We start from the raw sequence: 72,089 nt of genomic DNA on the forward strand, positions 1-72,089 counted from the left end.
GGTGAGGGAAGGGTATCTAATGCAGGGTCAGATGTGGTGGTGGGTGAGAGGAGGGGGCTCTGGTCAGGAAGGGTCTCTAATGCAGGGTCAGATGTGGTGGTGGGTGAGTGGAGGGGGCTCTGGTCAGGGAAGGGTATCTAATGCAGGGTCAGATGTGGTGGTGGGTGAGGGGAGGGGGCTCTGGTCAGGAAGGGTATCTAATGCAGGGTCAGATGTGGTGGTGGGTGAGGGGAGGGGGCTCTGGTCAGGAAGGGTATCTAATGCAGGGTCAGATGTGGTGGTGGGTGAGGGGAGGGGGCTCTGGTCAGGAAGGGTATCTAATGCAGGGTCAGATGTGGTGGTGGGTGAGGGGAGGGGGCTCTGGTCAGGAAGGGTATCTAATGCAGGGTCAGATGTGGTGGTGGGTGAGGGGAGGGGGCTCTGGTCAGGAAGGGTATCTAATGCAGGGTCAGATGTGGGGGTGGGTGAGGGGAGGGGGCTCTGGTCAGGAAGGGTATCTAATGCAGGGTCAGATGTGGTGGTGGGTGAGGGGAGGGGGCTCTGGTCAGGAAGGGTCTCTAATGCAGGGTCAGATGTGGTGGTGGGTGAGGGGAGGGGGCTCTGGTCAGGAAGGGTCTCTAATGCAGGGTCAGATGTGGTGGTGGGTGAGGGGAGGGGCCTCTGGTCAGGAAGGGTATCTAATTCAGGGTCAGATGTGGTGGTAGGTGTGGGGAGGGGGCTTTGGTCAAGGGTTATCTTATGCAGGGTCAGATGTGGTAGTGGGTGAGGCTATCTACCCAATGCTACTTCTCCCTCTTCCTTGTCTTTAGAAGAAATATTTGCCAAAACTGAATTGTAGACATTCTGCAAAATGTCATCCCTAATTCTTATAGATTTTGTGTTGCTTGGCTGGAGAGATGGCTCAACGATTAAAGTTGCTTTCCTACAAAGCCTGACAGCTCTGGGTTCAATTCCCCCATACCCATGTAAAGCCCTATACCCAAGGTAGCCCATGTGTCTGGAGTCTGTTTGCTGTGGCAGGAGGCCCTGTTGTGTCCATTCTCTCTGTGTGTCTTTCTCTCTGTGTGTCACTCTTTTCCTCTCTTGCACTCAAATAAATAAAATACTTTAAAAATATATTTATATGGAAAACTTTAACATTTGAACATACAGTAATTTATTGTTTCCATTCTTTATCCTTTATTGGACCCTGCCACCCCACACCCCAATTCCTGAGCACCCTCCCCTTTTAAGGTAGTCCTTTCTCTGTTTTCTTCTTTCTTTTGTCCTCCCACACTCCTTCTCAAAATGTAAATGGGCTCAGAACCATGGTGGTCTTATAGGGTCTAAAAACACAGGAAGCTACCTGTTTGACATAGTAATACATTTGCTAGCAATATATTATTAGCAATATTGCTAGAATATATTTTGTCTCCTTATGCACATTCTTTGTTTCTGGGATGGCAGAGAAGAGAAAAGAAAACAAATTTATTAAAAGGAGAAACAAATGTAATGAATCAAGAAGGAAGACAGCAGAAGTATGCAAGAGAAAACCAACAACAAATATATAGCTGATTGGATTTAGTAAGAAAGTCTTAATTATCTGAAAACAAGATCTCTGCAGGAGTGACATTTAGCCACCCAGACCAAGTCTCTGAGCATTCCGTGTTTAAGAGTCACATCAATATTCCTCTAGATTCAACAGGAATAAAAATAAATTGGTAAGCTATAATAAAAGTGAATATAGTTTTTGCCCCCCCCTTTTATGATTTTTTTTCTAGCTATCCATTATCTATTGAGCAGAAACATAGTTAAGATATTTCTCTACTGTGGTTCAGACATTTATTCACATGGTTTATCTGGGCCAGTAGCCTGGTACTAATCCTTGACCGCTCTGAGAAAAGCTGTTGATCCAGCAAGGCTTCTGTTAAGCTAATGAGCAAAGGAGAAGGTATCAAACCACAGTGTAAACACCACTGCAAAATATAAACCTCATTACAGAAACTGAAAACTCCACAAAAGCATACATTGTCAGGATTTGTCTTATGAGCTTTGGAAAAGATGGATGAACAGGTTGAAGCTATGACGCAGCTGGAGTTTGCAATGGGCAAACATAAGATTCAAATCTATGATCAACCACCTATGAGAGGTGGTGCCAATAAAGTGTCCTATAGCCACAAACCTCTTCATACTGCATAAGTCTTAGGCCTATCAAAGCTTTTAACTTTAAAGTAATCCTTTTTGTCTATTTTTTTGCTTTGCTTGCCTGGTGTTTTGGGAATATATTTAAGAAATCATTGCCAAGACCAATGTCATGGAGCCCATATTTCCTCTCTCATTCTCTCTCTCTCTTTCCCTCCTTCTTATCTCCCTCTCTCTCTCTCTGTCTCTCTCTCTCTCTCTCATTCTCTCTCTCAAATAAATACACCAAATAAAAAGAAATAGAAGGACTGCTATGCACACGTGACATTCACGTGGGTACTGGGGATCTGAACTCAAGTCCTCCTGCTTGTGTGCAAGCTGTTTGCCCACTGAGCCATCTCTCCAATCCCTTTGTTTAGCCAGTTTGAAATATATGCTTTCAAAAACTACATTTAGTGTGGTGAGTAACACAGTAACAGAACTTCCTCCTGTCTCCTTGCAACTGCACCTAAAACCACAGTTTCATCTCGAATGCTCTCTGCCAAGACAAATGCTATAGCTATACAAGTGCTGGCAGAATTTGCTCTTTTAATGATAAATAGTATACCATTATGTATATATGATGCCTTTAAAAAATCTGCTCGTGGGCTGGAGAGATGGCTTAGTGGTTAAGTGCTTGCCTGTGAAGCCAAAGGACCCCAGTTTGAGGCTCGATTCCCCAGGATCCACATTAGCCAGATGCACAAGGGGGCACATGTGTCTGGAATTCGTTTGCAGTGGCTGGAGGCCCAGGTGCACCCATTCTCTCCCTCCCTCTCTCTCTCTCTCTCTCTCTCTCTCTCTCTCTCTCTCTCTCTCTCTCTCTCTCTCTTGCTCTCTGCCTCTTCCTCTGTCTGTTGCTCTCAAGTAAATAAATAAAAATAAACAAAAAATTTATTCATTCTCTGAAGGACAGTTAGGTTGTTTGAATAATGGTGAATCAACGTGGTACCACACACATCTTTTCAGCATGCTGATTTCAATTTCTTTAGCTACATACCCAGTTGTGATAGTCTTGGATCACATTAATAGCATGAAGAAACAACCCACACAATCGGCGAAAATGTTTTCAAATTTTACTAAATTATATTATATCACTTATTTGTAAGGGACTTAGTCACAAGAAAGCAAATACCCCTAATAAGTGGGCATACAAAGAAGACATGCAAATGCTCAACAGTTACTTTGAAAGCTCGAAATGTAAATTGAAACAGCAATGTCACTTTGTATCTATTATAATGGCCATTACAATGGTCATGATAGCCAAAATTTATTGACTTTGCATGTGAAATTAATTAAGGATGCAAAGCCATGACTTTTTAATATTCCCCAAAGCCCTTTTATTGCTGTAAATGTAAATTATAGCCATTTTAGCTACAGTGAAGATTGCTCTTTTGTTTGAGCTGGAATATCTCTTACTTATCCTGGAGTTTGCTGTTTTTGTTTTTGGTGATCTCTGTAATTCCCGGATCTCTGTTCCCCTCCAGAACTGGGGTATATGAACGCATGGCCATACCCAGCTGTTTATGTGGATGTGGACGTGGGCTCTGGAGATTGGCACTGAGGTGCCCAGGCTTCCCCAGGCTCACGCCTGCGTGGGACACTCACTTCCAGGCTGAGTCATCTCTCCAGTGCTCCACTGCAATATTGGATGACTTTATTTCTCTGTAAGGACTTTTTTTTTTTTTTCATTTTTGAAGTATCTTATAATGGCTCATAAGAGCATTTTATGGTAACTACTTTCGAATCCTTCATTGGAACATACATGCTGCAGATCTTCCCATTGATATCTGTTTATTTCCTGGGAAAAAAAAAACTAGCCATTTTATATTGAAATACGAAATCTTGAATCTTCTGTTGTGAGATTCAGAATATTATTTAAACATTCTAGGATGTGGGGAGATGGCTCAGCAGTTAAAAGTGCTTACTTGCATAGCTTGCTGGTCTGTGTTCTATTCCCCAGTACCCCAATAAAAAAAAGGCAGGCACATAATGTGGTACAAGCATGTGGAATTTATTTGCAGAGGCAAGAGGCCCTGGCACACACCATTCTCACTCTCTCTGTCTTACATACACACATATAAATATTATGACTAAATGAATGAAAACTAAACAATTCAATTTAAATAAATAAATATAAAGAAGCATTATCTTTAGCATGCCATCTCTGGTGCCATTCTGGTCAGGGAAGGAGGTGCTGGCTCCTTACTGACACACATAGAATAGAGGTCTTTGATCTCCGCTCAGCTTCCATCAACTTCTGTGCTGGAAAGATTCCTCGCTGAATGAGATTATGGCTCATTTTGATTCCACTAATGCCACACTGGTTTGGATAAGTGGTGGTGCCACAGTGATGTCATACCTGACCACTGACTTTTCATTGGATGGTCTAGTTACTATGGGGTGGTGCTAAACCGCCCAGGCAGATAAGGAGGGCAGCCCTCTTTATCACTGACAGGGGGATGTCCTTCAGCCTCATCACAAGACCCTAGCTGGCACTGGAGAGTCGTAGGGGTGGAAATACACCCTGCTGTTGCCCATCTTGAGAGAAGCTCTCAGCTCCCCATTGTCATTTGACGTCTCAGCATCGCTCTGGCAAGCCAATGGGCTGTTGGCAGCTCGTTACAGCTTTGGAAGTTGGTGGGGGGGAGCCTAGATTATATTTAGCTTTTACTCATAGGGAAAGAGATTAAGCCACAATTCTTTTCTCTGCAGTATTGGACTTCAGTAAGGTAGTTATTATCTAAAACTTTTATCTTTTGTAAGGCTGCCATTTGCCGAATCTTTGGCTAAAGAGAGTGAGATTTCATTGATACTTTTTTTCTTTTTTATTTATTGGCAACTCTTATAACTATTTTTTTTTAATTTTTTATTTATTTATTTGAGAGCGACAGACACAGAGAGAAAGACAGATAGAGGGAGAGAGAGAGAATGGGCGCGCCAGGGCTTCCAGCCTCTGCAAACGAACTCCAGACGCGTGCGCCCCCTTGTGCATCTGGCTAACGTGGGACCTGGGGAACCGAGCCTCGAACCGGGGTCCTTAGGCTTCACAGGCAAGCGTTTAACTGCTAAGCCATCTCTCCAGCCCACTCTTATAACTATTAACAGTAGACCATGACCATAGTAACCTCCCATCACCTTCCCTTGTCTCCCTCCCAAATCCTCCCTCCACTTAATCCCTTCTTTGTGTATGGTTTTTTGTTTGTTTGTTTGTTTATTTGTTTCCAGATAGGGTCTCACTCTGGCCCAGACTGACCTGGAATTCACTATGGAGTCTCAAGGTGGCCTCGAACTTATGGCAATCCTCCTACCTCTGCCTCCTGAGTGCTGGGATTAAAGGCATGCACCACCACGCCCAGCTTGTGTATGTTTTTCATATAGGTTATAGTCTTTTTAAATTTTTAAGTTTTTTTTTTTAGAGAGAGTAAGAGAGACAGAGAGAGAGAGAATTGGTGCACCAGGGCCTCAGCCACTGAAATTAAACTCCAGATGCTTGCACCACCCAGCGGACATGTGCAACCTTTGGCTAGCTTCACCTTTGTGCGTCTGGCTAACATGGGATCTGGAGAGTCAAACATGGGTCCTTAGGCTTTGCAGGCAAGCACCTTAACCACTAAGCATCTCTCTTGCCATAGGTTATAGTCTTTTATTCCTTTAATGCCCCTCACCCTCATCCTTGGTGTTCACTGTAGGGTATTTAGGGACTCTGTCTGGGGGATTTCATTCATATATATATATATATATATATATATATATATATATATATGTAAATATCTTCTTTGCACCCTCTTCCAAATAGTCTCTAAGCCTTGGCCAGAATGTTAGAAGTTTGTTCTTTTTTTTTGTTTTGTTTTTGTTTTTTCATGGTAGGGTCTCACTCTAGCCCAGGCTGACCTGGAATTCACTATGTAATCCCAGGGTGGCCTCGAACTCACAGTAATCCACCTAGTCTGCCTCCCAAGTGCTGGGAATAAAGGCGTGTGCCACCACACCTGGTTAGAAGTTTATTCTTTATGTGCACTTGTTAGTTAGTCTATGTTGTTGAACTATCCATATATGGGGGGGGGGGGGACCTAGGAACTCACTGTTACACAATTCCTTAAGTTCTGGGGACCTTAAATGACTTATCTCTACTCCAACATACAGAGTTTTAGTTACACTTAGAGGAAAGGCTAAGGAAGAATAAATCTGATCTATTATCCTGGCAGAAGTCCCCAGTTTCCATTTTCAACAATAAACAAAAACTAAATAATTTTGAAAATAAACAGAAGGCAACTTGATGAGATCCTTAATGAACTACATTTTAAAATTTTGCTAAAGGAAATAAAGGTGAAATGATATGTTCTCTTAGAAAATGTATCAATATGGAAATTTAAATTCCCACCAGATATATATTCAGTGCAATCACAAGACACATTGCAAGTAGGACATCTTAAAATAAAACATTACTTTTCCAATCTGGTGGGGGACAGCAATGTTAAAGGCTGGGTACCCAATCTCTAGGTCTCTCTGCATAAGTTTGTAACCAAGGCCCTTTTGAAAGTAGAATTAACCATGAGCTATAAAACAAAAATGTTAAGTGGAAAAATAAGTACTTGTGTACTTATCAAATGTAGGTACATTAGCCACAAAGTTCTTCTGAAATCTATAAAAGTGATTGCCAGCTAAATTTTTTAAAAATGCAGAAATTCAGGATATAAAATTCAAGATATATAAGGACCAGTAGGCTAGCAAGTTTCAAATGAAAGAAGCCAGTTGGAAAAATCACTGTCGAAAGGGATATATTCAGGTCTGGAGAGATGGCTTAGCAGTTAAGGTGCTTGCTTGTGAAGCTTAAGGACCCAGGTTCGACTCCCCAAGACTCACACAAGCCGGATGCACAATATGACACATGAGTCTGGAGTTCATTTGCAGTTGCTAGAGGCCCTGGAGTGCCCCTTCTCTCTCTCTCTCTCATAAATAAATAAACAAATATTTTTAAAAGGGATATATTCCTTGATATATATTTTATGAAGTGAACAGAGAGAAGGTGGATGGTACAGGAGCAATCTTCAAGATGGCGACTATGAGCTTTGTGCAAAGCCAACAATGGATCAAGGGGCCTGCTCCAGGGTGTGGAAGTAGGCCTAACCCAAGGATAGAAGGATCTATCTAGGCTTCAGAGTCATGGTGGACAAGACAAACTGCACTTATCACTCTTTCCAATTTCAGGTGGACATACTCATCACATTGTTCCAGTTGTTCCAGTGCCCTGGTGTCACCATCCACTGACTATTTAGGGAAGAAGGGTCAGTTAGGGTTTTCAGCTCATGCATAGTCAAGTGAGCAGCAGCATGAGAGCTTGCATGTCAAGACTGATGTGATTGCCTCGGAACTTTGGAAGTCTTGGGTAGGCATGGCTAGTCTTTGCATACAGCAAGAGCGTAGACTCTAGGTGATAAGAAGACAGAATGTCATGTGTTACTGTGGTAGTTTGAATGTGATAATATAAATGTATGGCCCCAGGTGTTTTATTACAATTGAGTTTACAAGGGGCAGGAGAGATAGATGGTTCAGCAGTGAAGGCACTTGCCTGCAAAGCCTAACAATCAGGATTTGATTCTCCAGTACTAGCATAAAGCCAGATGTATGTGCCCTCTTGTCCCACAAGGTAGCAGATGCATCTGGAGTTTGTTTGCTATGGCAGGAGGGCCTGGTGCACCTATTATCTCTCCCTCCCTCCCTCTCTCTCTCTCTCTCTCTCTCTCTCTCTCTCTCTCTCTCTCCTCTTTCTCTCTGTCTCTCTCAAATAAGTAAATTTTTTTTTTTTTAATATCGAGTTTAGGGCTAGAGAGATGGCTGATCTGTTAAGGCTCTTGCCTGCAAAGCCAAAGGACCTCGGTTCGATTCCCCAGTACCCATGCCAGCCAAATGCACAAGGTGGTGCATGCATCTGGAGTTCATTTACAGTGGCTGGAGGCCCTGGCATGCCCATTCTCTCTCTCTTTCTCTGTCTCTCCGTTTCCCTCTCTCTCTCTCTCTCTCTCTCTCTCTCTCTCTCTCCCTCCCTCCCTCCCTCCCTCCCTCCCCCCTCTCCCCCCCCTCTCTCTCCCTCTTTCCCTCTCTCAAAGAAATAAATAAAAATAAAATATTTTTAACAATGAGTTTACAACTTGAGCCCCTAGCAGGCATGTTCCTGCTACAGCAGACGTGTCACCGGTGGAGGATGTGATTCCAGCACAAAGGCGTGCGGAGAGCAGCTTGGGCTGTGGTGCGTTTGTGTTTGCTGCTTATTGGGTTTGCTGCTGCCGTCGTCTCTGCTTGGAGACAGAAAGTCAGCAGCGTCTTCCGCTGCGGATGGAACTTCCGCTCGATTTGTAAGCTGAACTAAATCGCGTCCTTCCATAAACTGGGTCTGGCTGGATGGACATCCCTGCAACAAGGAACTGACTGCAACAATTACATTATCAACTTCAGTTCTTGCGCATCGCGGTACCCATGTCCTCTGCGACGCGATTTTGTATCCGGCCCTCACACTTTGCCTTTGGTTTTGTCATGCGATTAGCTTTGGCCAATGAGGTTTTCGTAGACAGGACTTGAGCAAGAGTTTGAAACATTATGCCTTGAGAAGTGCGGGCCCTTATGTCTCTGCCATTGTCCTGAGAACATTCCTTCGCCCACTGGTTAATGTAAATCAGATATGTGAGGTGCAGCCACCTCTACCATGAACCAACAAAGTCCATCCATTTTTGTTGATATGAGACTTTAAGAACCAAGTTATGCAGGGATTACGTGGGGGGGGGCGGTAAAGAGTCCTACTTGCGGGCTGGAGAGATGCGTTTGCCTGTGAAGCCTGAAGACCCCGGTTAGAGGCTCGATTCCCCAGGACCCACGTTAGCCAGATGCACAAAGGGGCGCACTGCAGATGGAGTTCATCTGCAGTGGCTGGAGGCCCTGGTAAGCCTCTCTCTCTCTCTCCCTCTCTCAAATAAATAAATAACTAAATGAACAAAAATAAATTTTAAAAAGAACACTGCTTGCTACATAGAGTCTTAAATAAAATAAGCACTGTCCTTCATAAAGCGAGTGTAAATTACAGTTTGCAGTAATAACTTTGAATGATTTATGCTCAGAACTGCATATCAGCAAACTGCATTTTTTGCTTTGTTTTGTTCTTCATTTGGGGGGTGTTTTGTTTTTGTTTGTATGTGTGTGTTTATTGATTTTGTTTTTTTTTTTTGAAGTAGAGTCTCTCTCTAGCCCAGGCTGTCCTGTAGTGTCAGGGTGGCCTTGAAATCATGGTGACCCTCTGATTTCTGCCTCCCAAGGAATGGGATTAAAGGTGTGCTCCACCACACCAGGCCATCTGCTACGTTTTTTGATGATTGATCACTCAGATTCCTTCTGCCTATATAGCTCACTTGTATCCAACTTTATGGCCAAGAGCATTCTATATATAATTACCCTGTATCATCAGAAAAACTAACTAGCAACTCACAAATGTGAAGGTAACATTTCATTTGCAGTCATACTTTTTATCCCTACAAATTCCATCTTGCACATTTTCCACAGGTTTTAAAAAATTATTTATTTAATTATTTGAGACAGAATAAGAAAGAGAGAGAGAGAGAGAGAGAGAATGGGGGTACCAGGGACTCAAGCCACATGTGCCACCTTGTGCATCCGGCTTCATGTGGGCAATGGGGAATTGAGCCTGGATCCTTTGACTTTGCAGGCAAGTGCCTTAACCACTAAGCCATCTCTCTAGCCCCCTTCCATTAGTTTTTAACTTGGCTTTGCACAGATATTTACATGGTAGTGTTATAAAAATATTTAGTGTTTGTAAGAACTACATAGAGCAGACCTTGCCAGAAGTAGCCATGGGAGTCTTACCTTGTAGGACAGCCTATGAGCAAAGAATCTCCAAATGAACATACTTGTCATCCTTCACATTCAGGACCCTACCTAGTAATGAATACTAACCATCCTGTGGATCTTGAACAGAAATTGTCTCAAAAAAGAATGTCAGGGCTGGAGAGATGGCTTAGAGATTAAGGCGCTGGCCTGTGAAGTCTAAGGACCCATGTTCGACTCTCCAGATCTCACTTAAGCCAGACGCACAAAGGTGAGGCAAGCGCCAGGTCACACATGCCCACTAGGTGGCACAAGTGTCTGGAGTTCAATTGTAGTGGCTGAGGCCCTGGTGTGCCAATTCTCTACCTCTTTCTCTCCCTCACCCCTTCTCTTTCTAAAATGTAAAGCAAAATAAAAATAAAACAATTAAAAATGAATATATCTGAGGATTAAAAGTGCATGTGCACACAAGGAAATGGGCTATAGTTTATCCTAATACACAATACATATGGGTGTCAAGGGAACTATCCCAGTGACTTATGGTGGTATTTATCTTTTCTCTAAGACACATTCGTTTATTGTATTCACGCGCTTAAGAACAATGTGGGCATAAGTCAAGAATGACTCACTAATTCTCTTCTTTGGCTACTTGGAGCATAATCTTGTCTTTAGCAAAATCGAAGAAGCCCCCAAGAGGAAGTCAGACGTAAAGACTTGCCATGGTAAGTGTGTCAACATTCACACGCTGCATTTAATAAGTTTTTAGTTGGAAACTGTGAACAAATGGTGCCCTTTGCTGCTAGAGTAGTCATCCTCTGAAACCCCAGTGTCTTGCCCAACATACGACCTACTCATAAATTATAACCGAGCAAGGTTTTGTTTGTTTGTTTACTTTTATTTATTTATTTATTTGAGAGCAACAGACAGAGAAAAAGAGGCAGAGAGAGAGAGAGAGAATGGGCGCGCCAGGGCTTCCAGCCACTGCAAACGAACTCCAAACACGTGCGCTCCCTTGTGCATATGGATAACGTGGGTCCTGGGGAATTGAGCCTTCAACCGGGGTCCTTAGACTTCACAGGCACGCTCTTAACTGCTAAGCCATCTCTTCAGCCCTTGAGCAAGGTTTTGATTTGCAGTTGCCCTTGCTAAATTCCCCTTCAGAAGCAAATTGGAGTCCATACTGCTTCTATTATGCAAATGCACCTTGGAGAGTTCTTCTCTTCCAACACTGGATGAAGAGAGGGGCATGGAGGGCATGTGCTTACTCTTCACTGCCTCTGACCTCAGGGCATTGCTGTCACTCACCCAAATTCCTTCGCTTAAGAACTCAGTCACATGGCCTCTACACACGGTTCTCTTCCGCCTATGATATGGTTACTTCCCAACGAACCCACAGTAATTTAAAACATCAGGTGTTGAAAACTCATTTACTATAACAAACCTCCCAAACATCACACATGGCTTAGCAACACCCTCGTACCTTGTGATTGTGTGCCTGACCCAGAGCTTCAGCTTGATGTCTCTTCCTCAGACATCAAGAAAATACAATACCACATATTGCTTGTCCCAGAAAAGATCACAATTTAAAATTCTAAGCATGGTTTCTACTGAAGCACCACTGGAAATTCAAAACAATTCAAGGCAAACACCGTAAATTGAGAACATCTGCATATGGCGGGCATGGAAATTGTCTTCCTCCATATCTAAGGGGAATAAAAAACAAATATATAATCAATACCTCAGATTTTTCAGTGACTGAACAATACAAATATGTGTTTCTTATTAACACAAAGGACACATCACAAGGGACAAACCCAAGACAATGCAAGCTCTGCACCCCACAGTTTTGAAAATTGCGTTGTTTCTATTCATCCAACAGGAGAGAGGAGAGAGACAGCGGAGGAGCTACCCCTGCCTCCTGAGCACTTAGCCCGAACCAACACACGGCAGTTCTGCTCATGTGCGCAAGGAACACACAGCCCCCGTGACCTCTGAGGAAGGGGGCGGAATTAGAAACAGGTTGTGAGCCAGGTGTGGTGGTGCATGCCTTTGATCATCACTCGGGAGGAAGAGGTTCGAGGCCACCCTGAGACTACATAATGAACTCCATCTCAGCCTGGGCTACAGCAAGACTCTACCTTGAAAAACAAAAAATTAAATTAAAAAAAAATAAAAAGAAACAAAGGTCTTGGCAGAACTTCAACTTTCCAGCAGCAACTCTGCATTACATAGAATGGGAGAACAGATGTTTGCTGGACCACCCACCATCTCTACCACAGCATCATTTATCCACAGAGCAGGATAGAACTCTTTAACTCCGTAATCTTAACTCTGCAAGTTTATTCCAAAAATATTCAGAATCTTCCAAATTTCCCAAAACACAAATAAGTGAGCACACCCTGGGTTGCTGGTCACATCTCTCTGCTCAGCGTCTGACAAGAACACAGAGGATTCTGGAAGAAAAGCTTGGGATCTTCTCCACAAATTCAGATACTGCTTCTGACTCCTCAGAGAGATGGCTTTTAAAAATCCTTTTATTTACTTCTTTTTATTAGTTTTCTATTCTGCAAGTACAGGCAGTTTGGTACCATTATTAGGCTCATCCGTGACCTACCCGCTCCCCATTGGCCCCTCCTTGTTGAGGTATATGGGTTGTGCATTGTGGAGTTAGCCCACAGTTACGGGTAGGATAAATGTCTCTGCATATCATGACCCAACATGTGGCTCTGACATTCTTTCCGCCCCCTCTTCCGCAAAATTTCCCTAAGCCGTGTTGTGTTCATTTTTGGTCTGCTTCAGTGATGAGGTGTTGGGGGCCTCTGGGGCTCTGGCTCTCTGATTTGGTAGGAGTTGATTTTTCTCTGTGTTGGTCTCCTTCACCCTTGTGCTGGTATCTGGTTCATCAGGAAAACAGCACACTTGCTTGTTTTGCCAATTTTCCTTAGTTTCAGCTGGGGCCCTTTTGAGGTATGATGGGGTGGCTCTCTCCTTAGGATCTGCATCTATCTGAAAAAGAGAAGCAGATTCTCCAATGGAAAGTAAGTTAACACCAGGACAAATGAGATAGCCCTTACTTTAAAAATCCTTTTATTAAGCCAGGTGTAGTGGCACACATCTTTAATCCCAGCACTTGGGAGGCAGAGGTAGGTGGATCATGAGTTCAAGGCCACCCTATGACTACACAGTGTATTCCAGGTCAATCTGGGCTGGAGTGAGACCCTACCACACAAAAAAAAAATAATAATAAATTCTTTTATTGATAATTTCCTCACATTTACACAATGCATTATGATCATAATCTCCCCTGTCCCCTTTCACTGAACCCTTTCTTCTTGCAACTAGTCCTTGTTCTATTTTGGTCATTTTTTCAACCCTCCTCCATCATCCATGACGACATGTTAATAAGCCCAACATTCTGCAGGTCACAACAGCTGCTGTGAATACAAGAGCCATTTCTTTTCCAGAAGACACGATTCCAAGGCACTCCTCCCCATGCTTGGGTTCTCCCACTCTTTCTGCCACCTCTGCCCCGGCGTCCCGTGAACCTTGGCTAGTGTGACCGACATCTCTCACTTAGTGCTGAATGCTGGACTGTCACTTCTCAGCATGTTGAAAAGTTTTGAGTCTCTTCATTGCTCACCACCAACTGACAAAAAAAAAAAAAAGCTTTATTTGGGAGGGGGATTTCTTAGTAGGGTCTCTCTCTAGCTTAGGCTGACCTGGAATTCACTATGTAGTCTCAGGGTAGCCTGGAACCCATGGAGATCATCCTATCTCTGCCTCCCAAGTGCTGGAATTCAAGGCGTGCCCCATCTTGCCTGGCTAGTTTCTTTAACCCAGAGAGAGCAGCATGAATCTGTGAGTATAGGCATAAATATTTAGAGGACAATGTGATGGACACAACATATCCATTTAGACAAACAATAGCGGTAGCTTCCCTCCTAAGGGCTATGACATTGCTAGCCATGGGCCTCTGACTAAGTTTTTGGTACCAGGAATGAATTCTGTCCTCTGGAATGCTTTCTCAAATCCAGAGAGAAGTTTGCTGCCCCTATTTCAGGCATGCCTCTATCGCACCAGTGAGCACATCTTAGAGGTGTTTTTTTTTTTAATTTGTGTTGTTTATTGTTATTTATTTGAGAGCAACAGACAGAGAGAGAAAGAGGCAGAGAGAGAGAGAGGGAGGGAGGGAGAGAGTGGGCATGCCAGGAATTCTAGCCACTGAAAACGAACTCCAGACATGTGTGCCCCCTTGTGCATCTGGCTAATGTAGGACCTGGGGAAATGAGCCTCAAACCGGGGTCCTTAGGCTTCACAGGCAAGCTCTTAACCACTAAGCCATCTCTCCAGGCCAAGGTGGCTCTTTTTGATGGTCCTGTCAGTGGTGAGGGGACAGAGAATGCTGCAGGCTATCACCTTCAACAGCTAAGGAGTTCCACTATCCTTTTAGGGCCCTCAACTCAGCCAAACCCAGGACTTGTGGCTTCTACAAGGAAAAGTATTTCAGAAAACGCAAGTATGAAACAAAGTTTGATAAATGTCTTAGCAGTAGTCATATATATCATTCTGGTAGCTCTCAAGTTATATCTCAAACATTGCCAAGAAACCTCCACCCCTCGTGTGTGTGTGTGTGTGTGTGTGTGTGTGTGTGTGTGTGCACATGCACACATATGCTACTTTGTGGAGCCCTATGTGCTTGTCTGTGGTGAGGGGCGCTCACCTCTGGTTTCAGGAATGGAACATGAGACGCCTGGCCCCACTGTATTCTCTCCCATCCATTCTTTTTTTTTAATATTTTATCTTTATTTATTTGACAGAGAAAGAGGGAGAGAGAGAGAACAGGTATGCCAGGGCCTCAGTCACTGCAAACAAACTCCAGATGCATGCACCCCCTTGAGCATCTGGGTAACATGGGTCCTGAGGAATCAAACCTGGGTCCTTTGGCTTTGCAGGCAAATGCCTTAACGGCTAAGCCATCCCTCCAGCCCATCTCCCACCCATTCTTATTTGAACCAGAGTCTCTTATCGATACTGAAGCTGTCTTATTGTCAAGCCCCGGTCTTAGTCTCTGGTCTTAGCTCCTCTTTGATGGACTAAAGTTAAAGGCATTGTGGCCATGGCCAGTGAACTATGTAGGATCTGGAGACTTGAACTCCAGCCATTTCAGAACCTCATGCTTACACAGGAAGTGTGCTTAATCACTGAGCCATCTTTCCAATCCTTCTCACTCTTGTTGATAAGTGAGATTATAGGGTGGTTTGAAAGATGCCCTGAATGGAAGCACAGTCTGATAAGGTAAATCCAGAAGCCACTAGGATTGTACAAGGGGTTAAATACATGTCCTTTCCCTACAAATGGGGCTCCTGGTGAGATTCCTAGACAATTGCAGGCTTGTTATCAGGAGGGAAGAAAGGCCTGTTTCATTAGTGGAAAGAGGCTTCAACCCACATTGCTGGGCAAGGGCCTCCTTCTCACATGCCCATCACTTTCCTTGTATCTATCGGCCTCAGTCTGACTGCTTGCAGGCTGGTGCTACTCCATTTGTTATAGTTCTGAATCATTTATAACTTCATTCCCTGAAGTTCACTGGATAATCATGTACTCCACCCAAAGGAGACCACAGAATATTCAACACTCACGTTTCTGAGTGATACATTTCTTCTCTACTACAATATTACTTATGGTAATAAAGCTCTTCAAACAACTGAAATGTTTGGGAATAAAGAAATGAAAAATCCAGTGTCATGCTACTAGCTGCAATTTGTTGCAGTCACTTAAAATGATCATGTGTGAGGCAATCATGATAACTACTACGCTTTGGAAAATAACACTGGTGCATAATGGGGCCAGTCAACAATCTATAGATAGGTGTGGGCAGGGGGAAGTTTGAGAGGTCATGTTCCTCCCTAGTGAGCTCCTATCATGTGACCCTCTGAGGAGAACAACATATCGCCCTCCTTGAGACTGGAGATTGGGCCTGTTGAAGTGCCCCTGTCTCGTAGAAAGAGGTGTGAGGGTCATTGGACCCTCCTCTGAGACCTCAGTCATACTCAGTGCCAGCTGTGTACAATGAGGCTCATGGTTTTCTGGTCTTGGGAGGAGATAGGGTCGAAGAGTAAAGGATGGGAAGATTGGCCTATCCAGCTATGATCATCATCCATGCTGGGATGAGATCTCTCAATGCTATAGCTGTTTTGTGGTCTCCATGCTCCTGTAAATAAGCCCTCATTTATACCTAGTAGGGAAGCACAACAAACTCATTGGCTCACCAGGGTGAACTTTGGTGAATCGGCCTTTATTCTCTCAGGGGGCAGGAGTTCTTATCCAGGGGAGTAAGTGCTCATTGACTTCTCGTGAGGAAAGAATTCATGCAATGTTCTCTTCATGGCATAGCCACAATTAAAAGATGAGAAGAGGGCCTGGAGAGATGGCTTAAGGGTTAAGGTGCTTGCCTGCAAAGTCTGATGACCTGAGTCTGGTTCCCCAGTACCCACATAAGCCAGATGCACAAAGTGACAATGTATCTAGAACTTGTTTGCAGTGACTAGAGGAACTGCCATGCCTATTCCCTCTCTCTTTCCCTCTCTCTCTGTCTCTCTCTCTCTCTCTCTCTCTCTTCTTGCAAAATGAACAAAAAAAAGATTTTTAAAAAGAGACTTGGGCTGAAAAGATGGTTTAGCAGTCAAGGAGCTTGCCTGCAAATCCTGGGGATCCAGGTTCTATTCCCTACTGCCAATGTAAGCCAGATACACAAGGTGGCATGTGCATCTAGAATTCGTTTGCAGTGGGTAGAGGCCTTGGTGTGCCCATTCTCTCTCTCTCTTTTTCTCTCTCCCAAATAAATCAATAAAATATTTTTATAAAGAGATGAGAAAGGTAAGGGCTATAGTGAAAATAAGGGGAATAAAGAAGGGTAAAGTGGGGGACATATGATCAAAATATAACACATATGTGCGAAAATATTTAAAAAGAAAAATAAAATAAAATAATATCTACAAAAGTCATTTAACAGTACGGAAAGTATAAGCCATTTCTTTCCTGTTCAGTTTTTCCCACTTTACTTGGAATTTATTTATATTTTATAGGTAACTATACACACACACACACAGTTTCTCTCTCTCTCTCTCTCTCTCTCTCTCTCTCTCTCTCTCTCACACACACACACACACACACACACACACACACACAAACACACATACTCCTTTGATTGGGGAGAAGAAAACCGATACCAAATAGGAAAGTTAAAGCTTTACTGAAGCCTTGTAGCTGTAAAATATGTATGAAATTCTACCCTGAGGATATGAAAGACTCCTTTTATGCCTACATTTTAAATCCAGAGAAAAAGAAAATATCATATTCTTACAGATGGAAAAGACATATTTTCCCTTCTTTCCTCTTGAAAAGCTCAAAAGGGGTAACAAAAAAAAAGTTCTACATATAACACAGAAAATAATCTAGACCTTTGATAAATAAACAAACAGTTGTTGCCTTGAACCTGAAGTTGTTTATATACAAATCTGGCCCAATGGTCATGTCACTGCATCTAGGGATTAAACTTACCTGAGCTTTCTGTGATGTTGCTGGGGGATACTGGGGCTACAGTGGGCCCTGATGAACCCCTCAAAACAAGAGCTTCCCAAAGTTAAAGCCAAAATTCATAGTCTGCTGGTTAAATAGCCCCGGTCTACAACTGGACCAAGACATGGAGGCTGCCATAAAATCCTTCGTTTAGTGGCAACACCACCAGATGCTTTAGGAGGCCACACTGAAGACATCTGTAGCCATACCACAGGCATAGAATAATCTGAGGGCAATCTTAAAGCAAATAATTGTATTAGCAAAAGAAAAACAGAGGCTAAACTTGCTGGGATCACACACACCATGACAAGAAGTCTAATAAGAAGAGGCTTCTCTGTAGGCCATGGAGATGTCCATCTAAGTTCAATTAATCCTCCCTAGGAAGCCTCATCCTCTGTTGGAGGGAATGTGACATGGTACAACCTCTTTGGAAAGCAATATGGAGATTCCTGAAAAAGCAGAGTATAGAATTGCCAACAGACTCAGTTATTCACTTACTGGCCATGTACCCTAAAACCTTTAAACCACAGTCCACAGAGATATGCTCAACCATGTTCATAGTGGCTCAATTCATAATAGCCAAGAGCTGGAATCAACCCAGATGCCCATCGCTAGAAGAATGGATAACTAAGATGTGGTATATCTACACAGTAGAATTCTATGCAGCAGTAAGAAAGAATGACACAATGAAATTTGAAGAAAAATGGTTGAACCTAGAACAGATCATTCTCAGCGAACTTACCCAATCACCAAAAGAAAATCGCCACATAGTCTCACTCATCTACAGCTCCTAACCTGAATCTAACCAAGGTGCTGATATTCCCAGCAAGCATCTCGAGGACTAGACAAAAACTGGCTTTAGGAAGAACTCACCTCATTGAAGCAACAAACAGAAAACAAACACAAGTTTAATAAACTAATAAAGAGAAAGAATTGGCAGGTGTTAACTGTGGGAAAGGGGAACATTTCTGCCACAAGCCGTATGTTTCTCTCTTCTTAGTGGGTGCTCCAGTGGAGTGATATGCTTGCCTTTCTGAATACAGTCACGTATTACTTGCCAGAGGGAGAGAAATGCCTTAAGTAGATCGACAAGTTTGGAAGATAAGATGAGAAATTTGGAAGGGATTTGTGTTAGGGACAGGAGTCTGTCATCTCTCCTCCACCCAGTAGGTCTGTAAGGTCTGTTATACAGTAATGGTGTGGAGTGATTTGGTAGTTAAAATCTTGATCACAAATAGATGTAAACTTCGTTTTCCTGACACTTTTATCACTCAGAAGTGGTATTTTGGCCCTTAAATACTTTGCTGTCTGTTTTGTTAATTGTTTTTAAAATTAAATAAATTAAAAATGATATTTTCTAGTGCCTGTCACGAGCAACAAGAATAAAATCACCCAGTGAATCACTGGCAATGGTGATGACACACTTTTGCTCAGGATATGAGTGGGTGACTTTTTAAGCAGAATGACTCAGTGAATATATGACACAGAGACAAGAGGCGATCAAGAGGTCAGGAAAGAAGAGGAAACCTGATGTCCCATTTCAGTTCCCCAGGACACACATAAAGCCACATGCACAAAGTGGAACACACATCTGGAGTTTGTTTGCAGTGGAAGAGGCGCTGGTGTATCCATTCTCTCTCTCTCTCTCTCTCTCTCTCTCTCTCTCCCCCCCCCTTCCTTGCAAATAAGATTTTTTAAAAATTTTAAAGAAGGGCTGGAGAGGTAGCTTAGCAGTTAAGCGCTTGCCTGTGAAGCCTAAGGACCCCGGTTCGAGGCTCGGTTCCCCAGGTCCCATGTTAGCCAGATGCACAAGGGGGCGCACGCGTCTGGAGTTCGTTTGCAGAGGCTGGAGGCCCTGGCGCGCCCATTCTCTCTCTCTCCCTCTATCTGTCTTTCTTTCTGTGTCTGTCGCTCTCAAATAAATAAATAAAAAATTTTTAAAAAATTTAAAGAAAATATAACTTCAAAGATACAAGAGGAAGGAAATGATGGTACCAACACATGAGGAATCCATCCAAAGTATGTTCTTATTAAAGAAAATTAAAAATCAGGCTGGAGAGATGGCTTAGTGGCTAAGTGTTTGCCTGTGAAGCCTAAGGACTCAGGTTTGACGCCCCAGTACTCACGTAAGCCATATGCACAAAGTGGTTCATGCATCTGGAGTTAGTTTTCAATGGCTAAAGGCCCTGGTATGCCTATTGTCTATCTTAATCTTTCTCTCTCCCTCTCAATTAATAAATAAATAAAATATTTTAATACAAAATTTGAAAAATAAAAATCTATAGTGTTTTAATGTAAACCTAAAGTAAAGTGCCTATGAAACATTGAAGATGACAGTAGTGAAAGGTGGCTCACTTTGAAAATAATTAACTAAATTAACTGTCTTTCCTGTTTACAAATAACAATTTTTTGAAAGATTAGTGTAAAAAGATGAGATCAAAAATGAAAGTTTTGACACAACAAAAATAAGTTAATAGGCTAACTGAAACTGGAAGTTATTTCTGTCACATATGAAGAAGAACAGAGAGATTTCTTTAAACTTACTGAGAAAGCTAAAATGCAATAGGAAAAAGTTTCTGAGCAAATCATATGAGTAAAATACAAGGAGATCTGAATTCTCAGATTCTTGATCATATTCATCTTAGAAGTGAGGTTTTCCTTCACTTTTCCACTGGCAGAGATAAGTTTTGATCACACAGGATCAGGGAACATGTGGGGACATCACTGTCACACATTCATGGCAGCAATATGAAGTGGCAGTAATTCAGCAATAGTTATAAGCATAAAAAATCAATATTTCATTAGGATTTCTGTGTGTTTGTAGTACTTGAAATATGTGTATTGTAATCTCTTAAAATATGTGTATTGTAGTCTCTGAAAAACAATAGCAATCTCTGAGGGGAGAGGACGTGGCGAGAAAGCAATTTCAATTTGTGCCTTTCTGAGCCTTTTTAAGCCTTATGTGCATTCATGCCAAAAAAACAAACAGGGAAAAGAGGGGCGAGAAAGAGCATAAAATGAATGACCGACATACAAGAAAGAGGGAGGAAGGAAGAAGAAGCCTAATGACAAAATTTGACATATCTACCAAAATGGAAAAGCTGTGTTATGAAAAGTTCTTCGTAATACATCTCTAAACATTTTTCAAGTTCAATAAGATGCATAGAGATCTGGCTCAGCTTACTGCTAAAACCTATTTTCATGTCAGTTGCATCGTAATTACTTGGTGTCTTCATTTACATATTGCATTATCCCCATCATGTGAAGATATTATCTCCCAAACTTTGCAAAAACCGAGTCAGTGTCTCCAAAGGGATCCATTGAAGTAGTGGCATTATTGCTGTCAGAGTTAGAGAAACACTGTAAATTTAAATATGCTGAAAGCCACAATGCTGCCATTTCCATGATTCCCTGCAGAAAGTCTCACAAGCAAACAAGAAACTGCAGCTGGAAAGTGAAATGATGAACATCAGAGAATCCGACTTTATTGTAGGTGAGCAATCCATTTTTCACTTTTTTCAATTTGGTGCTGTCTGTATGAAGCATCATCAAGCCACACTCTGGAGCTGTTGAAGTTTACACAGCATTTCAAGACAAAACACAGTCCCCTCGCCAGCAACCAGATGGATCTTTTTTTTCCCAGACGAGTAATGCTTTCCAGTATCACATTCATTCATTTTGTGACAAATGTAAAAGGACTGAAAACACAAAAGCATCATTCAATGTTGCATCCCTTCTTAAAGATACCAATTTAATTCAATATCCTGCCAGGAAGACAGGCCCACAACACAACATGAATGAATACATTGCACAGAGAGAACGCAGAGAGAGCCAGGAACTTCGTTTTCAAAGGGAGCTTTGGGACATAACACAATGTGAGTGGTGTTTGGTGGGTGACTGCCACCGTGTTTGTGGTGACAGAGACTTAATTTTACAGTTACACTATAATTGTAAGACTTTTCTGTTTCTCTCTAAAATATACTCTGTGCCCAGATCAAAGATCCAGTTTTCCTCTTAGGAGATGGAAGGCTTTCCATTCGTCATGCAGTTCTCATCACAAACTATGAGTGGAACGTTTCTTTCCTAGCTACAGAAAAAGGCAATGAAGACTTAGAAGAGTTACTTAATTATTAGGGGCTGTCCTCCAAAAGCTCTTGTTTTGAAGGTGTAGTCCTCAGGGCAAAATTGTTCAGAGATATGGAAGTTGACTGAGCCACAAGAACTCTGACTTCAATGACGGATTAATACATTTCACATATTCATTTGATGGACTATTGGAAATCTTTTTAAAAATATTTTTGTTCATTTTTAGTTATTTATTTGAATGTGACAGAGAGAGATAGAGACACAGAGAGAGAGAGAGAGAAAGAATGGGTGCGCCAGGGCCTCCAGTCACTGCAAACGAACTCCATCCAGATGTATGTGCCCACTTGTGCATCTGGCTAACGGGGGTCCTGGGGAATTGAGCCTCGAACCAGGGTCCTTAGGCTTCACAGGCAAGCGCTTAACAGCTAAGCCATCTCTCCAGTCCTATTGGAAGGCTTAGTTGAAGAAAGTGGTCCTTTGGAGGTGAAGCTACAGGGACTATCTCCCCTTCTGTCCCTTTTCCCTCTCCTTATCTACAATCAGGAAGACAGTCTTCTGCATCCAATGCCCTCCCACCCCCGCCACGTTATGATGTCCCACCGGAAGCACCATAGACAGACACGTCTGAAATCATGAGCCAGATTAAGCTTAGTGAGAAATTCTGGTATGACCTCAGAAGACAAGAATACTGATGGGAAAACAGTAAATAAAAATCATGCTGGGCTGGAGAGATGGCTTAGCGGTTTAGGCATTTGCCTGCAAAGCCAAAGGATCCCAGTTCAACTCTCCAGGGTCCACATAAGCCAGATGCACAAGGGGACACATGTGTCTGGAGTTCGTTTGCAGCGGCTGGAGGCCCTGTCGTGTCCATTCTCTCTCTCTCTCTCTCTCTCTAATAAATAAATAAATAAATAAATATCTTTAAGAAGAAATTGTGCTGATCAAGCTGCAGATTAGAAGAGGAAACAGATTGAGAATTGGGGCTGGAGAAGTGGTTTATCAATTAAGGACACACACACACACACACACACACACACACACACACCTCCCTCTCAAATAAATTAATAAAAATAAAATATATTTTTAAAAAATCAAGCATGACTTCTCCCACTTGGAATCATAGTATTATGGGGAGGGGCACAAACAGGAGAATCAATGGGGCTCATTGATCAGCCAGTCTTACCAAGAAAACAGCTGCTCTACATTCAGTGGGAAACTCTGTTCCAAGAAGTAATGTACAAGAACAACAGAGGGGGACCTCACGGACATTCTCCTCTGACCTGCACGTGCCTGTCTGCGCACACATACGTACGTCACACACACAAACACCAGGCCAAACATGCATGCCGAGTGAACAAGAGAGACACATTCGCAAGAGGACTGCCTGCACAAAGCTGGGTGGGGAACTGGTTACCTACAGCACGTAATCCTTGGGGACAAATACATTTCAGGATTTATACTTTTTCCAACTTGTAAATCTGAGAAAGGTAATGATTCATGCACCCTGTCTTACCTAACACCTCCCTGAAGGTTGGCATCAATTTGCCATAAAATCAAATACATTAGTATTTCTGTACTACGATATGAATATTAATACTTAGTGGGGCAGAAACTACACATTGAATCCCCTCAGTTCAGGTCAGGTTTTTGGTTGTCAAATGAGTTGAAAGAAACTTGATTTTTTTTCCCCAGTATTTGAGGGGAGAGAGATTCTGAATTGATACCTAAGCACAGCATTGCCCCCCCCCATCAATACTTCTTTATCTACAACTGCATAATGATTGTCTCTTAAACATTTCTTAACTATCGCTTAGTTATTTGAGCTATTTCACTGTCATCATCTTATCTCCATAGATATCCTTTAAGCAGTGAAATCTTATAAAAGCCATACAGAAAATAAAGAGTTACTAACGATAGAGTCTAAATAGTCAATTGATTTTGGCTTCAGACCTGGTATGCATGTCACCATTGTCCCCTGGGCATACTGTCAGGAGTGACGCAGCATGCTCTTCTGTGTGATGCTTCCTAGAACTCGGTGCCTAAACTACAACGCAGTCACTAAATTTCCACAGAAAATCATTTTCTCGCAGCCCTTGGAACTTGACCCAAAGATCTTTTTACCCTAAAACAAAACGAGCTGTCCTAAAGTGAAACAGGCTGTCTTAGGGTGCAATAAGTCCCTTTTGTTAAAGGTCTTAAAGGCAGAAGCTAGACAATATAATGAGGGTGCTCATAATGCGGAGCAAACAACCCCAAAATGAAGTTAATTTAACCCCGAGTGATTGCGCATTTCATGTTTAAAAATCTCCTTACACGGAGTTCATCACTAAGCTATACCTCACATCCTCAGTGCCATAACCTGTCATTTGAGGAATTTAAAATCTATGATCTCAGTGATTTTGCTGTGCCTCCCCCATCGGAGAATAATGTCCAGTTTGATTAGCAGGGTTCCATTGTCTCAGGCCTGCTCTGCGCAAAAGAGGTACACAACGAAGCTTCCCTTTCAAGTCACATCAGGTGATGGGTACTTAACACTAACCTCCACTACTGCACAGGCACCAGTGTGAATCTGTGGGGAGGAAGGTTTATTTTCATAAGCCACTGGTACACAACTCAGAGGAACACAGAAGCAGATGTGAAGTGGTATGGTGAATTCCATAGATGGAAATTCTTTTTAAATTTTTTTTGTTTATTTATTTATTTGAGAGCAACAGAGAGAGAGAGAGAGAGAGAGAGAGAGAGAGAGAGAGAGAGAGAGAGAGAGAGAAGGAGAATGGGCACACCAGGGCCTCCAGCCACTGCAAACGAACTCCAGATGCGTGCGCCCCCTTGTGCATCTGGTCCTGGGGAATCAAGCCTTGAACCGGGGTCCTTTGGCTTCACCGGCAAACGCTTAACTGCTAAGCCATCTCTCCAGCCTGCATAGATGGAAATTCTTATTGGATCTCATCCCTTCTTTAAAACTTGGCATTAGAAGAAAAAAAATCTCATTATGCTATTTCCTTATTTGTATGAGAGTCTATTAAAAATTAATGTTTTCCATGGTGGCAGACACATCAGTAATGCCAAAGTAAATGATAGTGATAATATTCAATAAAGCATTGCATCTGTAATTGTATTTTCAGGAAATAAAATTTCTGAAACAGTGGGTAGTATTTAAATTATATGTTACTTTATGGTTATAGATGCAAGCTACAGAAGATATCTGTAAAATCCTATCATCTCTGAATTATGTGAAGTTAATAAATACTTAGAAATACATACTATAAGTGTATAAATGAATATAGGGATATATTCCCACTGAATGATTTTTATCTGAGAAAGAAGGACCTAGAATTATGACTGTAGCAAATTTATTTAAAAATAAAATAAACAGAAATGGCCTCTTTCTTAGTAATTACTACTAATATTGTAGTTATTCCTTATTTAACATGTCACATTTTTATCTTATAAAGTGAAAGCCATTTTATCAAGGATTTCCTAATGTAAACATTTTCTCATACTATTAAAATTTGTTTGGGCCTGGTGTGGTGGAATATGATGGATAATCTCTGGTTATCAGCTTGACAGTATTTACAATAACCACGGCAATACTGCTCTTGGCACGCCTATTAGGAATTTCCAGGTTAGGTTAGTTGAGGCAGGAAGACCCACACAAGCAGCCGGCAGCACCGTCCCCTGGGCTGAGGTCCTGGGCTGCATACACCAGCGTTCCTCCCTCTCTGCTTCTTCCCCATGGATGTGACCCTGTGACCCCAGCTTCCTGCTCCCTACAGCTTCCATGCTTTGCCTGTACGATGAAACGCTAAGTTCAAAACAAACATTTTCTTCTGGTTGGAAATTTTGTTTTGTTTGTATTTTTGTCCAGAAATGATAAAATAACATTCATAGTATGTGTCTGCAGCCTCATCATTCGGGAAGCAGAGGTAGGAAAATCATTGCAAATTCAAGACCAGCTTAGTCTACATAATAAGTTCTAGGTCACCCAGATCAACATGGCATAATATGTCTCAATTTTTTAAAACATTTTCTTTGAAAATTATTTCTTTCTGCTTTTTTTTTGCTTATTTTTTAATTTATTTATTTGAGAGAGACAGGCAGAGAGAGAAAGAGGCAAAGAGAGAGAATGGGAATGCCAGGGTCTCCAGCCACTGCAAAAGAACTGCAGATGCGTGCGCCCCTTTGTGCATCTGGCTAACGTGGGTCCTGGGGAATCGAGCCTTGAACCGGGGTCCTTAGGCTTCATAGGCAAGTGCTTAACCGCTAAGCCATCTCGCCAGTCCTTCTTTGTGCTTGTAAATTACAAAACTAACATTGTCTTGACTTACAGAAAAAGTAGAAAGCTGTGAATACACACACACATATGTATGTATGTGTATATATATCAATGATTTTACTCAATTCAGCCACACTGAATGCCACTATCTTGAATTAATCTAGGATAACATGCTGATATTTGTCATACACAAAACACATATACACACATATGCCTTCTCCATCGTTCTCTAAGCTTAAAGAAATAAGGATGTCCATGTTAAGGATTTTTAAAAGCATACAATTTATATTATCCATACAATAAACTCATTAACATTTATCAAATAAGGATATGATATGTTTAGGGCAATGAAAATAATGCTGTTCAAGTCAAACAAGACCTCTGGACGATGAAGTGACTACATCAGTCATCATTCAAGGCCAATAGCTAACACATTGTTGCTAATAGCTTCCAAGTATTCGTGAGCATTGACAGACTACTTTCCTACAGTACCTAAGGACATATGACAGATAGATCAATGATAGGTAATAGATGTTTTATAAGAAATCCTAAAGCATTTTACAAAAGATTCGTACTCCTGCCAGCAACAAATAATTGAGATGATTCTCCTGCGCAATTACCAGTTCTGAAAATCACAATGCAGATTTCGCCTTTCAAACTTTTGTGGGTCAAATGAAACCATTAGAGTTTGTTTGAATTTTTATTTAGCAGTTACTAATATGCTATCCTCTCAATGTTTGTGTGTACAGAAGCTTCTGATACTGTGGGAGTTTTTTTTTAATTTGCCTATTTTCTAGTTCTACTTGTCATTTAATTTTATCAAATACAGAAGCCTATTGTATATGAGAGATAAAAAAACACTATTTCACTTGATTGCAGATAGTTTCTTTGCCTGGAACTAGCAGATTTACCTCCTTATCATAATCTATGACCAGACAAATATTTTAAATATTTGTGCTGTGAAAATTTTCAAATCCTTAACTTTATGGCTTTTGGACTGTTCCTATAACTGTTTTTAAAAATGCCCTCAAGGGCTGGAGAGATGGCTTAGCAGTTAAGCACTTGCCTGTGAAGCCTAAGGACCCCAGTTTGAGGCTCGGTTCTCCAGGACCCACATTAGCCAGATGCACAAGGGGGCGGACGCGTCTGGAGTTCGTTTGCAGTGGCTGGAGGCCCTGGTGCGCCCATTCTCTCTTTCTCTCCCTCTATCTGTCTTTCTCCCTGTATCTGTCACTCTCAAATAAATAAATAAAAAATGAACAAAAACTATTTTTAAAAAATGCCCTCAATTTTATCCCAAAGTTATTTTCTTTTTGTTTACATTTAGAAGTTTAAACTGTACTTAATTTGTTTTATATGTGATATGCAGCAATAACTTAAACATTTTTTTTCTCCTGGATATAAAATAAAGTATGTTATACTGCCTATTAAATAAATCATTGCTGTCTTGCATTTTTATTTAGTTATTTCTGCCATTATATTATTATTATACCAACGTCTTAGGTTAAGTTCTCAAATCTCCTTGAGCTTATTTCAAAAATCTATTTTTTCTCCAACAATCTATTTGCTTAATTCCATCTAATGTACAGAATCATTCCATCATTCCCTTCTAATGAACAAAATGCGACAAAAGTAATGAGATGAACCTTCTGAAGTCAGGTTAACCGAGGCCGGCAGGCAGCTTGTGTGCGGCTCCACTGCTCTCTCCTCCCGGAGTCTGGGAGAAGCAAGCTGCCGTGTACGCTGTTCCTGCGTCTTACAGAACTTACTGTGCTTCACTGGCCCTGAAGGAATTATGGCTCTCCAGTGACTATGGTAGGTGAATGTAACAGGTGTTCTCGTGAACCGTGAATGTATGCATCTGAGGGTAAATATAAATTATGTTCAGATTACTCCATCACAAGATCATAAAATTGTAATTTTACAATAATAAGTTTCCAGTTGATATGAAGTTTGACCAAATTGTGCTCTTTTATTGTGACTACCTGTGCTTGACAGTTTTGTCAACAGATTTTACTAAGTGTAATCTTTTTTTCTTTCTTTTTTTTTTTAATTTTTATTTATTTGAGAGCGACAGACACAGAGAGAAAGACAGATAGAGGGAGAGAGAGAGAATGGGTGCGCCAGGGCTTCCAGCCACTGCAAACGAACTCCAGACGCGTGCGCACCCTTGTGCATCTGGCTAACGTGGGACCTGGGGAACCGAGCTTTGAACCGGGGTCCTTAGGCTTCACAGGCAAGCGCTTAACTGCTAAGCCATCTCTCCAGCCCTTCTTTCTTTTTTTCTTTCAAGGTAGGGTCTTGCTCTAGCCCAGGCTGACCTGGAATTCACTATGGAGTCTCAGGGTGGCCTCAAACTCGTGGTGATCCTCCTACCTCTGCCTCCCGAGTGCTGGGATTAAAGGCATGGACCGCCATGCCTGGCTTAAGTGTAAGCTTTTGTAGCAGTAACAGTTTCTTCTCTCTAATGGAATATGTGAGAACATAGGGGAACTATTTGGAGTAGAGAAGAGGATGATGAAAAGGTTCAGAAGGAGGATAGAAGGGCAGTGGAGAGGCACATACAACCTGTATATATGCCACAGGGTGGGACAGTATACTCTGAGGCATGAACCTCCCCTTGTCCTGAGGTGGGGATCTCAGAGCAATGAGGGGCTGGAAGGGGACACATAAGAGTATAATCTTATGGGAATAGGACCAATTTACAATATGTTCATATGTTAAATTTATCAGTTAAAAGAAGAAAACCACCTTGGTCGTAGTATCACTTTGTAACCTTGAGCATTAAGCAAAATCCAGGTCTCTATCTCTTGATTAGTTTACTCGGAGAGAGTAAACTTAATTATTTCCCTTAAATATTTGATGATTCTGAACTTCCAGTCAAGATGGTATCCACCTAACCATGCCTTAGTTCCCTGGCCTGCAGCAGGACCTGAGGAGGTAAACAATGCATCACACTTCAGCCCGGCCCTAGCTGAAACCACAGAGGAGCTGGGAGATGAGCAGGAGCGCTGCTTTCTCAGGGAACCTGATAAGCAGCGCTGGGGTGAAGGAGACAGACGCTGAGGACACTCAACACCTACCAAACTAGAGATCCAAAGGCTCCTAAGAGCCCATCACTGAAGTAGATTTAAAACAACCCAACATGGTTCAGGGAATTTTGTGGATGAGAGTGTGGAAACATTGTTAGAGCCACAAGTTGAGACATTACGCCCAGAGACATTGCTGCCACCCAATAACTGGCAGGTGACCCCACAATGCACAACCCACAATCCCCACGAGGATAACCAGCACCCCCAACAAGGAGGGTCCCTTTAGGGGCCAGAAATGAGGAAAAGGATGCTACCAACATGTGTTGTTTATATATTAAGTATGTCCATAACTAATAAAAATGAATTTTTAAAAATTTTTTTGTTTATTTTATTTATTTATTTGAGAGCAACAGACAGAGAGAAAGAGGCATCGAGAGAGAGAGAATGGGTGCGCCAGGGCCTCCAGCCACTGCAAACGAACTCCAGAAGCGTGCGCCCCCTTGTGCATCTGGCTAATGTGGGTCCTGGGGAATTGAGCCTTGAACCAGGGTCCTTAGGCTTCACAGGCAAGAACTTAACAACTAAGCCATCTCTCCAGTCCATAAAAATGAATTTTAAAAAATATTGGTAATTCCATAAATTAAGTCTAATAAATCATCTGTTCCTAAAGTGGAACTATATAATAATATTTATGCACTTAAGCTCTGTAGATAAGAATACCTTAGCTCAAATCATGGCCCTGTCATTTATTCACTGAGAACTTAAATAGATAACTTAATCTTGCTAATCCTACATTCCTTTAGTCATTAAATAGGACTATTAATAATATTTTAATCCTTGTCTAAGGAAGCTTAGTGAAGTAATATACTGTGTGAGTTAGCTAATGTTTTAAAATAAATCACTCAAATCTAGTGCTTTAAAATAATAAACATTTTTATTACCGTTTCAATCTTTGAGACATCCCGGTTTTCCCTTGTTCCCAGCTGATCTCACTCCTGTATTTTTGACCCATTGTGGACTGAATAGGCCACTCTCCTGAGTGCTTGGCGATCAGCTAGTGCAGAATTGCCCAGCGTGGTCTCTCTCAGGGACAAGTGGCAATCCCACCCACATGGATTTCACCCTGTAGCCGGCCGTCCAGGTGGTCCCAGAGAAGCAGTGAAGGCACCTGGCTCATAACTGGCACGTCGTCAGCTTCACCATATCCTACTGGCTGAAGCAAAAGTGAAGTCCAGTCTGGATTCAATGAATGGAAAATGGACTTGACATCTTGGTCTAAGGGGGATCTGAAGAGAGCTCGTGCATGAGGGCAGACTGAAGAACTAAGGCCGTTTTTCAATCAATGTACTTACACTTATTAAAGGACTCAAGGAATATATCATTTTTTAAATTTTTTTGTTTATTTTTATTTATTTATTTGAGAGTAACAGACAGATATAGAGAAAGACAGATAGAGAATGGACACTCCAGGGCCCTTTGCAACACTTCCTGCTGAAATGCATTTGACTAGTTCTGGCTCCATCAGTAGCATTGATTCCCAGGCAAGCTTCGGTCAGCTGCCTCTGCTGAGTAAGATAATTCATGGCCACACTGAGACTTAAGTGAACAGTTTGGATAAAGGGTCAGCGGGAAGCACACGCTTGAGACCACTGCCAAGCCAGCAAAGCAGCACAGCTCTGAAATATTCCTTCTACAAAGGCAGACGTGTCCATAATAGTTCCAAACCCTTCATTCACAAACCTTACTTCCTTTTTATTCTCTAAAGAGAAGGTACAGAAACAGGACAGGGTGAATAGTAAATCTTTTGAAGAGTCATATGGACTGGACCTCAGATTTGTCGCTAACTGTGTAACCTGGTTCTTGCTTTTCTCAGCCTCGGTTCCTTCATTGGGAATACATAGTGACAAGTAACATGAAATTGAATTCTCACTACTTGTGCAACTTCGCAAAAGCTACGAAGACTGTCTGCTTCTGTCTCCTCTTTGATGAAAGGACAGTAGTTCTTAACATAGGCTGTGTAATAGTGGTATACGATACAGCTAATTAATGCCTTCAGCCTTGGGTTTGAAACATAGTCATTGCTAAACAGCTTACAGTGCTGCCGCCACGCTGGTGCCACTGGTGCCATGGGTGATGTGGTAACTTGAAGCAGATGACTCCAGGTAGATTTTTCAAAAATTTAAACATGTAAGGTGAATATTAATATCACTATAACCAGTTCCTGTGAAATGCAGGTTATGATATATGTGAGAAGTTATATTTTTAATATTTTTATTTATTTACTTATTGGAGAGAGAGAAAGGGACAGACAGAGGGACAGAGAAAGAGAGATTGGGTGGCTATAGCGTCTCTAGCTATTGCAAATGAACTCCATAAGCATGCACCACCTTCTGCACCTGGTATGTGTGGGAACTGGGAAATCAAACCTGGGTCCTTAGACTTAACCACTAAGCCATCTCTCCAGCCTGAGATTTTAAATAAGAAAATATAATCAAAAGACAACTACAGGATAATTTTAGATGGGAAAAACAAATATAGCACCTGCTTGGCTTTGGATGAGGAATCCTAACAAGTTGTGTAGACATTAAAAGAAAGCTACAGGAAAATAACAGCTCATGGTATTTTTAAAAAAAAAAATTTATTTATTTATTTGAGAGCAACAGACAGAGAGAGAAAGAGGGGACAGAGAGAGAGAGAGAGAATGGGCCCACCAGGGCTTCCAGCCACTGCAAACGAACTCCAGACGCGTGCGCCCCCTTGTGCATCTGGCTAACATGGGTCCTGGGGAATGGAGCCTCGAACAGAGGTCCTTAGGCTTCACAGGCAAGCGCTTAACTGCTAAGCTATCTCTCCAAGCCCAACAGCTCATGGTACTTTTAAATCCTACTTATAATAGAACCAGTTGCTTCAGCCCCAGTGGTAGGTTTTCTCCCACTCACCCAACGTCTTCTGCAGCAAGCCCAAAAATGCTGCCCTCTTGTGGTTCTATCCTAGACACAGGAGACGTGGAGAACCTGTAAGATGCTTCAGGTCACTTGGGAGATCATCAGGAACACAGAGCCAACACACTGGCCCCAACCTGCCAGTACAGTGGCTTCGGGATCTTTCAGGGATGCCAGAATGGCCTGGTTTTGTCACTTTCCTCTTTGTCTGGAAAATAGTTCCCTTTGCAGCATTTCACTTTGTTGCCATACTAGCACGTTACAGTAGCCTGTCTATAAATACGGTAACTGGCACGTTACAGTAACCTGTCTATAAATGCGGTAACTGGCATATAAATTCCTGAAAGCAAAGTAATTTGGGCTAGAATTGAGAATCAAACAACAAAAAATAACAAGGCTGCTTCTCTCCTCAGTTTCTGAGATTACAGGTTATTGGAAGTAGAATTAACATGTGTCCATGACTAAATAGGAACAGTCAGAGCTGGCACATCATCCCTGTCTTTTTGAGACAAGGTCTCATGTCAGCCCAGGACAGATGGCCCTCCTCACGCTCCTGCCTCCACCTCCCCGGTGCGGAGATTACGGGCTCACACCGCCACACCTGCCTCCTGACTCCACGCGGCCTGTGTCGACCCCGTGCTCCTGAGTTCAGAAATCCTCACGCCGAGCCCGGTGCCCTCCCTGCCGCCAAGCATCCCAGCTTACTCATGACTCAGAGAAGATCCGCTAACTTATGCAGTCTCAAGAAAGGGATTTTATCATGTTATTTCTCCCCAGAGCATCTACTAAGCCCTCTGGATAAAAAGGTAATTGGTCTTAATGGTGTTGGTTTTGCCTCATCTTGTAGTCCAATTAATTAGAATTTGGAGGAATGAGTCCCTCCACTTCATTCCTACCCACAACCATTCTAAGGAGAGAATATCAAACACGATGGCATTTAGGGAAGGAGTATAAATTGGAATGAGCCCTTTTCATCACTTTAAAGTATACCTTGGGGACCATTTATCCTATGTCCTAATGGGACTACCACTGGTAATAGGAAAGAAAGAAATTCATAATAGCACCAACAAACTGTAAAATTCAAGCCAAACAAAATAAATAAAGTTCCCTAATGCAAGATGCTGTGTGTCTAAATGGTGAGACAGCTTGCAGGATAAAGAAGTAAAACTTTTTTTATATTGATTCTGAGTCAGCGTCCTATCTAGACTGTTCACTTTATCATCCATGTTGGAAAACTATTCTTCCATTTATGATGACAATGTCTCTGAAAATACGGTGTTTTGCAGGCCAAAGAAGTAAAACCAGTCATTAGAAACTGCTGTTTTGATCTACTGTGCTAGAGCCAATGCTTAATATCAAGGCTTTCAGTGCAGCATGATACTGTTATTAAAGTTGTAGCACATTCAAAGATGGTTGTACAGTTGACCAGTTAACAGCTGTGGGGATCTTGACCCTGTACCAGTTATGCTGATAATTAGTGTTATCACACATTGTTTGGCCCTAAGAGAATAACATCATTATAAATTATTTGTGAAAATATAACTTTAACCTATTGATTTTGTGAAAACATAATGTCAGATTCTAAAGCTTCCTGGAACTATGAAAATATTTTGCTCTCAAAATTGAAAGTGTGGAAAAGATTTATCAGTGAAAATACTGCAGCATTATCCTGATGATTCTCATAAAGAAGGGTGTTATACACCATTTCCATACTAGACATCAAAATGGATTTTTAAAGCTAGTTAAAGCAAAATTCATATGCAATGGAATCTTCATAATAAGGATTATAACAAAAACCTGGAAAACAAATGAAAGCTGTATGGGATGGGGATTGATAGCATATCTTAAAACTAGAATCAGGACTGGAGAGATGGGTTAGTGGTTAAGGCACTTGCCTGTGAAACCTAAGGACCCATGTTCAACTCCCCAGATCCCACATAAGCCAGAATCATAAAAGCGAGTCAAGCACAAGGTCACATATGCCCACTAGGTGGCACAAGCATCTGGAGTTCAATTAGTGGCTGACACCCTGGTGCACCAATTCTCTCTCTCTCTCTTTCTCTCTGTCTGTCTCTATCTTGCTCTCTTAAAAAAAAAAAACAAACTAGAATCAAATATTGAAATAATATAAGGCACCACACTGAGATTTGTGACAGCAAAGAGAAAACTGCCATATTCCCAAGAGTGACCATAACCTACACTAAATGTGTGTGTATGACAAGTGTATGTGTGCATGTGGGTGTGTATGAGTGTGTGTGTGCCTGTGTGTGTGAGTGAGTGTGTGAATGTGTGTGTGTGCATGTCTGTGTGTGTGTGAATGTGTGTATGTGTGCGAGTGTGTGTCTGTGTGTGTGAATGTGTGTATGAGTGTGTGTGTGTGAATGTGTGTGAGTATGTGTGAGAGTGTGTGTCTGTGTGTGTGAGTGTGTGTGTGTATGTGTGAGAGTGTGTGTCTGTGTGTTTGTGCGTGTCTGTGAGTGTGTGTGTGAATGTGTGTGTGAGTGTGTGTGAATGTGTGTGAGAGTGTGTGTCTGTGTGTGTGTGTGTCTGTGTGTGTGAGTGTGTGTGTGAATGTGTGTGTATGTGTGAGAGTGTGTCTGTGTGTGTGAATGTGTGTGTGAGTGTGTGAATGTGTGTGTGAGTGTGTGTGTTCATGCATGTGGATGCAGGCGAACATGTGTCAGGTGCACATGCGGAGGTCAGACCTTGGGTGTCATCCTGCCTTCTGTGTTGTTTGGGACAAGTTCTCCTATTGACGGCAGAGCTCACCAAGCTCTCCTCTCTGGCCTGCAGGCTTCTGGGGTTTCTCCTCTCTCTGCCTCCCAGCGCATGGTAGTGCACTGGCTGAGGTGTCCATGGGCTTTGGGCATCCAAACGCAGGTCCTCTTGTTTGCATCGCAAGCACTTTACTCACTGCGCCATCCCTCTGCCACAGGGCACCAACTCCTAAGAAGAACTTAGGGAAGATTTTTTGTTTTTACATAACAGTACTTAACTAGCTGTTGAGTGATGAGGAGCTGTCTTACAGAAGAGACAGAAACTACATTTACAACGTTGGATCCTATACAGATCAGTAACAAGAACAAATTTCAAGAGAATAATAAAGTCATGATTCTGTGAAGCTTCCCCCTAGCTTAAAAACAATGCAAATCACAGCTGTTGTTTTTTTTTTTTTAATTTTTTTTTGTTCATTATTTATTTATTTATTTGACAGTGACAGAGAGAGAAAGAGACAGAGAGAGAGAGAGGTTGAGAACGGGCGCGCCAGGGCTTCTAGCCTCTGCAGACGAATTCCAGATGCGTGCGCCCCCTTGTGCATCTGGCTAACGTGGGTCCTGGGGAACCGAGCCTCGAACCGGGGTCCTTAGGCTTCACAGGCAAGCGCTTAACCGCTAAGCCATCTCTCCAGCCCACAGCTGTTGTTTTTGATAACAGGAATAAAATCTCTCAAAAGAGGAGACCACCATGTATTAATATTTGACCTTAAAGGATTGCTTAATTAAACAAGAGAAGTCTGTATCAAGAGACCATTTTTTTTGTGTATGTTCAGAACTCATACATGGATACCTAGTCTCCAATGTAATGGCATTAAGAAGTGGAAAAGGGGCTACAGAGATTACTTAATGGTTAAGGCACTTGCCTGCAAAGCATAAGGACCTGGGTTCCATTTCCCTGTACCCACGTAAATCCAGATGCACAAATTGGCACATGAGTCTGTATTTGCAGCGGATAGAGGCCCTGATGCTCCCATTCTCTCTTTCTTTCTCTAGTAAATAAGTAAACAAATTACTTTTTAAGTGGAAAAGGGAGGGGCCAATTGTGAGGAAGTTGTCATGACAGCTGAGAGTCCATGAATAAGATTAATACCTTCATAAAAGAGGCCTCAGGGAATTACTTTGCACCCTCTACCATATAAGGACACAGTAAAAAGTCACCATCTATAAACAAAAGGGAGGGCTGGAGAGATGGCTTAGAGGTTAAACACTTGCCTGTGAAGCCTAAGGACCCCAGTTCAAGGCTCCGTTTCCCAGGATGCACGTTAGCACGTATCTGGAGTTCGTTTTACAGTGGCTGGAGGCCCTAGAACGCCCATTCCCTCTCTCTATCTGCCTCTTTCTCTCTCTGTCTGTCACTCTCAAATAAATGAATAAATAAAAATGATTTTTTAAAAAGGGAGACCCTCTCAGCAGACATTGTGTGTGCTGATACTGTGTTCTTGATCTTCCAGCCTGCAAAACCCTGAGAAACAAGATTCTGGTTTATGAAACCAAGTTTCATGCATCTGTCATAGCAGCCCCAAAGGACTCAAACGGCATAGTGTAAGGATCAGCAGATTGTTACAAATGGCTAATTATGTGCAGGCTTGGGAAAAGACGGAGTGAGGGGACTGTGGCCTCTCACAGGGGGGAGTTGGCAGGAACTGGTCAGTCCTTACGCATGCTCGTGTCTCTGAAAGCGCAGCTGTCCCTGCAGCTCTGCGAGTGTCGCTAACGACTCACTCTTCCTGCCGGGCTGACGTTCAGAAGTGGAGTGCTGTAACTAACCCACTGGTTTCCTGAAGCATAATTAACAAAGCAAATTGTCAAGGAGTGATTGGAATGTATTATAACCAAAAGAAATTGTCAATCTTTTTGTTGAGAATTTATAATAAGTTGTCTCCTCGGGGAAGACGATGTCTATATGGATAGTTAACCTTTCTCCTGACCCCTGTAGATTTTTTAAGAGCTCATAAGTAATCAATTTGGGTTTCAATTCTCATTGAATCTTTGAATAATAGGTATTCGTGCTTTGCAGTCCAGATGGTAATAAACTATTATATTGTTAGAAAAAAAAATGGAAGAATCGAAATTAATTATTTTCCTATATACCAGCATAAAATAATAATACTGCATAATTAAGATTCCTTTTTCACATGAGCACCAGTAGAGATACAAGACTAGGCTGATGAGATTTCTTAGTGGTTAAGGCGCTTGCCTGAAAAGCCAAGGGACCAAGGTTCATTTCCCCAGAACCCACATAAAGCTAGGTGAACAAGGGGGCACATGAGTTTGGAGTTCATTTTGCAGTGGCTAAAGGCCTTGGTGTGTTTATTATCTCTATCTGCCTCTCTCTCTCTCTCTCTCTCATTCTGATAAGTAAATAAATATTTATGAAATATATAATAAGTAACAAGTGATGTAATCATAAAATGTTTTGAGGCAAGCCCAACAGACTGGCCTTTTTTATAATGCGAAGAGAGTGTGACAGCAAGACAGGGAGAGAATTGGTGTGTCAGGGCCTCCAGCCACTGCACTCACACTTCAGACGTGTGTGCGCACCCCTTGTGTGCATGCGTGACCTTCTGGCTTTCGTGGGACCTGGAGAGTTGAATACAAGTCCTTAGGCTTCACAGGCAACTGCCTTAACTGCTAAGCCATATCTCTAGCCCAAATATATATAAATTTAAAATATATGCATAAGATCAAAGTGAGAAAAGCTGCAAACCTTTGAAGAAAGAAATCAAAGAAAGTAAAGTCATTCCCTTGCCCACGGGCAGGTAGACTTAATACTGCTAAGATGTCAGATCGTCCCAATTTGATCGAGAGGTTGAAAGCAAACACAATCAAAATCCCAGCAAATTTTTTTGTGAATGCAAAGTGACTCTAAGATTTACGTGAAAAACAAAAGATCCAGAATAGTCTACATGGTATTGAAAGAGGAGAACAAAGCCAGGGGACTTCAAAGTGTTCTATGAAGCCGCAGTAATAAAGACAGTGCTCTATATCAAAAGAACAGACTAATGGATCAGTGAACCAGAATAGAAGACCCAACACAGGGCTGGAGCGATGGCCAAAGGCTAATGATCCTGATCCAATTCCCCAGTACCCATGAACAGAGATGTGCACAAAGTGGCACATGCATCTGGAGTTCACATGCAAAACTAGAAGTCCTGGTGTGCCCACTCTCTTTGTCTGTTCCTCATCTCTCCATCTTTCTCTGCTTGCAAATAAATGAATTATACACATGATTTCTGAAATTCTTTTTTTTTAATTTTATTTGAAAGAGAGAGAGAAAAAGGCACAGACAGAGAGAGAATGGGCCCACCAGGGCCTCCAGGCACTGCAAATGAACTTTAGACACATGTGCCACCTTGTGCATCTGACTTACTTGGGTACTGAGGTACTGAACCTGAGTTCTTAGGCTTCATAGGCAAGTATCTTAACCAGGAATCCATCTCTCCAGATCCATAAAATATATTTTTGGGGGGTGATGCGTACCTTTAATCCCAGCACTTGAGAGTCTGAAGTAAGAGGATCTCTGCTAGTGAGAGGCTAGCCTGGGCTAAACAGTTTAGGTCAGCCTAGGCTAGAGTAAAACTGCTATCTGGAAAAACAAACAAACAAAAACCAGACTGAACTGCGTGCGGAGGCCCACACCTTTAATCCCAGCACTGAGGTCGGAGAATTGCTGTGAGCTCAATGCAGCCTGGGCTGTCAGAGTGAGCTGCAGGTCAGCCTGGGCTAGAATGAGATCCTGGCTCAAAAGAAGAAAAAGAAAAAAGAGGAAACCGGAAGGAAACAGACCCAAATATCATGGTGATTTTCCTTGCTTGTAGTCTTAGGAACACCGACTATTGCTTTCCTATTTTTCTCCATTTGCTTAGTCCATTAGAACGCACTTCTTTTACAAGAAGACATCACCTAAAAGCAACAACACATTTATTGTTGAAGTCCTTGTGGCTCGCTGCTTCCTCCTCAATTTTCTTACTTTCAAATCTCACCTAAGAACGTGTTTTGGGAACATCGTAAGTCCAGCCGAGACAGAGACACGGGAGGGGTTCGGGAAGAACTGGATCTGCACAGACTTGTGCCCGCCTGCTGGGCTGCCAGCCCCTCGGCTCCCCGGAGCGAGGACACCCTGGGCCTCCGCGTGCATCGGGCACCAGGGGAGGGCAGTCGGCCTCCAAGATGGGAGAGATTCGCACAACTGTCACCCCGGGTGAAGACTCCAAACAATTTTTTTTTTTTTAAGAAAGAAACAAATACAATTCAAAGTAGAGATGATTATCATTCCAACAATTGTGCTTAGGCAGTCACCTGTGGGGAAAAAAAAAGAGATGAACCCAGCCTAACGTCATAGCACATGTATGAAATTGCAACATTTGAGCAGAAGAATCGCACATTTGAGGGCAATCTGGCCTTCATAGCAAGCTCCTTGCCAGCCTGGGCCACACAGCAAGAGTCTAATGTAGATCACAGCTCTGAGGATAGTTTCCGGTACATTGGCATCTGGACCGGAAATGGGTTGCCATGGTTTTGATAGCACGTCAATCACATTAGATCCAAGCTCGTCACTCGTTGAGACTACTTTCCAATTAGACATTTCAGATTTCACTTTCACAGGAAACAAGTCCATATAGTACCCTGTTGTATTTTTTTCATTGGCTTTTTTAATTAAATGGAGCTGAATAATCGACCTCTAGTAGACCCTGCTTAGCTAAACTGAGAACATCTTTTCCGGAAAGAGTAAGTATTGAAGTGCTATTTTTTTTTTTTTTTTTTGGTAAAGGAATATGAATGTGTGGCACTTCTATGTGGGCAGCAGTTAAACCCAAAAGTACTAGATGTGGGTCTGGGGAGATGGCTCAGCAGTTAAAGCATTTGCCTGCAAAGCCTAATGACCCAGGTTCAACTCCCCAGTATCTACACAAAGCCAGATGCAGAAAGTGGCCCACGCAGCTGGAGTTCATTTGCAAAGATCAGAGGCTGCGACAGGAAGGCGCGTTCCATGCCATTCTCCCCAAGTTCACTTTGAATGATCTCAGACCTCTCAGCTGTTTTTCTCACTGGGCTCTGGTGGACAAGCTCGCTCTGCTCTTCTTCCGAAGCCTCGCTTCCCAAATGTCGGCGCCAGTTCGAGAGCAGAAGCTCGAGGTATCAGGTAGAGACTAGAATAACATGCACAGACAGATCGTGAATGAATTGAACGGGAAACACAAAATTGAGCCATTATGCTTGATATGAACCAGATAGTGTCTCTTGAGGATATATCATCTACATCAGGCTGATACATGTTCACAGTCATAATACAATCACATGTCACTTACCCACAAGGATAACATCAGAGAAATGTTTATTATACTAGGTGATGCTATTGCGTGTACATAAAACACAACACTTACACAAACCTGATGGCATGGCCTACTATAGAGCTGGGGGGTGTAGTGTAGCCTACTTGAGCCTAGGATCCAAATCTGTGAGGCTATCACTGTTGTAAATACAATGCAGAACTGGTATGCAATGGTTCAATATTTGTGTATCTAAACTTGGAAAAAGAATAGTGAGAATACTGAGATACAAGTTTTTAGCCTTGTCATAATCTCATGGGGCTACTCTTGCACATGTGGTCTGTTATTGATCAAAAATGTCATTATGAGCCGGGCGTGGTGGCGCACGCCTTTCATTCCAGCACTCAGGAGGCAGAAGTAGGAGGATCACTGAGAGTTCAAGGCCACCCTGAGAATACAGAGTGAATTTCAAGTCAGCCTGAGCTAGAGTGAGATCCTACCTAAAAAAAAAAAAAAAAAAAAAAAAAAAAAAAAAAAAAAAAAAAAAAAAGATGTGATTATGGAGCATATAATTGTATTTTTACAGGGCCAAAACTCATTGAATTATAAGCATATCTCTTAATTCAATTCTCTATGAATATTTCCAGAATAAGCACATTGCCTTTTCATGGAGACCAACCAATGGGCCGCCACTGAACCGATTAAACTCCACTGTTTAGTGATATTAACTTGTACTGAGCAGTGCCCAGTAAGTTTGGTTCTTGAGCTAATTTAAGAACATCTTGATTCTAAAATACAAGGAAGCAATTTCATGCAAGCAAATGCTTCAGGTCTTCTGAAGTAAACTGTAGAGGAACAGTTAGGGACTGGCAGGATGGTGAATTGTTGAAGCCAACACTGGAGTTGCAGGGAAATAGGTGGAAGTAAAATTACACTTACTTTTTTGTTCTGAGAGGTGATGGAAATCTATGACTTCTCCAGTTCACACAGTCCCATTTTATTACTTTCCCGTTTAGTCTGCTTGGCGAAGTATGAACATAATGAACATATGTGCTATGGCAAGCACCACACTACGATTATTTAACAGAAATCTCTATAGACATCATATATAGTTGATAAAATATCTGCTTTCAGAATAATTTAATTCAGAATGGAATAAATTGTTTAAAAATGGTTTTAAGCTGGGCACGGAGGGTGCACGCCTTTAATCCCAGCACTCAGGAGGCTGAGGTAGGAGGTTTGCTATGAGTTCAAGGCCAGCATGGGACAACATAGTAAATTTCAGGTCAGCCTGGGCCAGAGTGAGATACTACCTCAAAAAAACAAAACAAACAAACAAAAAAAAAAAGGCTTGGGCTGGAGAGATGGCTTAGTGGTTAAGCACTTGCCTGTGAAGCCTAAGGACCCCGGTTCAAGGCTTGGTTCCCCAGGTCCCACGTTAGCCAGATGCACAAGGGGGCGCACGCATCTGGAGTTCGTTTGCAGAGGCTGGAGCCCTGGCGTGCCCATTCTCTCTCTCTCCCTCTATCTGTCTTTCTCTCTGTGTCTGTCGCTCTCAAATAAATAAATAAAATAAAATAAATTTTAAAAAAAAGAATGCCCTTCTCTTTAAAAAAAAAAAAAAGGCTTAACCACTACCTTCAATGTTGCTAATGCTTAGCAAGTTTGTTACACGTATTTCACTAGGGATAAAGCCCTTAAAGTTTGGGAGTTTGAAAAGCAATTGTTGTTTAGTTAGAAAGTAACAAATCAGTGCTGGAGAGATAACTAAGTGGTTAAGGCACTAGCTTACAAAGCCTAAGGACCCAGGTTCAATTCCCCAGTACACATGTAAGCAAAATGCACAAGGTGCCACATGGGTCTGGAATTCATTTTCAGTGGCTTGAGGTCTTAGCATGCCCATTCTCTATCTTCCTTTCTCTCATTCTCTCTCTCCCTCATAAATAAATGAATTAATTGAGTAATTTTAAAAAGTAACAAATAAAGTGAAAAGAGAGATAAAATCATCTTGTCTTTGGTTGAGAGCAAATATTTTAGCATCTGTTATGTGATATGTAATTTCATTCTTTCCATACATAACAAGGATTATATCAAATGTTTATGCTTTATATTATTTCCACATCAATGTGTACAAACATTATTTTGGCAATGCCAGTGATAAAACCCAGGCAAGAGCTCTGCCTCCAGCTTGTTACACAAACATTTTTTTTTTTATATTTTATTTACCTATTTGCAAGCAGAAAGAGAACCATACAGAGAGAGAGAGAAAGAGAGAGAGAGAGAGAGAGAGAGAGAGAGAGAGAGAGAGAGAGAGAATGGGCATGCAAATGAACTCCAGTTGCATGTTCCATTTTGTGCATCTGGTTTTATGTGGTTTCTGGGGCATTGGACCTGGGTTGTTAGGCTTTATAGTCAAGCACCTCAACCGCTGAGCCATCTCTCTAGCCCCCACATAAATATTTTCAAGTTATATTTCAAGATATAAGTTAAAATCTCTTAGGTGTGGTATCCTTATGAAGTTACAGAAACATTTAGAGAACGAAAACTCATTTCAGAACACTACAGCCTAATCCATTAGCAGGTTATGTTAATGCTGCTGCTTACAGCTGTTTCAATAGAGTAATTTTTTGGTAATTGCACCAGCACGTAGCAAAGCTTTTATTTAAAAAAAAAAAAAAAGTCTGAAATGTACAAATCCATTAAAGTTTCAGAAGAGTTTTGGAAGGCTTTTATATTTTGTAGACTATGTAACACGAAACTTGATTAGCACAGCACTAAATTATTCACATCCTGTATAACTGCTCACTAACACGTAACAAATAGTATGTTGAGTAAGTCTCCATGAGCATTTTCTCAATTTGACAAGTTAAAGAGATTACTGAAATCATGAAATGTGAGTTATACTAATAAAATGCCACCATAGAAAATAATACTTCAGTTAATACAACTTTGAGGAGAAAGCTGAAATAGTAAACACAAGTGACTTGAAGCCAAACCACATCTCTGCAAGTCGCACAGACACTTGGCATAGTCTCCGTGGCTCAGGCCCAGTGACTCTCAAGGGGCGTACACACATGCACACATGTGCATGCCTAGAGCGATGGCTCAGTGGTTAAGATGCTTGCCAGCCAGGCCTAAGGACCCAGGTCCGATTCTCCAACACCTACATAAACCAGATGAGAGGTGGCACATGCATCTGGAGTTCACTTGCAGTGGCTGGAGGCCCTGACACACTCATTCTCTCTCTCTCTCTCTCTCTCTCTCTCTCTCTCTCTCTCTCTCTCTCTCTCTCCCTCTCTCTCTCTCTCTCTCTCTCTCTCTCTATATATATATATATATATATATATATATATATGTTCATATATATGTATCTGTATATATATATTTGTGCCAGCTTAATCATGTGTGTCCATACATACACACAGCATATACAAATACAGTAAGTAAAACCAAAGCTGGGGGGAAAAGAAAACCTAACTTCAATCCCAGCATTTGAGAGACTAAGGCATAAGGATCATAAGTATGAGGTCAGTCTAAACTACATAAGGAGACCCTGGCTTGAAAAAGTAGGAAAAAAAAGAATGAAGGAAAATGAAGAATAAATAGGAGGGGAGGGGAGGGGGAGGGGAGGGGAGGGGAGAGGAGGGGTGGGGTGGGGCAGGGAGGGGAGGGGAGGGGAGGGGAGGGGAGGGGAGGGGAGGGGAGAGGTGAGTTCAGTAGGCCAGTTTCCAGCAGCCTCTGTTTCATGACGCTTCCATGGGGCCATGGCTCTTACAGCTTCTCACACATGATAAGCCAGCTCACCTCTACCTAATTAAACTAAAGGACATGGAACAATGACCATATGTATTACATGCTTAAAACTCTAGCAAGGACCAAAGATGTTACCAAGAAGCGGAGGCAGAGGCCCTTTCCTCGTAGCTCACAGAGGCAGGACACGCTGGGCAAGACATCTGTGGCTGCTTCGGGACAGGGAATGATGGATTAAGTGCCAGAGTACAGCGTGGGCATGATATGGGTACGCCAAAAATAAACGCTATCACATGACATACAATTTATCAAGAGAAAATTCAAGAAGTTATGAAAAGGAGATAAACTAAGCAGACGTAATTGATCTATCCCGGCACCTCTTTCTCTTCTCTTCTCCTCTCCCCTCCTTTTTCCTCCTCTCTCCCATTCTCCCCTCCTCTCCCACCTCTTTCCTTGTTTGCTTTCTTCTATTTTTTTTTTAAGCCAAAGTCTCCTTATGCACACTAGGCTATACTTAACTTTGTTTTGCTCTACCTTGTATAACACTGTGCATAATTTTAACAGGTGGCAGAAAATGCAAGTTCCCCCTCTGTTGGTAGATACAGTGTACCTGTGAAAGAGATGGTTAGACACTCAAAGGGCACCAGCTCTAGCCAGCTCTTGCCCTTGTAATGGGTTCTCCCCCGGGCAAAAGGTATAACAGAGGACATCACTTACATATCTGAAACATAATGAAAGGCCATGTTTTTAGAAGGTCAGATGCTGGAGTGCAGCAAGACTATTGCATTAAGCTCACATATTTGAAAGATTCAGTAACCTTAAAGTCTTTCTGGAAAATTACAATTAAATGGTAGACTGACTGGCATTACTCAGCTTTTGAAAAAAAATAAATAAATGTATCCTGACAAAATAATCCTCCCACCTTGAATTTTGCTAACATAAGATTTCTTGTCTCAGAGGTTTTTGGTCCTGAAAGAAAGGCTTTAGGGTTACAAAAATCTGAGTTAATGCAGTGTTTCAGAGCAAAAACAGCTCAAAAAAGATCTGGGTAGAATTACAGGAATCACTGTCTTTAGCTTGCGGCCACTCATCCATCTTGGCTGTACAAAATGTGCCTGCTTTTGACTGAGGACGGACTTCACTTGGCTGACTGCTGGTTACCTCTGAGCTTCTTCCAACAAAGCCTGTACTCCCCTGCAGGAATTCTCCAGAAGCCAAACGTGACATTTGGAATGATATCAACAATCCCAGCTTGTGAAATATTAGCTGCCAAACCCCCATCTTGGAAGTTGACCTCTTTTGATGGTTTGTTTTTAAGAAGAAGAATTATTGAAAATGTTGCAGATTGGGCTAGGGAGATAGCTTAGCAGTTAAGGCACTTGCCTACAAAGCTTAAGGACCCAGGTTCGATTCCCCAGTACCTACGTAAACCAAATGCACATGGTGGTACGTGTGCCTGGAGTTCGTTTGCACTGACTGGAGGCTCTGGGGCATCCATTTGCTCTCTCGCTCCCCTTCCCCACCCACCTGCCTCTCTCGGTCTCTCTCAAGCAAGTAAATAAATAAAAATATTAAAAAAGTAAAAAGTTGCAGATTTTAAATTAATTCTCATCCTATTTTGATTATTACTAGCATTTTTATAGTTATTTTTTTCTATTTCTATTTATTTATTTATTTGAGAGAAAAAGACAGGGGGAGAGAGAGAGAGAAGAAAATTTATTTATTGTAAATTGGCTTATACAATGTGTTGCCCTATGTCTACTAATATCCTAAATGGTTTACTCTTTCTCCCTGGTACCAGCAGGCACACTTAGACACATTCCTATCTTAGTTCAATAATTACCAGAAAACATTTGAGCCTTTTGTTAATCCCTAACGCAAAGGAGACATTATGAGCTTTGTAGTTGTCCAATGTTTGGCATATTCTCTCATTTTTAACAAGTAAACTTTTTTCACTATATTTGCACATTTTCTACTGGGATTGCTTGAAAGAACTGATTCTAATCACCTTTGTTTTCCAGTACCTAGCAAACAGTCAACATAGAGCAGGCATTTAAAATCTATTTGTAAAGGAATAAAGTAATTATGCTGAAGACTTAAATTTCTTCCTCTTAGACATAATTAGCATATTAAACATGCTGCTAAACCTATAGCAGTTTGATTATTTTAAAAAAATGGATTAGGAAATTCATGTTCATGACTAATCATTCATTTCTTCCATTTTCTGAGAACTTTACTGCATGAACATATTGCATATTGGCCATATTCCCATCTGGTTATACCCTTATGTTCCCTCCCCCCAGCCCCATTCCGCTGGGTACCTTCCTCAGTGGGGTGTGAGTATTCACTGGGGGAGTCACGAATGTACCAGTGACTCTCTGTGGGGGCAGGGGGTGCTTCAGTGTACGGCTTTCCACCATCTGTGCCACTATATTCCCTGAGACTTGCAGGGCGGGTCTCCTTAGTGTGGAGCTCTCAGCAGCCTCTGATCTTCTGTTTTGATGAGTTTTTAGTTAGTCAGGGTCTCGGGCTGGCAGTGAGAGCGGCCCGTGTGCTGATCAGCCACTTCCTCCGTCACATCTGCTGAGCGCTGACGGTGTGACGAGGCGACTTAACTCAGCAGACAGTCGCTTTTCCTCTCTGGTCTTTCGGATGGCTTGTTTGCTCTTCGCTGTCATCTGTGAAAAACTGGTTCTCCAGCCAAGAGTGAACGCAGCCTGGATCAAAGGGGATAAACATAGACATTAAGAAGGTTTTTGACAGACATAGCCTCTCCTTTTAAGCTAAGAACAACAGTAGGAGCTTCCCTCTTGAGTCTATGAGCTTCTGAGCCATAGATTCTGACTTGGTTCTCAGTAGCAGGTTCGCATTCCCTCCCACTGAGGAGGCCTCATGTCCAATCAGAAAGCAGTTAATTACCGCCATGGCCTGAATTACACTGGTATATCCACCTTGCCTGGTTGGACGATTTTATACTTTCATTTTCTTAAAAAATGCATTTTAAAGCTGGGTGTGGTGGCACACATGCCTTTAATCCCAGCACTCAGAAGGCAGAGGTAGGAGGATTGCCAAGAGTTCGAGGCCACCCTGAAAGTACATAGTTAATTACACATCAGCCTGGACCAGAGTGAGACCCTGCCTAAATACATAAATAAAATTTAAAACTGCATTTTAGTGCCCATAACTGACAGACACTAACAGAGAACAAAATAATATAGAAAAAAAGTAATTTGAGGGTTAATTTCACATCTAAATTGCTTCATAAGTTTAAATAATTGCACAGTTGTGTATTGTGAAGTGGTGCTCAGGCCACATTGTTCAGCAGCGGGAAGGCAAGCTTGCCATCTTTCCCTGAAGTTGCTTGATAAACAATGAATCCAAATGGATCCCGACAGTTGTTACTTTCAGCAATAACACCTTGGCATTCGGGCATTGCCTGCAAAAATGTAAGGATGCCTTGGACGAGAGTAACCTCGAGATTGAGAGATTCTGATTTTAAATGAAGGTCACCCATCTGCCCAGCCATTCCTACAGAGAGGTGAGCTACTTTTGTTCCCTTGGGTAATATAAAGAAATCTCTCTGGGGCAGTGAGGAAGGAGTCTTAATGCTCTAACGTCTACAGAAAGTAACCTTTTCCATCTCTCCAAGGCCACCTACTTACACAAATATTCCTAAAAACATAGGTACTTTGCTGACAATGCTTAGACATGTAGAAATGTAGAGATATTTATGAATAATGGTATCCATGGCATCCAGGCAGTCATTTTTGGTATAGTATACGTGTTTTTATTTTAAAATAAAACTATAAACCTCCTGAATGTACCTACTATAATTAAAGCAGCCTCCCAATGTAAAGCTCTCATATATTTTTTAAGTATATGAACAGAAACATCCATTGTCACCCATTTAAAATTGTATGAACGGATGCTTGCAACAACTTCGAAAACAGTATTTTATCATTATTATCATTATTATCATTTTTATTTGGAGAGAGAGAGGGAGGGAGGGAATGAGTTCAACGGGACATTCAGCCTGCTAGGAACGAAGTCCAGATGTGTGCGCCCCCTGTACGCATGTGCGACATTGCGCGCTTGCATCACTGTGTCTATGTGGAACCTGGGGATTGAGCGTAAGTGCATAGGCTTCCCAGGCAAGAACCTTAACTGCTGAGCCATCTCTCCAGCCTGGAACAGTTTTTAATTGTTTTCTCCTTAAGCTCATTTTTCCTTCCCTTGTAATGACATATGAAAATATAATATGAGGGCTGGAGAGATGGCTTAGTGGTTAAGCACTTGCCTGTGAAACCTAAGGACCCTGGTTCGAGGCTCGATTCCCCAGGACCCACGTTAGCCAGATGCACAAGGGGGCGCACGCATCTGGAGTTCGTTTGCAGTGGCTGGAAGCCCTGGCTCGCCTCTCTTTCTCCCTTCTCTCCCTCCCTCTCTCCCTCCCTCCCTCCCTCCCTCCCTTCCTCTCTCTCTCTCTCTCTCTCTCTCTCTCTCATAAATAAATTAAAATGAGCCAGGCGTGGTGGCACACGCCTTTAACCCCAGCACTCAGGAGGCAGAGGTAGGAGGATCTCTGTGAGTTCGAGGCCACCCTGAGACTACATAGTGAATTCCAAGTCAGCCTGGGCTACAGGGAGGCCCTACCTCAAAAAATTAAAAAAAGAAAATTAATTAATTAAAATGAACAAAAATATTTTAAAAAAGAAAATATAATATGAATTATTCCCTCATATATTTTTGTAATTGAAACTTGCTATTTTCTTTTAAAAATATATTTATTTAATTTATTTATTTACAAGCAGAGAGAGAATGACAGAGGGAGAGAACAGGCCGGCCAGGGCCTCCAGCCACTGCAAACAAACTCCAGATACATGTGCCACTTTGTGCATCTGACTTTACATGGGTACTGGCAAACCAGACTGTGCAGGCAAGTGCCTTAGCCATTGGCCAATCTAACCCTAAAACTTATTTTTTATAACCGTAAAATTATGCCAGTTAAAAATATAAAATCTAGTTGTGATTATTATTATACCACAAATTTATAATTAAAGAGATACTTCAATATTAACACATTGTTGCAGTCAGGTTGACATTGCTAGCAGAAATCACCTGACCAAGAGCAGCTTGTGGGAAAAAAGAGGTTATTTTGGCTTACAGACTCCAGGGGAAGCTCCATAATGGCAGGGAAAATGATGGCATGAGCAGAGGATGGACATCACCCCCTGGCCAACATATGGTGGACCATAGCAACAGGAGAGTGTGCCAAACACTGGCATGGGGAAACTGGCTATATTACCCATAAGCCCGTCCCCAACAATACACTGCCTTCAGGAGGTGTTAATTCCCAAATCTCCATCAGCTGGGGACCTAGCATTCAGAACACCTGAGTTTATGGGAGACACCCGAATCAAACCCCCACATACATAGAACACTAAAATTTTACTGGGAATGCCTCTTAATAAGGTGACTATGGTTTTAAAAATAGCTCATGTATCCATCAATGAATAACTTGATTTACCTGAAGTGACCTCAGACAGTGAATACTAAGTATGTGCCAGGGGCTATAGGATTGGCCCAGTGGCTAACAACCCAAGTTCAATTCCCCAGTACACACATAAAAGCAGACACAGTGGCACATGGCACATGCATCTGGTGTTCATTTATGGAGGCTGGAGCGCTCTCTCTCTCTCTCTCTCTCTCTCTCTCTCTTTCTCTTTCTCCTCCTGTTTGTCTCTCTCTGCTTACAAACAAATTCAAAAAAGAAAAAGAAAAGGAATGCCTTATAGTGCAACCTTGGGTCACATAAGGCCAACTTGAGTTCTTAAGCCATTGGCATATAAGAATCGCCATGCACGTGATCTCAGCACAAGGGTGAAGGAGATAGACACTGAGGGCACTCAACACCATCAGAGCAGAGACACAGAGGCTCCTAAAAGCCCATCACTGAAGTGGAATTAAAATGCTCCCAGCATGGCTCAGGGAATTTTGTGGAGGATGAGGATTGTTAGAGCCACAAGTTGGGACATTTTGCACAGAGACATTGCATGTGCTGCATATGCTGTCCTTAGGATCTCACTGAAGTGCAGTAACAAGAAAGATGTTTGGTGGTGTCTTCTGGACTTTGCCCTGTGTGCTTTTCATCCCTATTACTTATTTAATCAGCTTTATTTTTTTTTTTATTTTAGTGAGAGAAAGAGAGAGAGAGAATTGGCATGCCAGGGCCTCAGCCAATACAGTCATACTCTGGACGCTTGCAACACCTAGTGGGCATGTGTGACCTTGCACTTGCCTCACCCTTGTGCAATGGCCTTATTGTAGTCAATCATGACTACAACAGCTTTACTGAGTCATGTGAAGCCTACTAACCAACTAGTGAATGATCTTGGAGACATCAACTATGACACTAAAAGATTTTTAGTAAGATTTAACAAATAAGAATGAAGAGTGAAGGGGTACTTGGGAGATGCAGGCAGAAGGATCCCAAGTTCAAGGCCAATGTTGTCTATACAGTTGAACTCTGTGAATTAAAAATAATAATGAAAGGAAGAAAGAGAGAGACAAAAAGGAAGGAAAAGGGGAAGGAAGAAAGGGAGGAAGGAAGGAAGGAAGGAAGGGCGAAGGGAGAGAAAGAGAGAGATAAGGAAAGAAAGAGAGGAAGGAAGGAAGGAAGAAGAAAGGAGAAAGGAAGGAGAGAAAAGGGAAGAAAGGAAGAGAGGGAGAACTAGCTATAATTGTTGCTTCTTTACTTAAGTGCATTACATATGATGACTAAATTAAGCAACAGTACATTTTAAAATAACTATAAGATTAAAAATGCAGAGGGGGCTATAGAGATGGCTTAGTGGTTAAGGCACTTGCCTATGAAGGCTAAGGACCCATGTTCAGTTTGATTCTACAGATCCCACATAAGCCAGGCATACAAGTGATGCAAGCGCTCAAGGTCGCATATGCTCAGAAGGTGGCGCAAGTGTCTGGAGTGTGATTACGGTGCTGCAGACCTGCCATGCCAATTCTCTCTCTTTCCATATATATATATATGTATGTCACACACACACACACACACACACACACACACACACACATATAATCACTCTCAATCTCTCACATTACAAAAAAAGGCCAGTCTGTTGGGCTTGCCTCAAAAACTATCCACACTGGGATTTTAAAGTAATAAATAATTGTCAAAATATTTATATCAAATTTTAATTTTAAGTATATCTCATGCTCCTCTAAAATAAGACAGGTGAACAGAGAAACAAATTTTTGGAGGAGGAAGTGGTGGCACACGTTTAATCCCAGCACTCAGCGGGCAGAGGTAGGAGGAGCATCATAAAGTCAAGGGTAGCCTGGGACTACAAAGTGAGTTCCAGCTCAGCCTGGGCTAGACTGAGACCCTACCATGAAAACAAGCCAAAACAAAGGCTTGAAAATTCCATATAATTGGCAATTTGTTATCAAAAATAAAATGTTTCAAAGATTTAGTACATGTATCAATTAAAAAACCTAATTAAATAAAATTATTCTTTTGAATTCAAGACATTTTAAAAAGTAACATTCTATCTTAGGTATCTATATAAGCAAATGTGGGAATTTTTTTTCAAGCATTATGGTAATTATCAGATAAGTGCTTAAGATGTTAACATGTCACTAGGACATGCAAAGCTTATAGAAGTTATAATAAAAATCAGTATTAATTGCAACATTTACCACAGTATCCATGCTTAACACACAACAGCTTGGTTAATTTAAATCACATAATGTATGGAAAGAAATGAATAGTTCAGAAATGGAAATCTTTACTGAGTGCAATAAGCAAAGAGACTTATTCATAGCAATAAGATTTTTATTAGAAATAAACATTTATATCAGAAATACAAGTTTCTGGGGAAACTTAATGAATATTTTCTTGCTATAAATCTCAATCACTGCCCATGAAACTGTGACACATTAATAAATTTCTTTCTAGTTGAATTCATGACTATACACCTAAAGAGGAGACCAGGCCCTGGCACCACAAACCTGCTCAGGGATCTCTCTCTCATTCCTGGCAGAAGAGGGAGGCAAAGAGATGCGGCACTCCGGCTGGCATTTCTCGGTGTCACGCACGTCTAAATACCCTGTATTTGAGTTAGATGACAGGGACGTAGGTGTGTAACTTGGCTGTGTGTTTGTCACCCGGAGGAATCAAAATGCTGCCGAGTGTCAACATTTACTTCTGATCATCGTCTTGCTCTGTTGTCATGAAGCAGTCCTCCTGCAGGTACAATACGCCCTTTAACAACAGGTCATGGGGTGGAAAGTAGCAACATATTTTTTTATTACTGTTGCATCGTTTTCATGTCTCATGGCAGAGCTCCATCCTCCCTCTCATATTCTTCCACGATGCTCCGGAGCCCTGCGCTCCCTGCAGCTGCAGTGGCCAGCCCAAGACTGCCCAAGACGGGACCAGTAGCCATTCTGTTGTGGACAGGGGAGGAGCTGTTAAACCACTCCCCTTCCTGTTGAGCTAGTGACCCCCCAAAAATGTTTCCAAGGGAGAAGGGGAGCCATTCTCTTCATTCACTGGCAAGTGATCTAATAAGGGGCGGGGGGATACAGTGGGTCTGAGGAAGACATGGAGGGTAATGTGAGGTATATATGATCACAATGCAATAAATATGTGTGCAACTGTCAAAAAAAAAAAAAAAACAGAGCTGGAGAGATGGCCTAGAGGTTAAGGCACTTGCCTGCAAAACCTAAAGACCCATGTTCGACTCTCCAGATGCCATGTAAGCCAGAGGCATGAGGTGGCACATGCCCAAAAGGCAAGGCAAGCATCTGGAGTTCAATTGCAGTGGCTGAAGTTCTTGGCACACCAATTCTCTCTCTCTCATTAAAAAAAAAAAAAATGGGGATACTTGGGCTGGCGAGATGACTTAGCAGTTAAAGCGCTTGCCTGCAAAGCCAAAGATCCAAGGTTTGATTCCCCAGGACCCACATAAGCAGCTGCACAAGGTGGTGCATGTGTCTGGAGTTTGTTTGCAGTAACTGGAGGCCCTGGTGCACCAATGCTTTCTCTTCCCTCCTCCCTCTCCTTCTCTCCCTCTCTCTCTCTCTTTCATAAAAAAAAAAAAAAAAAAAAAAAAAAAAAAAAAAAAGGCCAATCTATAGGGCTTGCCTCAAAAACAAAAGAGTTTAAAAAATCTTATTTTCTTTGCTCAGGAAAACTATATCTGAGATCAAATTATTCTAACATAGACAAAATCTGTATAACTAATCTCATATTTGTTCATATATATATTTGAAGAGCCTCAAGGTGGGTGGGAATAGCTGGGACGTCGTGTGTCCCCCATCCCTGCAGAGACAGACTGTGGCCTCTTGGTCCCCACAATGAACACCAATTACCCCACCAAAGAATCTCAGCAGAATTGGGGCGGGGTAGTGGGGGTGTCTAAGTATGCAATCTTTTGATTACAAAAAATCAACATACATATTGAAAGGTTTAAAAAATAACCTAGCATAGGCTAGTCCTGTCAACCTGTTCATAATGAGGGCTCCCAGTTGTTTCTTGCTAGACTGGCAGATGGAAAGTTTCCATTCCGACCAGGTCTGCTTACGTCAGAAGAAGCAAACCCGCCCCAGAACAAAACAAGCACAGGAAGATGCCAAACAAAATGAAGAAGCCAGACTGCCTGGAGACTCCCCGACCCAAGGGGCAATGTGCCAGGGAGTCTCTGAATCTCCCTGTCTTCCTGCATATGTCAGATGGAGCCGTGGAACCTCCACATAGAACTGTCAGGGGGCTGAAATAAAGAAAGCTCCTCGGACGAGCATGGTGACGCACGCCTTTAATCCCAGCACTCAGGAGGCAGCGGTAGGAGGACCACCATGAGTTCGAGGCCACCCTGAGACTCCATAGTGAATTCTAGGTCAGGCTGGGCCAGAGTGAAACCCTACCTCAAAAAAAAGCCAAAGGAAAGAAATAAAGAAAGAAAGAAAGAAAGAAAGAAAGAAAGAAAGAAAGAAAGAAAGAAAGAAAGAAAAGAAAGAAAAGAAAAGAAAAGAAAAGAAAAGAAAAGAAAAGAAAAGAAAAGAAAAGAAAAGAAAAGAAAAGAAAAGAAAAGAAAAGAAAAGAAAAGAAAAGAAAAGAAAAGAAAAGAAAGCAAGCTCGCTCCTCTGAGGAAAGCCCATTTATACCACAGTTTTCCACAAACTGCTCCACGTATATGTGAAGTAGCGTTGTTAGCACTCGGAAGACAGCGACAAGAATGAAGGCGTCAGCTCTTCGCCCAGTGCAAAGCAATTATTGTTATCTCTAGACCAATGACTCCCAAACTTTGCTATTTTTATGTTTGATTGATTGATTGATTAGAGAGAAAGTGTGAGAAACAGGCAAAGGAGAGAGAGAATGGGTGCGACAGGACCTCCAGCCACTGTAAATGAACTCCAGATGCGTGCATCACTCTGTGCATCTGGCTTTATGTGGGTTCTAGGGAATCAAACTTGGGTTCTTGGGCCTCACAGGCTAGCACCTTTAATCACTGAGCCATCACTCCAGCCCTAAAATTTGCTGTTTTGGTGTGTGTGTGTGTGTGTGTGTGTGTATGTGTGTGTGTGTGGTGTGTGTGTGTGTGTGTGAGGTGTGTGTGTGTGTGGTGTGTGTGTGTGAGGTGTGTGTGTGTGGTGTGTGTGTGTGTGAGGTGTGTGTGTGTGTGTGAGGTGTGTGTGTGTGGTGTGTGTTTGTGTGTGTGGTGTGTGTGTGGTGTGTGTGTGTGTGAGGTGTGTGTGTGTGTGAGGTGTGTGTGTGTGTGTGGTGTGTGTGTGTGAGGTGTGTGTGTGTGTGTGTGAGGTGTGTGTGTGTGGTGTGTGTGTGTGTGAGGTGTGTGTGTGTGTGTGGTGTGTGTGTGTGGTGTGTGTGTGTGTGAGGTGTGTGTGTGTGTGAGGTGTGTGTGTGTGTGAGGTGTGTGTGTGTGTGGTGTGTGTGTGTGCGTGTGAGGTGTGTGTGTGTGGTGTGTGTGTGTGGTGTGTGTGAGGTGTGTGTGTGTTGTGTGTGTGTGTGGTGTGTGTGCGTGTGAGGTGTGTGTGTGTGTGGTGTGTGTGTGTGCGTGTGAGGTGTGTGTGTGTGGTGTGTGTGTGTGGTGTGTGTGAGGTGTGTGTGTGTGGTGTGTGTTTGTGTGTGTGGTGTGTGTGTGGTGTGTGTGTGTGTGTGAGGTGTGTGTGTGAGGTGTGTGTGTGTGTGGTGTGTGTGTGAGGTGTGTGTGTGTGGTGTGTGTGTATGAGGTGTGTGTGGTGTGTGTGTGTGGTGCGTGTGTGTGTGTGAGGTGTGTGTGTGTGTGTGGTGTGTGTGTGTGCGTGTGAGGTGTGTGTGTGTGGTGTGTGTGTGTGGTGTGTGTGTGAGGTGTGTGTGTGTGTGTGGTGTGTGTGTGGTGTGTGTGTGTGTGTGAGGTGTGTGTGTGTGTGTGGTGGGTGTGTGTGTGTGAGGTGTGTGTGTGTGTGTGTGTGTGTGTGTGAGGTGTGTGTGTGTGAGGTGTGTGTGTGTGTGGTGTGTGTGCACATGCATGCACAGTGGTGCGTGTCCTCTTCTCCCACTTTCTACCTTACTGGACACGGGGCTCTCACTGGGGCTTACCCTTTTTAGTTAGACTGGCTGACCAGATAGCCCAGGCGACATCCTGTCTCCCTTCCCCTCAGCACCAGGATTAATGGTACGCAGAACCGTGTCTGCTTTTCCACACGGGTGCTGGATCCTCATGTTTGTGCAAGCCCTAGTTCCTACTGAGTCGTCTCCCCAGCACCCAAGCTGTGCTTTTTTGACCACAATCTCCCAAATTCATTTAAGCACAGTCTACCTCCAACGTTTCTAATTCAGGGCTGGAGAGATGGCTCAGCAGTGAAGGCATTTGCCAGCAGAACCAAAAGACCCAGGTGCGATTCCCCAGAACCCACGTAAAGCCAGATGCACTAGGCGGCACATGCATCTGGAGTTTGTTTGCAGTGGCTAGAGGCCCTGGCAGGCTCTCTCTGTCTCTCTCACTAGTAAATAATAAAAAATATTTAAAATATATTTTTAATAAAACAAAGTTTCTAATTCAGTAGCTGTGAGATGAGGTCCCAAGAAGTTACTGCACGGTTCCACCAAGGTGCTCGATCTCCTGTAAAGCCCGTGGTAATGATCAGAGAGCCACTGTCTAAACCACAGCCTGCGCTGTGACTTGGGACCACATATGGGGCCACATCCCTGAATGTAGGTGTTGCATAAAAAACAAAGACAAGAAATCAGCAACAACCAAAAGTTAAAATTAAGATGAAATGAATCCCAGGTGCGTCTAGCGCTGTGTCCCCCGCCCAAGCCCATCGCCGCCGCGGCCGGGCACGCAACCCGCTGGGCGTCGCGGAGTCTTCACCCTACCAAGTGCTGCCTGAGGCCACCGCAGCAGATTCGAGACAACTGACTGGCACAAAGCACGCTGCTTTTTATTGTTACATGAAGTTTCCTGTTCTTGCAGAAAAAAAAATGATTCAACTAGAGAAAATAGACATTTTAGTATTAACTCCTAAAGTTTATTGAAACTGTATTTAAGACAACATTCTACAATGTGCTTAATCAGCTGCTTTTCTTTGCATTTATAAATGAGAATGGTGTGCAAGCATGTGTGTGTGTGTGTGTGTGTGTGTGTATGTGTGTGTGTGCATGTGAAGGCGTGCACACAGGTGGGCTTGTGTGCACGGAGGCCAAAGGTCAATGCCAAGTGTCTTCCTCAAGTGCTCTGCAACTGGGTCTTTCAAACAGCATCTCCCACTAACCCTAGAGCTCCCCATCCACCTAGCCCAGCTGGCCAGCGAGTCCCAGGGGCTCCCTGTCCCTGCTTCCCCACACTGGGATGGCAGATCCACACCGTGACATTGGCATCTATGTGAACCAGGTCGCCATGCATGCACAGTGGCACCTCGCCCCCTGAGCCATCTCCCGAGCCTGATAAATTTCTCTTTATTAAGTTTGTTTTCATTTGTTTAGTTTCTCTTACAATGTAATGGGTTTCGACATGGTATATGTATATATATATATCATTACGTATGAAATTACGCTTTGCTCTCATTTGCTCATCCCCTGCTGCTCATGCACATACTCCACTTGGCTCCCTTTCTTCTCTCAGTTGTACTCACTTCTGCTTTCTTTGAAAAAACTATTTATTTATTCATTTATTTATTTGAGAGGGAGGGAGAAAGAAAGAAAGAGTAAGAGACAGATAGAGAGAGAGGATGGATGCTCCAATGCCTCCAGCCATTGCAAACAAACTTCAGATGCATGTGCCACCTTGTGCATCTGGCTTACATGGGTCCTGGGGAATCAAACATGGGTCCTTAGGTTTCACAGGCAACCGCCGTAACTGCTAAGCCATCTCTCCAACCCACTTCTGCTCTTTTATCACACAAATTTTGTGACGCTCTCTAATGTAAGTAGCATAGACATAAGCATGTATGTTCAAATATCTCTGTATATATGGCTCAAGGACTCATGATCGGTCTAGCTGGGTGCTATAATAGTTCTTTGTTCAGTGTCTGAAAAATGTCCTTATTGATTTCCACAAGGGCTATACAAAGTTCACACTCCCACCAGGCAGTAAATAAGTTCCTCTTCATATCCTTAGCAGCATTTATTCCTTGGCTTTCTTGATGGTAGCCATTGTGACTGGCATGAGATATAATCTCAAAGCAATCTCTATTTGCATTTCTCTGGTGCCTAAGGATGGAAAACAAAAATTACCCAATATTTTGTTGCTGTCATTCCTCAGCATATAAGCATAAAATCGTGTGCCTTTGGACTCTATTTTATTTAAATGCTTAAGTGATTGTAAAAATTGCTATTTGAGTTACTGACTTGAGTTTCACTATTTTTAAAACAAAATATTTATATTTATTTATTTATTAGAGACATACAGAGAGAGAGAGAGAGAGATTGAGTGCATCAGAGCCCCTAGCCACTGCAAACAAACTCCAGATGCATGTGCTGCCTTGTGCATCTGGCTTACATGGGACCTGGAGAATTGAACCTAGATCCTTAGACTTTGCAGTCAAGCGCCTTAACCGCTAAGCCATTTCTCCAGCCCCTTTGCATTTTACTTTTAAATATCATTAAATGCATTTTGGTTTGAGATTAGCAAAGAATTTCTGACTATTTCTCAAATAGCTATAGATATATTTCTGCTATTTTGTACTATGTATTTATGCAAAGTGGCATTCACAGAGTCAGGGCAGGGAGCTAGGAAAGTTGCTCAGTGGTTAAAGGCACTTGTCAGGAAAGCCTGACAGCCTGGGTGTAACTCCCAAGGCATCCATGTACGCCAGACACAAAAAGTAGCACAAGCGTCTGGTGTTCGTTTAGGGCAGTAAGAGGTCCTGACACACCCATTCACACATGCTTCAAGTTAATACATTTTTTAAAATATATTTTAAAATGACAGTCTCAGCATTGATGATCATAAAATCAAATCAAAATATCAGTCAACTCTAAAACAGTTGGAGATTCTGTATGTCCTCCAGTAGTAAATATCCACCCAAGATTTAATTCATCATTTAAAGGTAAATGAGCACATCCATCTTGTTAGATACAAACTTGCTTAAATAAATGGTAAGAATTATATTATGAACTGTTTTAAAATAAATTCCTTTACAATTTATTATCATCAAATGTTTGATGGGCATACTTGTGTATGTGTGTATGTGTGTGTGTGTGCGTGTGCGTGCGTGTTGTTGTGTGCGTGGTTGCATGAATGTACCTGTGCATGCTTGTGTGGTGAGGCACAGTGGCCAGCCTCAGGTTTCATCATTCAGCCACAGTCCACTTTGTATTTTTTTGAGATGGGGTCTCTCGTGAACTGGGAGCACACCAGTTAGGCTGGCCTACCTGGCCACTGAGCCAGAGGGAGGTGCTTGTCTTTGCCTCACTAGGTCTGGGGTTATAAGTGTGCACCACAACACTTGGCTTTTGTTTTTTTTTTGGAGATTGGACTCATGTCTTCTTGCTTGCTTAGAAATCACTTTACTAACTGTGCTTTCTAGCCTTCTGTATAAATTTCGTACACCTATAGGGTCATGTGAAAATACTCAAACAGGGCTGGAGAGATGGCTTAGCAGTTAAGGCGCTTGCCTGCGGAGCCTAAGGACTCCTGTTCAACTCTCCACATCCCGCGTAACCCAGACGCACAAAGGTGAGGCACGTGCAAGGTCGCACATGCTCACTAGGTGGCACAAGCGTCTATAGTGTGATTGCAGTGGCTGAGGCCCTGGCAAGCCCCCCTCTCCCTCTCTCTCTCTCTCTCCCTCCCTCTCTCTCTCTCTCTCTCTCTCTCTCTCTCTCTCTCTCTCTCTCTCACACACACACACACACACACACATAAAAAAATAAGCTGGGCGGTGGCGCACGCCTTTAATCCCAGTTCTCGGGAGGCAGATGTAGGAGGATCACCGTAAGTTCAAGACCACCCTAAGACTACATAGTGAATTTCATGTCAGCTTGGACTGGAGTAAAAGCCTACGTCAAAAAACCAAAATAAATAAATAAATAAATAAAATCAATAAAATAAATCTTTAAAAAATCTCAAAAAGGGGTTATAAATGAAAAAGTTTAAGAAGGCTGGTCTAAACCAAGTGATGTTCATCCTGACTGCAGTGTCAATATTGTCCCACAGGTGGCGTAATTTAAACCTAAAATCCCAGGTATGAAAGTACTGACTGGAGAATTCCATCCAGCGCGTCAAACGAGGGAACTGAGGTCCTCCAGGTGGATAGAGAGGTTTGCCTGAGAGAGCGTCTCCATGGTGCCCCTGCCAATCATTCTGAGAAAAGATGGGTTTAGGAGCAGGAAGCAGCAAACTGCAGAGCACAAAGTGTGGTGTACCAGCAGCATTTGTTTCTGAGTTCTAAAGCTGAGGGAGGTCCCCTCATAGAAGGCTGCACACGTATCACTGATGCCCAAGGAAGTAGAGTCCTGTCAAGAAAAAGGGACCAGGGACGTTGGGCCTGTAACGTGACAAGGACACTATAACTGATTCTGCATTTACCTGGAACTACAAGAACCAGCTCATAAGGAGTGTAAAATGTTTGGGCACTAAAAGTCAGAGGAAAGGGGCTGGAGAGATGGCTTAGTGGTTAAGTGCTTGCCTGTGAAGCCTAAGGACCCCGGTTCGAGGCTCGGTTCCCCAGGACCCACGTTAGCCAGATGCACAAGGGGCCGCACGTGTCTGGAGTTCGTTTGCAGTGGCTGGAGGCCCTGGCATGCCGTTCTCTCTCCCTCCCTCTCTCTCCCCCCACCTCTCTCAATGTCTCTTTCTCTGTCTGTCGCTCTCAAATAAATAAATAAAAATAAAAACAAAAAATTTTAAAAATCAGAGAAAAGCTCAACTCTAATAGATTCTCCACACTCAAAGAATCACGATGGTGGGAACCTGGGTCGTCTTGGTCTCATGTCACCAGTGAGTTTTCATCCTCATCCTGTGAGGGCGCAGGACAAGCCCCCAAAGCCACACCCGCAGCAGGGGATGTGGAGAGGAAGACCCAGAATTCTCTCTTGTGGGTGCAAAAGTATGAATGGCCACGGCGCTATGTGACATTCTTGGACAAATTAAGGGTAAGGGGGAAAATCCCAAGAGGCAGACTCTCAGTCTCCTGATAAATAAGGAAGTTGGGTACTGAAGTGATTAATTGGAAAATTAAGGAGATGTGACCAAATTGGTCTTCTGAGTGAGTGGAACATTGCCTACCAATTATCTGACTTTGTTCAATTACCTGTGGCTAGTTTGCTCATTGGTTACATCATGAGGCTAGGAAAAACTAGGGAGATGTAATTTTGTACTTGGAATGGGTAGTTTTGTGATGGCCATATACTTCAGACCAGCCAGCAGTTTAACAAAAGAACGGTGATAATAAAAACCAGACACGTAAAGAGACCATGGCTGGTGAATGTAACTTCGTGACCACTGCTGAAACACACAGCCAAAGAGCATGCCTGGCACCAGTGAGGAGTTGCATCAACGTGGTATTCCGATGACTATTCTCAGAGAGCTGAAATCCCAATTTACTGAGCAACATTCTTACTCTTACAGAGATCCTAGAAATTCACTCAACAAATGGATGATGTGCCGGACATTACAAGAGGCTAAGTTCATTTCCATCTATTTTAATTCTTAAAGTGAGCACAAGCAACAAGTTTGATATTCCAGTTACATATGTCATAGCCATGGCTTGAAGAGATTGCACAATTTAATTTGATTGCAATTTACCATTTTCTAAAAGCAGGTTCTGAGTCATTAGGATGAAGCTATCAAAATAAGCTAAGTTTTATCCATTCACTATGGAGGCCAATCAGCGTGCAGGCATGAAATAACCAAGGTAAGATGTTTATCAAGCTGATTTTCACATGCTTAATTATAAATTAATATTATTCCTGATGAATCTCTCTGGGGACTTATTTGAATAGTTTAAACCTGAGGTTCCAAAAATCTGACTACATATGAAATTTTACCTGGAGAAGGTTAACTACAGATGCCCCAGTTCTGCCCGAGAGTATAAATTCACATTGAAAACTCTCGGGTGTCTTCTGATGTATGATTGACCATGTTCGTAAAGCACTTTTTTTTTCTAGATCTTTGTCATGGAAACATAGGAAAATAGGGCATAAAGTGAGCTTTAGTGTCTGGAAATACAGCAGAGGAGGTGAGCTGAAAAGCGTACCTGCTTCATATAACACATAACAGAAAAGAGTTTTGGGAAATTTTATAGGCAATCAAAAATAGTGAAATGTGACCATCTTAGCATCAGCTCAATGAATTCTTACAAAATAAATAAACTTATGCACCTGTCACAGGGAACTAGAAACAGAATACCACACACATGTCAGAGACCACCTTCATGATCTCCTGTCACTATCTTAACCCACTTCATCCCAAGATTATCAGCACTGATCTAGACAGGGAGAGCTGAAGATGTGCCTTGGTGGCACACACCTTTGCCTCATGTGTGCAAGACCCTGGGTTCAATTCCCCATAGTGCACAAGAAACAAAAATAAAAAAAGTCTTAAAAATTACCTACCTGGGCTGGAGAGCTGGCTTAGCAGTTAAAGCACTTGCCTGCGAAGCCTAAGGACCCATGTTAAACTCTCCAGATCCCATGTAAGCCAGATGCACAAAGGTGAGGCAAGCACAAGGTCACACACGCCCACTAGGCAACACAAGCATCTTGAGTTGAATGGCAGTGACTGAGGCCCTGGCACGCCAATTCTCTCTCTAAAATAAAAAATAAACAAATAACCAACCTGTTGCACAGGTTTCTAGCATTTTTTTCATTACTACAGAGAATGACAAAATTTACCCATGACTTGCCACCATGTGTCTGTTTACCCAATTGGTGCACTTCCCATGAGGAGGACATTCCAAAAGTGAAATAGTGAAAGTTCTTGTACACGTCCTTTTGTGAAAATATGCACCTGTTCTTGTTGACTACGTAACTGGGAGCGTAGTTCCAGGAATGCATGTGGCAGTTTCAGTCAACATTGCCAGTTTAAAAACGTAACTTTACTGGGCTGGAGAGATGGCTTAGCAGATAAGGCACCTGCCTGCAAAGCCTAAGGACCCAGGTTCAATTCTCCCGGTCCCACATAAGCCAGATGCACAAGGTGGCGCATGCGTCTGGAGTTCATTTGCAGTGGCTAGAGGACCTGGCACACCCATTCTCTCCTTCTCTCTCTCTAAGAAATATATATAAAAATAATTTCAAAGGGGGAAAATGTGGCTTTACTGATGGACACTGTATCAGGAGTACACAATAATTCCAGTTCTTTCTCATGCAGCCAGTGATTAGTAGTTTGGGTTCTGTTTTCTTCTTTTTAGTTACGCAAGTTTGTCGGGTAGTGAAGTCACATTCTAGTTTTGATTCTTCGTATACTCAATGACTGAGGAAATACATATTTTTTTTTAAATTATTGCTTGGGTATCTTTTTCTGTAATGTACCACTCACTACCCTGTATCATGGCTACTGCAGCAGAGGTCTCTGTGACGCCCGCTGAGTGTTCTCTTTGTGTTAGACTATCGCTGTCATTCTTGTTGAGGGCTGTTATGGCATTTGATCTCTATCGAGCTTATAGAGCGTTGTCATTGTGTTGGATCTCTATCACACCGCCCCCCACTGAGGGCTGCTCCTGCCTTAGGGGATGTCTTTGGGCTACGTGCTGGTGTCACATTAGATCTCCATTGCTCCTGCTGAGTACTGTTATTGTGTTAGGAGATCTCTATCACTCTTGGTGACTTTAGAAATCCTTACATGTTCGGATACGCACATCCCTGTGTAAGTCACATCCTGAGCAATGGCCTCTCTATGTGTAGATTCCCTTAAGCTCTCTGAACATTGTACATAGATTACAATTTCAGTAAGTCAATGATTCCAATATTTTGTTATTTGGCTTTGGGTACTGTTAAATTCTTTTCAATCCTAAAGTAAATTTTTTTTTTTTTTTTTTTTTTTCCTGTTATCAGCTAAATGCTTTATTGTTTTACCAGTCAAGACTGGATTCCTGAGCCATTGAAATTCTCAATAAATTTTGTATATGGTACAAACAAGAGTCAAGATTCATTTTTCCATACATCCTCAATTGATTTGCAATAACTTGTTGAAAATATCCCTTCATTCCCCACTAAGTCACAGTAATGTCTTCAATGTAAATTAGGAAGACATTGAAATTATCAAATAAAATCACTTTTACTAAGTTCTACTGTGTGTATATATTAACCTGCAAAATATTGTTAGCCCTACCAAGACTTTTTTTGTTTTTTCCATTTTTGACATTTTCGCACATGTATATAATGGGCTTACTCAACAAATTTTTGAATCACACAAAATACTCTGCCATACACACAGAAGATTGTCTGAGCCTGCTGATATTTTTATATGTAAATTTTAATTGCTGTTCAATTATGTGTCTACAAGCATATGAAGATTATTTAAGTACATATTTGATAATTATTTTTTCTAGGATATTTACAAATTTATTCTTATCCTTACACTGCATATTTTCTACTTATTCTCTTGTTGTATATGAATCTGAGTCATGTGCCTTTTTACATTCCTAACACTTTTTTATAATTTTGTATGTTCTAATTGAGTGGAGAGCATTTGTGCATATTCATCAAACTAATGAAATATGATATATAAACTGCAAACCTCAAAAAGGAAAATAAACAAGATAAAAAATCAAAAAAGGAGAAAATACTATCAAAAATAAAACTACTCAAAATAAAGAGGAACAATGAGAAATCACAAAACAGGACACAGAAATGCACTCAACTAAACTGACTGTAAAAGTCAACGTGGTCTCTTGAGCACTCTCACTCCAGGAGCCCTCTTTTCCCTGTAGCACGTCCCTTATACTTGTGTTCTCCGCCCTAATAATACTTCTGTCTGCATTAAAAAATAACGTGAATGAATAGTGTTCATAAATATAACACTGAATTGGGCCATAAGGGAAATAATAAGAATAAAGCCAAAGTATGCAAAAGAATATAATAAAAATAGTATTAATGGATATTAGGATATAATGGATATTCATATATTAATGCCTATTAAGATATAATTATAGGATATGTATATAATATACAATTATAGAAAGAAGTAATGAATCTTTGGGTATAATAAAGCTAGTATTCATGGAATGTACAGCAAAGATATAACAGAAGACTTTAAAATGTATGCATTGTTATGGTTCTCCGTCAATAAAAGAGACTATACTGGTGAAATTTATCAAGAAGAAAGAACAACACAAATTAGAAATGTTTACAATTAAAAAGAAATTGTATTGTGGGTAAAGCAAAATTCTTATTAAAAGGAATCTGGGCTGGAAAGATTACTTAGTGGTTAAGGTTCTTGACTGAAAAACCAAAAGACCCAGGTTCAATTCCCCAGTACCCATGTAAACCAGATGCACAAGGTGATGCATGCAGCTGAGGTTCATTTGCCGTGACTGCAGGTCCTGGTGTGCTCAGTATGTCTCTCTCTCTCTCTCTCTCTCTCATTCACTCACCCTCTCTCTGCCTCTTCCTCTTTCCCTCCCTCCCTTCCAACTCTCAAAGAAATAAATAACTAAAATATAAAAAGAGTCTATCTATTCCACAGACACAAAAATTTCAATAATACATACAATTCAGAAACATGTTTAGCTTTTTGAAACTGGCTGAAGAAAGTCTTATACTTTTTATATGAGCACTGTGTAATTTTAATAAAAAGTTAAAAACACATTACAATGCCACAAAGAAAATACTATACCCAAATAGCAAAATAGGTGGACAAAAGAATCAGGGGGCAGAAATGTTTCCATTCCTGAAATTATCTACAAGGCAATTACAACTGGATATCAAACTAGGTAAGAACAGTTTAAGAAACAAAAAATAGGCAGTAACCTGAACACGGACTCATGTCATGTCCAAATCACATGGTTACTATAGATAAGTCAAACCCTGTAGTAAGTGGTCATTCTTGGAAAGGGATACAAACCTGGTTTAAATTTTTAAAAACTGAACCTGTCACATTAACATTAACTGATAGAATAATAGTATCACAGCAATAACAAAGGAAAATAACTCACTGGAATTCAACACTTTTGGTAAGCAATCCAGAATGCAAACCAAAAGTAAATACATAAATAAATAAAAATTACTTCTCAGGCTAGTACAAGAAGAGACCTATCTTAACAGAAAATGGAATTTTCCAAGAAAATAGCAAATATGGATGGATGTGTGGCTGGATGTAGGACCAGGAGTGTATCTATTGGGTTAAGCTAGAAGTTTGAATTTCCTCAGGAACATTGTGAAAAGCATAAAGGAATATCAAACAGACTTTATTTGCGTGAAATGATCTTTCAACAAAATACACTGGAGGTGAAGTTATATTAAGATACAATTACATTTGTGACATATAATTGAAAAAAATGGTGTAATTGATAGGTTTGTAAAGGAAGGAAATATAACAACTACTGAAGTGTATTTTTAAGCAAAAGCCTTGCATGTAAATCCTGGCCTGTAAAGAAGACAGCACTCTCAACGAGGCAGAAGGAGCCCGCGAGGACAGAGGAACCTGCTCCGTGGAGGTGGAACACGCACATGAAAATCGCATTAGGCAATTGGGCAGACACTCAGGTGAAGCCTAGCAGAATCGTGGACAGCAGAGAGCATGCTGCGGGAAGCCGTCGATGCCTGCACATGAGGCCATCCAAACACAGAGTACGCAGAGGCATACTTAAAAGGAAAGGAGTGAAAAAATAAACACGGGAAGTCAAAAAGGAATCAGAAATGAACGGCCAGAACCACAGAAGGACAGTTAGTGAAGACATCTGTTGCACATTGAATTGTTCAAAATCAAAAAGAAACAACGAGTTTTGGGCTGGAGAGATGGCTTAGTCACTAAGGTGCTTGACTACTAAAGCCTAAGGACCCAGGTTCAACTCCCCAGAACCCATGTAAGCCAGATGCACACAGTGGCACATGCACCTGGAGTTCATTTGCAGTGGCTGGAGGCCCTGGTTTGCCCATTCTCTCTGTCTGTTTCTCTTCTCTCTCTCTCTCTCTCTCTCTCTCTCTCTCTCTCTCTCTCTCTCTCTCTCTCTGCTTGCACATAAATAAATAAAAATAAATCAATAAAAACTACAAGGTTGAAATTCCCCTTTTGGTCTACATTGCACCAATTCTTAACCAACAACTCACACAAGATCTGTTGCACAAACCACTCACGTATGCAAGCAATATAGCATACCACCCTGCACGGGGAGATGGAGATCATTGTGCCCCCTACCTTGCCTCTATAGAAACCATTCGGTCAGTTTCTACTGACTGGCTTATGCCTCAGAGTATCATGAGAACACTGGAAAATGTTTCTCCGAGAAAGGGAGACCAATAATGCAAAATTTTTTTCTGGATAGAGTCCCAAATACCTTAATAGAAAGCAGTTAGAACCCAAAGGAAAACCAAATGTTGGGATAAAGATCCCAAAACTGGACACTGGCAAAACGGCCCAAGGGAGATGAATGTGATGCTATTTAAACCCACTTAAGAGCTCATTTCCAAGGATTTTAATGAAGTGTGATGTTTTCTTTTCCTATTTCCCTGGATGGATGGAGGGGAGAATCACAACCGTGCACAAGAAGGAAAACAGGTCCTATGTAATTATTTAAACAGCTTTCTCTAAATTCCGTTCCAAACCTGATTCTTCTCCATAGAAATGGATTTATACCTTTAAAATGCAACTGAAGCACAGCAAATCACACACCTTTGCTAAGACATAGATAAATGTGCATAACAATGTAATTTGTTTATTATGATATTTTCATATCATATTTCATATTTTTATTATCATTGTGCCTTATTACACCACCGTCTTATCCCCTACACATTTCCTGCTCATTTTGTTCCTTTTCCGAACCACCCAACGTTTTATGATCATGTCTGTATATTTTTGTTTTGTTTTGTTCTTGGTGACTTGACACATTTAAGATGGCTTATAGGAGCAACGATCAACCACCTGTGAAGCCTCAGCCCTTCCCTGTGGATGGGTCCAACCTTGAGCAGGGAATCGAGTCTGCTGAGAGTTTAAGAATGCCATGGTGGAGCTGGAGTGATGGCTTAGCAGTTAAAGCATTTGCCTGCAAAGCCAAAGGGCTCAGGTTTGATTCCCAGAACCCACGTTAGCCAGATGCACAAGGTGGCACACGCAATTGGAGTTCGTTTGCAGTGGCTGGAGGCCCTGATGTGCCCATTCTCTCTCTCTCTCCCTCTTTCTCTGTCAATTAAATTAAATTAAATTAAATTAAATATTTTTTATAAAGAATGCAATGGCCACGGCATGGCAGAAGACACATTCCACACTACTTCAGCCCTTTCTCCAGCTCTTCCATTCTCTCTGCCTTCTCCTCTACAGGTTCTCAGAGTCTCAAGTGCTATGGAGGTCTCATTTACAGTGGAACATTTTAATGTGTCTATGAGATATCTAAGAGGGGTCCATTAAAGACCCTTCATAGAACTGAGGGAGAACTTTACCAATCTATGGCATTCCCCCCACACCCACTGGGCTAATAGAAAATAAAAGAAGGATATGAATCCACCTGACAGGGCAAGAGCAACCAAATTTCCAAAAAATTTTTTAAAAATGCATCAAAAGTTTCAGTTAGGGCAGGAAAGCTGGCTCGGCAGTTAAAGGTGTTTGTTAACCAAGCTGGACAACCTGGGTTCAGTTTCCCAGGGGCTACGAAAAGTGGCACATGTGTCTGGAGTTCGTTTGCAGTGGCAAGAGACCCTGGTGCGCCTACACTCTCCCTTCCTCTCCTCTCTCCCAGTTAAATAGATGAAGTTTAAAAAAAAAAGTTTCAGCAATGCCAGATGCAAATTAGTGATGGCTTTTCTCTATACCTGAGAAGCAGCTTTAGTAATTACAAACAGAAAACTAATACATGTGCGTGTGCACACACAGACACATACATGTAAATAAACACATAAATAAATAACAAAAGAAAACAGTATTGTACATGAAAATCAGTAACCAGAGAAGCAGGACAACGATTTACAAGAACATCCAAAGGAAAGGCATCTTCAGTTAAGTACCACCTCAGAGAATTGTTCAACTAGATTGAGGCTGACATGTGATGAAGCAAATGGCAGGTCCCAATAAGTGAAGACATCATTCCCTTCCCTTCTTCGAAGGAACATGGTTGCAGAGGTGATGGGTTCTCTGAAAGATGAAGACTTTTTGTTTCCCTAGAGACTTAAGTCCATGCTTTCTCAAGTCCCAGGGTTTGTTAGGCAGTATTATGTAAGTATTTCTTAAATGTTATTTCCCTAGTGCTGGTAAGACCTGAAACCACAATTTTGCTATTTCTAAGGGCTGGGATTTTTATTTATTCCTCATTTTTTATATATTCTAGAATTGGCATTGCAATCTACCTGTAGATTGCTTAAAAGTTAAGCTCCAAATCCTCTAAACTTAACATTATATCCATTTGACTAGGGAAAAGTATGCCATGCAAGATGATATTATTGTCAATAATAAAATTCATGGAGTTTTAAGAAGTGTCAAGACAAGACCTGGAGAGATGACTCACTCAGTGGTTAGAGGTGTTTGCTTGCAAAGCCTGATCGCCTGGATTGCTTTTCTAGTACCCATATAAAGACAATTGCACAAAGTGGTGCATGTGTCTGGAGTTTTCAGCAGCAGAAGGCCCCTAGCCTACTTGAATCTCCCCCCTTTTTCTCCCTCCTTCCTTCCCTCCATCCTTCCTTTTTTCACTCTCTCTATCTCAAATAGATAAATGAAAATATTTTATTTTAATTTTATTTATTTATTTATTTATTTTGAGAGCGACAGACACAGAGAGAAAGTCAGATAGAGGGAGAGAGAGAGAATGGGCGCGCCAGGGCTTCCAGCCTCTGCAAACGAACTCCAGACGCGTGCGCCCCCTTGTGCATCTGGCTAACGTGGGACCTGGGGAACCGAGCCTCGAACCGGGGTCCTTAGGCTTCACAGGCAAGCGCTTAACCGCTAAGCCACCTCTCCAGCCCATGAAAATATTTTTAAAAGAGGTGTCAGGGCAATTAAAACCAGTTTATTAATAAGTCTCAGTATTTTATGAGTTAAATAATTTACAGTTATCTTTCTAATAACAGACTCCAGATTGCACTCTGAGAGAAGAACCCTTTCTCGTTAGAAGATATATAAGTGACCCCTTGGCAAGATTCCATCACTTGTCTGTCAGCTTCACTTAATAAGCCCTATTTCAGTAATATGATTTGCTACCATTTACTTCAAAATTAACCCCCACCAACATTTTTTCAAACATATCTTCTTCTTCCCTCAGGCCTGACTAGGTTTATCCATGCTGAAGTTATTTTTCTGAGGTCATTGTAGGGTCTCTTTTCACATATTCTTTCTTCATGCGTCTTTTCTCTTGGTATTCCAGGCCATCTTGAGTATGCAGCCCCAGGCACCGCCAGCAGGGAGGAGACTTTCCTCACAAATCTCTTCTTTGCAAAGCCACAGGGATGGCCTTGCTTGCCCTCTCAGGACTACACAGAGCAAGAGCGAGAGCATCCTTCCAAATTCCTCACTGTTAATCTCCTTGGGCTCTTGTGGCATAGGCTGCTCCAAAGACCTCATAGGTATAGAAATCTGACATTAGTTTCTGAGTTCACATCTAGCTTCAAGATTTAGGGAACTTACGTAAAAATAATACCCATTTTTTAAACCATGTGAAATGCTTTTTATGGTTCCAAAAGCTTTCTCAAGGGCTCTTTCAAGCATATTCTTCTCCAGCAATGTCATAAAAATGGATCTGTAAGTTTTGTGACTCAGTAAACATTTATCATCCAGTATTTACCACTCCCTGTCAGGACACTGAAATACAACTGTTGTTTTGCCCTGTTAATTATTACAGCAATGATACTCTCTTATATACAAGGAACAGGTCAAGGAACCTATGCAGTATTTGACAGAATCCTGGCATCCTGTAACAGTAAGACTATAAGTCTGGGACAAATTATTTTTAATGCCAACATCCAAACCACATGAATCGAATCTTAGTATCTTTAAACAATATGACATTATAAACAAGAGAGTTAAGCAAAATATGTCACTATAATTGTCTGTTGTGCTGAATGGCCCTCTATATCATATTTACATAATTACTATAAATTTATATACTTATTAAGACATAACAATTAGGAAACTTGAGTAGCAGCATAATAACTGCAAATTAACCAGATACAGGAAATACTTGGGTAACAGACTTTGGGTAGGCGTTCCTGTTATGGTCTTAGAACTGCGGCTCAGGCCGAGGAAGTGTCAACCTGCAATCTAAAGTGAGCAAGAGCATCTCCCTTGTGATGAGTGCTACTGAAGCTAAGGATTGCAGCCAGACCAGGGCTGCATGTCTGTGGAATCGCATTCGTGTATTTACGAGGACAACGACAGGAATACAAGTGCCTGCTGCACTCGGTAATTAAGAATGAGCTTGGTAAAATGGTGGGAAATGAGGCCAAGATTCACGAGCTGAGAGATTACAAATAAATTAAACTAAGTAGGACATTTTTCAAGAATTTTACTTTTTGTGGTGGGGGGAGGGAATTAGAGAGACTATACAAGCTATACTTAGACAATCTTAAAGAAACCAAGAAAGAAAATTGAAAACACTCAAATAATGGGGGGCTCAGAATGATTGGAGATGATGAAAATGATGAATAGATCAAGGTAATTGGGATGTGGTCCAGGAACACGCAGGAAACTTACTTAATTTGATCAATGAGGGGGCCAGCTTCATTTGCAAAGGAAGCTCTTGGGGCAGTTAAGAGGCTCAAGTAAGATGGGAGCCCAGTTACTCCACCCTTCTCTCAAGTAATCACAGACACATCTGTAACTTCTTAAGCTAACAGATTTCATAATATGCTTTGCAAAGAGCCATTAAGGAATAAATAATGGCAGCTAATAATCTTTAAGAATTTAGCATTTCAAAAAGTATATTGATTTCTGGGCCAGAGAGATGGGGCAGTGGTTAAGGCTTTTGCCTGCAAAGCCTAACGACCCAGGTTTGATTCCCCAGTACCCATATAAGCCAGATGCACAAGGTGACACATGCATCTGGAGTTCATTTGCAGTGGCTAGAGGTCCTGGCATGCCCCTTCTTTCTCTCCCCCTCTCTTTCTCTCTCTGCTTGTAATTAAATAAATAAAATAGTTTTTTAAAGTATATTGATTTTTATTTTGTTAATATGGCTTTAGCATCTTTATGCATAATAGAAAACATCAGAGCTGGAAAGATAGCTTAGCAGTTAAGGTGCTTGCCTGCAAAGTCTAAGAACTAATGTTTGAATCCCCAGGTTCCTCATAAGCCAGATGCACAGTGGCACAAGTAAATACTGTCGTACATGCACACAAGGAGGTACAAACATCTGGAGCTTGTTCGCAGCATCTGAAGACCCTGATGCAACTGTTGTCCCCCCCTTTCTCTCTCTCCCTTTCTCCCTCTGTTTCAAAATAAATAAAAATTTAAAAAAACATAAAGCATGCAAAAAACCTCTAAAAAATTACCATAAAATATTAGAAGATGAGGTCTCATTTAAACACTAATAAAATTTATATTTTTCCACATAATAGACATTTCCAGAGTTAATCTTATTTGGTCATAACTTAAAGCAAAGTAATAAAATAGACTTTCAAAAATATTTTAACTTTCTGCATTTTCAGATGACTATAATTATCTCTATGTCCTCTGAGGCTTATAATTTGATAGCATGCCACTCTTAATAAATAGCCCAATTCTGTAATTCTAATATAATTCTATCACATCCTATTATTAGATGATCATTAACACTTAAGC

This window comes from Jaculus jaculus, chromosome 20 (genome assembly GCF_020740685.1).
Source record: "Jaculus jaculus isolate mJacJac1 chromosome 20, mJacJac1.mat.Y.cur, whole genome shotgun sequence".
NCBI lineage: Eukaryota > Metazoa > Chordata > Mammalia > Rodentia > Dipodidae > Jaculus > Jaculus jaculus.